At 35.8% G+C, this 72,089-nt stretch overlaps 5 protein-coding genes across 13 annotated transcripts; 2 read left to right on the top strand and 3 right to left on the bottom strand.

Annotated features, from left to right (window-relative positions):
- Positions 1-22,701: 22,701 nt before the first annotated feature.
- On the bottom strand, positions 22,702-26,711 carry LOC130648947 (uncharacterized). Of its 3 annotated transcripts, none has more exons than XR_008982976.1 (8): positions 25,069-26,711; positions 24,830-24,993; positions 24,666-24,740; positions 24,425-24,579; positions 24,245-24,350; positions 24,059-24,164; positions 23,548-23,970; positions 22,702-23,353 (listed from the first exon to the last, which is right to left on the bottom strand). XR_008982976.1 is itself a non-coding variant. In XM_057455091.1 (8 exons), the coding sequence occupies exons 2-8, from the start codon at positions 25,136-25,138 to the stop codon at positions 23,771-23,773; spliced, it is 876 nt and encodes a 291-aa protein (XP_057311074.1). In that variant the 5' UTR covers positions 25,139-26,466; positions 26,561-26,711; the 3' UTR covers positions 22,702-23,770. The 3 variants fall into 3 exon arrangements, 2 of the variants coding, with proteins under 2 accessions (XP_057311074.1, XP_057311073.1); XM_057455091.1 differs by having other exon boundaries at positions 22,702-23,970; positions 25,069-26,466; positions 26,561-26,711; XM_057455090.1 differs by having other exon boundaries at positions 22,702-23,970.
- Positions 26,712-37,071: 10,360 nt separating this feature from the next.
- LOC130648951 (uncharacterized) lies at positions 37,072-59,498 on the bottom strand. Of its 7 annotated transcripts, none has more exons than XR_008982979.1 (8): positions 53,685-53,747; positions 50,741-50,858; positions 50,053-50,129; positions 43,812-43,946; positions 42,950-43,007; positions 40,815-40,983; positions 40,673-40,724; positions 37,072-39,638 (listed from the first exon to the last, which is right to left on the bottom strand). XR_008982979.1 is itself a non-coding variant. In XM_057455097.1 (7 exons), the coding sequence occupies exons 1-4, from the start codon at positions 59,186-59,188 to the stop codon at positions 58,138-58,140; spliced, it is 597 nt and encodes a 198-aa protein (XP_057311080.1). In that variant the 5' UTR covers positions 59,189-59,498; the 3' UTR covers positions 47,900-49,172; positions 50,053-50,129; positions 53,685-57,922; positions 58,012-58,137. The 7 variants fall into 7 exon arrangements, 1 of the variants encoding a protein (XP_057311080.1); XR_008982981.1 differs by lacking the exon at positions 53,685-53,747 and adding an exon at positions 44,606-45,127 and having other exon boundaries at positions 50,741-53,678; XR_008982977.1 differs by lacking the exon at positions 50,741-50,858 and having other exon boundaries at positions 53,685-53,769.
- Positions 53,813-59,144, top strand: LOC130648945 (uncharacterized). Its single transcript, XM_057455087.1, has 13 exons — positions 53,813-54,077; positions 54,259-54,511; positions 54,674-54,730; positions 54,805-54,864; positions 54,940-55,074; positions 55,256-55,407; positions 55,490-55,902; positions 55,975-56,104; positions 56,185-56,270; positions 56,352-56,666; positions 56,820-57,048; positions 57,190-57,378; positions 58,167-59,144. Exons 1-12 carry the CDS (start codon positions 54,035-54,037, stop codon positions 57,363-57,365), a joined length of 2,049 nt encoding a protein of 682 aa, XP_057311070.1. The 5' UTR covers positions 53,813-54,034; the 3' UTR covers positions 57,366-57,378; positions 58,167-59,144.
- LOC130648603 (P2X purinoceptor 7-like) lies at positions 57,425-58,126 on the bottom strand. The gene is made up of 2 exons (XM_057454656.1): positions 58,109-58,126; positions 57,425-57,922 (listed from the first exon to the last, which is right to left on the bottom strand). The coding sequence occupies exons 1-2, from the start codon at positions 58,124-58,126 to the stop codon at positions 57,425-57,427; spliced, it is 516 nt and encodes a 171-aa protein (XP_057310639.1).
- A 769-nt stretch (positions 59,499-60,267) lies between the features above and the next one.
- LOC130648949 (charged multivesicular body protein 6-A-like) lies at positions 60,268-67,618 on the top strand. The gene is made up of 10 exons (XM_057455096.1): positions 60,268-60,369; positions 64,238-64,365; positions 64,489-64,533; positions 65,024-65,088; positions 65,813-65,900; positions 65,990-66,076; positions 66,281-66,346; positions 66,498-66,578; positions 66,807-66,888; positions 67,281-67,618. The coding sequence occupies exons 2-10, from the start codon at positions 64,282-64,284 to the stop codon at positions 67,319-67,321; spliced, it is 639 nt and encodes a 212-aa protein (XP_057311079.1). The 5' UTR covers positions 60,268-60,369; positions 64,238-64,281; the 3' UTR covers positions 67,322-67,618.
- The last annotated feature ends 4,471 nt before the right edge of the window (positions 67,619-72,089 follow it).

Raw genomic sequence — 72,089 nt, 5'->3', positions numbered from 1 at the left:
AATATTCTACGCCGCTTAGATTATACTGCCCCCCCCCCCCCCCCCCCCTAACCGTTTTTCCAGCCATATTGCACAAACAACTTCTTTTGTGTATGGATTGAACGTACTCCACTAGAGGAACATTTTGAGCCATTAGTGGATATGTGAAAGTTTCATCTTCATGTAATTTACACGGGGGGGGCAGAATATTCTAAGGGGGCAAAATATTCTACCCGGCTTAGAATATACTGCCCCCCCTAGACGTTTTTCCAGGCATATTGCACAAACAATTTCTTTTGTGTATGGATTGAACGTACTCCACTTGAGGAACATTTTGAGCCATTAGTAGATATGTGAAAGTTTCATCTTCATGTAATTTACAGGGGGGGCAGAATATTCTAAGGGGGCAGAATATTCTACGCCGCTTAGATTATACTGCCCCCCCCTACCCGTTTTTCCAGCCATATTGCACAAACAATTTCTCTTGTGTATGGATTCAACGTACTCCACTAGAGGAACATTTTGAGCCATTAATGCATATGTGAAAGTTTCATCTTCATGTAATTTACAGGGGGGGGCAGAATATTCTAAGGGGGCAGAATATTCTACGCCGCTTAGAATATACTGCCCCCCCCTAGCCGTTTTTCCAGGTATATTGCACAAACAATTTCTTTTGTGTATGGATTGAACGTACTCCACTAGAGGAACATTTTGAGCCATTAGTGGATATGTGAAAGTTTCATCTTCATGTAATTTACAGTGGGGCAGAATATTCTAAGGGGGCAGAATATTCTACGCCGCTTAGAATATACTGCCCCCCCCCCCTAGCCGTTTTTCCAGCCATATTGCACAAACAATTTCTTTTGTGTATGGATTGAACGTACTCCACTAGAGGAACATTTTGAGCCATTAGTGCATATGTGAAAGTTTCATCTTCATGTAATTTGCACGGGGGGGGCAGAATATTCTAAGGGGGCAGAATATTCTACCCCGCTTAGAATATACTGCCCCCCTAGCCGTTTTTCCAGGCATATTGCACAAACAACTTCTTTTGTGTATGGATTGAACGTACTCCACTAGAGGAACATTTTGAGCCATTAGTGGATATGTGAAAGTTTCATCTTCATGTAATTTACACGGGGGGGGCAGAATATTCTAAGGGGGCAAAATATTCTACCCGGCTTAGAATATACTGCCCCCCCTAGACGTTTTTCCAGGCATATTGCACAAACAATTTCTTTTGTGTATGGATTGAACGTACTCCACTTGAGGAACATTTTGAGCCATTAGTAGATATGTGAAAGTTTCATCTTCATGTAATTTACAGGGGGGGCAGAATATTCTAAGGGGGCAGAATATTCTACGCCGCTTAGATTATACTGCCCCCCCCTACCCGTTTTTCCAGCCATATTGCACAAACAATTTCTCTTGTGTATGGATTCAACGTACTCCACTAGAGGAACATTTTGAGCCATTAATGCATATGTGAAAGTTTCATCTTCATGTAATTTACAGGGGGGGGCAGAATATTCTAAGGGGGCAGAATATTCTACGCCGCTTAGAATATACTGCCCCCCCCTAGCCGTTTTTCCAGGTATATTGCACAAACAATTTCTTTTGTGTATGGATTGAACGTACTCCACTAGAGGAACATTTTGAGCCATTAGTGGATATGTGAAAGTTTCATCTTCATGTAATTTACAGTGGGGCAGAATATTCTAAGGGGGCAGAATATTCTACGCCGCTTAGAATATACTGCCCCCCCCCCCTAGCCGTTTTTCCAGCCATATTGCACAAACAATTTCTTTTGTGTATGGATTGAACGTACTCCACTAGAGGAACATTTTGAGCCATTAGTGCATATGTGAAAGTTTCATCTTCATGTAATTTGCACGGGGGGGGCAGAATATTCTAAGGGGGCAGAATATTCTACCCCGCTTAGAATATACTGCCCCCCTAGCCGTTTTTCCAGGCATATTGCACAAACAATTTCTTTTGTGTATGGATTGAACGTACTCCACTAGAGGAACATTTTGAGCCATTAGTGGATATGCGAAAGTTTCATCTTCATGTAATTTACAGGGGGGGCAGAATATTCTAAGGGGGCAGAATATTCTACGCCGCTTAGAATAAACTGCCCCACCTAGCCGTTTTTCCAGGCATATTGCACAAACAATTTCTTTTGTGTATGGATTGAACGTACTCCACTTGAGGAACATTTTGAGCCATTAGTAGATATGTGGAAGTTTCATCTTCATGTAATTTACAGGGGGGGGGGGCAAAATATTCTAAGGGGGCAGAATATTCTACGCCGCTTAGAATATACTGCCCCCCCCCCCCTACCCGTTTTTCCAGCCATATTGCACTAACAATTTCTCTTGTGTATGGATTGAACGTACTCCACTAGAGGAACATTTTGAGCTATTAGTGCATATGTGAAAGTTTTATCTTCATGTAATTTACAGGGGGGCGCAATATTCTAAGGGGGCAGAATATTCTACGCCGCTTAGAATATACTGCCCCGCCTAGCCGTTTTTCCAGGTATATTGCACAAACAATTTCTTTTGTGTATGGATTGAACGTACTCCACTAGAGGAACATTTTGAGCCATTAGTGGATATGTGAAAGTTTCATCTTCATGTAATTTACAGGGGGGGGCAGAATATTCTAAGGGGGCAGAATATTCTACGGCGCTTAGAATAAACTGCCCCACCTAGCCGTTTTTCCAGGCATATTGCACAAACAATTTCTTTTGTGTATGGATTGAACGTACTCCACTTGAGGAACATTTTAAGCCATTAGTAGATATGTGAAAGTTTCATCTTCATGTAATTTACAGGGGGGGGGCAGAATATTCTAAGGGGGCAGAATATTCTACGCCGCTTAGATTATACTGCCCCCCCCCTACCCATTTTTCCAGCCATATTGCACAAACAATTTCTCTTGTGTATGGATTGAACGTACTCCACTAGAGGAACATTTTGAGCCATTAATGCATATGTGAAAGTTTCATCTTCATGTTATTTACAGGGGGGGGCACAATATTCTAAGGGGGCAGAATATTCTACGCCGCTTAGAATATACTGCCCCCCTAGCCGTTTTTCCACGTATATTGCACAAACAATTTCTTTTGTGTATGGATTGAACGTACTCCACTAGAGGAACATTTTGAGCCATTAGTGGATAAGTGAAAGTTTCATCTTCATGTAATTTACAGGGGGGGCAGAATATTTTAAGGGGGCAGAATATTCTACGCCGCTTAGAATATACTGCCCCCCCTAGCCGTTTTTCCAGCCATATTGCACAAACAGATTCTTTTGTGTATGGATTGAAAGTACTCCACTAGAGGAACATTTTGAGCCATTAGTGGATATGTGAAAGTTTCATCTTCATGTAATTTACAGGGGGGCGCAATATTCTAAGGGGGCAGAATATTCTACGCCGCTTAGAATATACTGCCCCCCCTAGCCGTTTTTCCAGCCATATTGCATAAACAATTTCTTTTGTGTATGGATTGAACGTACTCTACTAGAGGAACATTTTGAGCCATTAGTGCATATGTGAAAGTTTCATCTTCATGTAATTTGCACGGGGGGGGGCAGAATATTCTAAGGGGGCAGAATATTCTACGCCGCTTAGAATAAACTGCCCCACCTAGCCGTTTTTCCAGGCATATTGCACAAACAATTTCTTTTGTGTATGGATTGAACGTACTCCACTAGAGGAACATTTTGAGCCATTAGTGCATATGTGAAAGTTTCATCTTCATGTAATTTACAGGGGGGCGCAATATTCTAAGGGGGCAGAATATTCTACGCCGCTTAGAATATACTGCCCCGCCTAGCCGTTTTTCCAGGTATATTGCACAAACAATTTCTTTTGTGTATGGATTGAACGTACTCCACTAGAGGAACATTTTGAGCCATTAGTGGATATGTGAAAGTTTCATCTTCATGTAATTTACAGGGGGGGGGCAGAACATTCTAAGGGGCAGAATATTCTACGCCGCTTAGAATATACTGCCCCCCCCTAGCCGTTTTTCCAGCCATATTGCACAAACAAATTCTTTTGTGTATGGATTGAAAGTACTCCACTAGAGGAACATTTTGAGCCATTAGTGCATATGTGAAAGTTTCATCTTCATGTAATTTACAGGGGGGGGCAGAATATTCTAAGGGGGCAGAATATTCTACGCCGCTTAGAATAAACTGCCCCACCTAGCCGTTTTTCCAGGCATATTGCACAAACAATTTCTTTTGTGTATGGATTGAACGTACTCCACTTGAGGAACATTTTGAGCCATTAGTAGATATGTGAAAGTTTCATCTTCATGTAATTTACAGGGGGGGGCAGAATATTCTAAGGGGGCAGAATATTCTACGCCGCTTAGAATAAACTGCCCCACCTAGCCGTTTTTCCAGGCATATTGCACAAACAATTTCTTTTGTGTATGGATTAAACGTACTCCACTAGAGGAACATTTTGAGCCATTAGTGGATATGTGAAAGTTTCATCTTCATGTAATTTACAGGGGGGGCAGAACATTCTAAGGGGCAGAATATTCTACGCCGCTTAGAATATACTGCCCCCCCTAGCCGTTTTTCCAGCCATATTGCATAAACAATTTCTTTTGTGTATGGATTGAACGTACTCCACTAGAGGAACATTTTGAGCCATTAGTGCATATGTGAAAGTTTCATCTTCATGTAATTTGCACGGGGGGGCAGAATATTCTAAGGGGGCAGAATATTCTACCCCGCTTAGAATATACTGCCCCCCTAGCCGTTTTTCCAGGCATATTGCACAAACAATTTCTTTTGTGTATGGATTGAACGTACTCCACTAGAGGAACATTTTGAGCCATTAGTGGATATGTGAAAGTTTCATCTTCATGTAATTTACAGGGGGGGCAGAATATTCTAAGGGGGCAGAATATTCTACGCCGCTTAGAATAAACTGCCCCACCTAGCCGTTTTTCCAGGCATATTGCACAAACAATTTCTTTTGTGTATGGATTGAACGTACTCCACTTGAGGAACATTTTGAGCCATTAGTAGGTATGTGGAAGTTTCATCTTCATGTAATTTACAGGGGGGGGCAGAATATTCTAAGGGGGCAGAATATTCTACGCCGCTTAGAATATACTGCCCCGCCTAGCCGTTTTTCCAGGTATATTGCACAAACAATTTCTTTTGTGTATGGATTGAACGTACTCCACTAGAGGAACATTTTGAGCCATTAGTGCGTATGTGAAAGTTTCATCTTCATGTAATTTACAGGGGGGGGGCAGAATATTCTAAGGGGGCAGAACATTCTACGCCACTTAAAATATACTGCCCACCCTGGCCGTTTTTCCAGGCATATTGCGCAAACAATTTTTTTTGTGTATGGATGGAACGTACTCCACTAGAGGAAGATTTTGAGCCATCAGTGGATATGTGAAAGTTTCATCTTCATGTAATTTACAGGGGGGCAGAATATTCTAAGGGTGGAGAATAATCAACGCCGCCTAGAATATATTGCCCCCTGGCTATTTTCCCAGGCACGTTGCACAAACAAATTATTTTGTCTATGGATTGAACGTACTCCAATTGAGGAAAATTTTGAGGCCATTAGTAGATATGTGAAAGTTTCATCTTCATGTAATTTACAGGGGGGCAGAATATTCTAAGGGTGGAGAATAATCTACGCCGCCTAGAATATATTGCCCCCTGGCTGTTTTCCCAGGCACGTTGCACAAACAATTTCTTTTGTGTATGGATTGAACGTACTCCACTCGAGGAACATTTTGAGCCATTAGTGGATATGTGAAAGTTTCATCTTCATGTAATTTACACGGGGGGGGCAGAATATTCTAAGGGGGCAAAATATTCTACCCGGCTTAGAATATACTGCCCCCCCTAGCCGTTTTTCCAGGCATATTGCACAAACAATTTCTTTTGTGTATGGATTGAACGTACTCCACTTGAGGAACATTTTGAGCCATTAGGGCATATGTGAAAGTTTCATCTTTATGTAATTTACAGGGGGGGCAGAATATTTTAAGGGGGCAGAATATTCTACCCCGCTTAGAATATACTGCCCCCCTAGCCGTTTTTCCAGGCATATTGCACAAACAATTTCTTTTGTGTATGGATTGAACGTACTCCACTAGAGGAACATTTTGAGCCATTAGTGGATATGTGAAAGTTTCATCTTCGTGTAATTTACAGGGGGGGCAGAATATTCTAAGGGGGCAGAATATTCTACGCCGCTTAGAATAAACTGCCCCACCTAGCCGTTTTTCCAGGCATATTGCACAAACAATTTCTTTTGTGTATGGATTGAACGTACTCCACTTGAGGAACATTTTGAGCCATTAGTAGATATGTGGAAGTTTCATCTTCATGTAATTTACAGGGGGGGGGCAGAATATTCTAAGGGGGCAGAATATTCTACGCCGCTTAGAATATACTGCCCCGCCTAGCCGTTTTTCCAGGTATATTGCACAAACAATTTCTTTTGTGTATGGATTGAACGTACTCCACTAGAGGAACATTTTGAGCCATTAGTGCGTATGTGAAAGTTTCATCTTCATGTAATTTACAGGGGGGGGGGGCAGAATATTCTAAGGGGGCAGAACATTCTACGCCACTTAAAATATACTGCCCACCCTGGCCGTTTTTCCAGGCATATTGCGCAAACAATTTTTTTTGTGTATGGATTGAACGTACTCCACTAGAGGAAGATTTTGAGCCATCAGTGGATATGTGAAAGTTTCATCTTCATGTAATTTACAGGGGGGCAGAATATTCTAAGGGTGGAGAATAATCAACGCCGCCTAGAATATATTGCCCCCTGGCTGTTTTCCCAGGCACGTTGCACAAACAAATTCTTTTGTCTATGGATTGAACGTACTCCACTTGAGGAAAATTTAGAGGCCATTAGTAGATATGTGAAAGTTTCATCTTCATGTAATTTACAGGGGGGCAGAATATTCTAAGGGTGGAGAATAATCTACGCCGCCTAGAATATATTGCCCCCTGGCTGTTTTCCCAGGCACGTTGCACAAACAATTTCTTTTGTGTATGGATTGAACGTACTCCACTAGAGGAACATTTTGAGCCATTAGTGGATATGTGAAAGTTTCATCTTCATGTAATTTACACGGGGGGGCAGAATATTCTAAGGGGGCAAAATATTCTACCCGGCTTAGAATATACTGCCCCCCCCTAGCCGTTTTTCCAGGCATATTGCACAAACAATTTCTTTTGTGTATGGATTGAACGTACTCCACTTGAGGAACATTTTGAGCCATTAGGGCATATGTGAAAGTTTCATCTTCATGTAATTTACAGGGGGGGCAGAATATTTTAAGGGGGCAGAATATTCTACCCCGCTTAGAATATACTGCCCCCCTAGCCGTTTTTCCAGGCATATTGCACAAACAATTTCTTTTGTGTATGGATTGAACGTACTCCACTAGAGGAACATTTTGAGCCATTAGTGGATATGTGAAAGTTTCATCTTCGTGTAATTTACAGGGGGGGCAGAATATTCTAAGGGGGCAGAATATTCTACGCCGCTTAGAATAAACTGCCCCACCTAGCCGTTTTTCCAGGCATATTGCACAAACAATTTCTTTTGTGTATGGATTGAACGTACTCCACTTGAGGAACATTTTGAGCCATTAGTAGATATGTGGAAGTTTCATCTTCATGTAATTTACAGGGGGGGGGGGGGCAGAATATTCTAAGGGGGCAGAATATTCTACGCCGCTTAGAATATACTGCCCCCCCCCTACCCGTTTTTCCAGCCATATTGCACTAACAATTTCTCTTGTGTATGGATTGAACGTACTCCACTAGAGGAACATTTTGAGCCATTAGTGCATATGTGAAAGTTTCATCTTCATGTAAGTTTCAGGGGGGCGCAATATTCTAAGGGGGCAGAATATTCTACGCCGCTTAGAATATACTGCCCCGCCTAGCCGTTTTTCCAGGTATATTGCACAAACAATTTCTTTTGTGTATGGATTGAACGTACTCCACTAGAGGAACATTTTGAGCCATTAGTGGATATGTGAAAGTTTCATCTTCATGTAATTTACAGGGGGGGCAGAACATTCTAAGGGGCAGAATATTCTACGCCGCTTAGAATATACTGCCCCCCCTAGCCGTTTTTCCAGCCATATTGCACAAACAAATTCTTTTGTGTATGGATTGAAAGTACTCCACTAGAGGAACATTTTGAGACATTAGTGGATAAGTGAAAGTTTCATCTTCATGTAATTTACAGGGGGCAGAATATTCTATGGGGGCAGAATATTCTACGCCGCTTAGATTATACTGCCCCCCCCCCCCCTAACCGTTTTTCCAGCCATATTGCACAAACAACTTCTTTTGTGTATGGATTGAACGTACTCCACTAGAGGAACATTTTGAGCCATTAGTGGATATGTGAAAGTTTCATCTTCATGTAATTTACACGGGGGGGGGGGCAGAATATTCTAAGGGGGCAAAATATTCTACCCGGCTTAGAATATACTGCCCCCCCTAGACGTTTTTCCAGGCATATTGCACAAACAATTTCTTTTGTGTATGGATTGAACGTACTCCACTTGAGGAACATTTTGAGCCATTAGTAGATATGTGAAAGTTTCATCTTCATGTAATTTACAGGGGGGGCAGAATATTCTAAGGGGGCAGAATATTCTACGCCGCTTAGATTATACTGCCCCCCCCCTACCCGTTTTTCCAGCCATATTGCACAAACAATTTCTCTTGTGTATGGATTGAACGTACTCCACTAGAGGAACATTTTGAGCCATTAATGCATATGTGAAAGTTTCATCTTCATGTAATTTACAGGGGGGGGCAGAATATTCTAAGGGGGCAGAATATTCTACGCCGCTTAGAATATACTGCCCCCCCTAGCCGTTTTTCCAGGTATATTGCACAAACAATTTCTTTTGTGTATGGATTGAACGTACTCCACTAGAGGAAAATTTTGAGCCATTAGTGGATATGTGAAAGTTTCATCTTCATGTAATTTACAGTGGGGCAGAATATTCTAAGGGGGCAGAATATTCTACGCCGCTTAGAATATACTGCCCCCCCCCCTAGCCGTTTTTCCAGCCATATTGCACAAACAATTTCTTTTGTGTATGGATTGAACGTACTCCACTAGAGGAACATTTTGAGCCATTAGTGCATATGTGAAAGTTTCATCTTCATGTAATTTGCACGGGGGGGCAGAATATTCTAAGGGGGCAGAATATTCTACCCCGCTTAGAATATACTGCCCCCCTAGCCGTTTTTCCAGGCATATTGCACAAACAATTTCTTTTGTGTATGGATTGAACGTACTCCACTAGAGGAACATTTTGAGCCATTAGTGGATATGCGAAAGTTTCATCTTCATGTAATTTACAGGGGGGGCAGAATATTCTAAGGGGGCAGAATATTCTACGCCGCTTAGAATAAACTGCCCCACCTAGCCGTTTTTCCAGGCATATTGCACAAACAATTTCTTTTGTGTATGGATTGAACGTACTCCACTTGAGGAACATTTTGAGCCATTAGTAGATATGTGGAAGTTTCATCTTCATGTAATTTACAGGGGGGGGGGGGCAAAATATTCTAAGGGGGCAGAATATTCTACGCCGCTTAGAATATACTGCCCCCCCCCCCCCTACCCGTTTTTCCAGCCATATTGCACTAACAATTTCTCTTGTGTATGGATTGAACGTACTCCACTAGAGGAACATTTTGAGCTATTAGTGCATATGTGAAAGTTTCATCTTCATGTAATTTACAGGGGGGCGCAATATTCTAAGGGGGCAGAATATTCTACGCCGCTTAGAATATACTGCCCCGCCTAGCCGTTTTTCCAGGTATATTGCACAAACAATTTCTTTTGTGTATGGATTGAACGTACTCCACTAGAGGAACATTTTGAGCCATTAGTGGATATGTGAAAGTTTCATCTTCATGTAATTTACAGGGGGGGGCAGAATATTCTAAGGGGGCAGAATATTCTACGTCGCTTAGAATAAACTGCCCCACCTAGCCGTTTTTCCAGGCATATTGCACAAACAATTTCTTTTGTGTATGGATTGAACGTACTCCACTTGAGGAACATTTTAAGCCATTAGTAGATATGTGAAAGTTTCATCTTCATGTAATTTACAGGGGGGGGCAGAATATTCTAAGGGGGCAGAATATTCTACGCCGCTTAGATTATACTGCCCCCCCCCCCTACCCATTTTTCCAGCCATATTGCACAAACAATTTCTCTTGTGTATGGATTGAACGTACTCCACTAGAGGAACATTTTGAGCCATTAATGCATATGTGAAAGTTTCATCTTCATGTTATTTACAGGGGGGGGCACAATATTCTAAGGGGGCAGAATATTCTACGCCGCTTAGAATATACTGCCCCCCTAGCCGTTTTTCCACGTATATTGCACAAACAATTTCTTTTGTGTATGGATTGAACGTACTCCACTAGAGGAACATTTTGAGCCATTAGTGGATAAGTGAAAGTTTCATCTTCATGTAATTTACAGGGGGGGCAGAATATTTTAAGGGGGCAGAATATTCTACGCCGCTTAGAATATACTGCCCCCCCTAGCCGTTTTTCCAGCCATATTGCACAAACAGATTCTTTTGTGTATGGATTGAAAGTACTCCACTAGAGGAACATTTTGAGCCATTAGTGGATATGTGAAAGTTTCATCTTCATGTAATTTACAGGGGGGCGCAATATTCTAAGGGGGCAGAATATTCTACGCCGCTTAGAATATACTGCCCCCCCTAGCCGTTTTTCCAGCCATATTGCATAAACAATTTCTTTTGTGTATGGATTGAACGTACTCTACTAGAGGAACATTTTGAGCCATTAGTGCATATGTGAAAGTTTCATCTTCATGTAATTTGCACGGGGGGGGGCAGAATATTCTAAGGGGGCAGAATATTCTACGCCGCTTAGAATAAACTGCCCCACCTAGCCGTTTTTCCAGGCATATTGCACAAACAATTTCTTTTGTGTATGGATTGAACGTACTCCACTTGAGGAACAATTTGAGCCATTAGTAGATATGTGGAAGTTTCATCTTCATGTAATTTACAGGGGGGGCAGAATATTCTAAGGGGGCAGAATATTCTACGCCGCTTAGAATATACTGCCCCCCCCCCCCCTTACCCGTTTTTCCAGCCATATTGCACTAACAATTTCTCTTGTGTATGGATTGAACGTACTCCACTAGAGGAACATTTTGAGCCATTAGTGCATATGTGAAAGTTTCATCTTCATGTAATTTACAGGGGGGCGCAATATTCTAAGGGGGCAGAATATTCTACGCCGCTTAGAATATACTGCCCCGCCTAGCCGTTTTTCCAGGTATATTGCACAAACAATTTCTTTTGTTTATGGATTGAACGTACTCCACTAGAGGAACATTTTGAGCCATTAGTGGATATGTGAAAGTTTCATCTTCATGTAATTTACAGGGGGGGGGCAGAACATTCTAAGGGGCAGAATATTCTACGCCGCTTAGAATATACTGCCCCCCCTAGCCGTTTTTCCAGCCATATTGCACAAACAAATTCTTTTGTGTATGGATTGAAAGTACTCCACTAGAGGAACATTTTGAGCCATTAGTGCATATGTGAAAGTTTCATCTTCATGTAATTTACAGGGGGGGCAGAATATTCTAAGGGGGCAGAATATTCTACGCCGCTTAGAATAAACTGCCCCACCTAGCCGTTTTTCCAGGCATATTGCACAAACAATTTCTTTTGTGTATGGATTGAACGTACTCCACTTGAGGAACATTTTGAGCCATTAGTAGATATGTGGAAGTTTCATTTTCATGTAATTTACAGGGGGGGGGGGGGGGGGGGGGGCAGAATATTCTAAGGGGGGCAGAATATTCTACGCCGCTTAGAATATACTGCCCCCCCCCCCCCCCCCCTACCCGTTTTTCCAGCCATATTGCACTAACAATTTCTCTTGTGTATGGATTGAACGTACTCCACTAGAGGAACATTTTGAGCCATTAGTGCATATGTGAAAGTTTCATCTTCATGTAATTTGCACGGGGGGGCAGAATATTCTAAGGGGGCAGAATATTCTACCCCGCTTAGAATATATTGCCCCCCTAGCCGTTTTTCCAGGCATATTGCACAAACAATTTCTTTTGTGTATGGATTGAACGTACTCCACTAGAGGAACATTTTGAGCCATTAGTGGATATGTGAAAGTTTCATCTTCATGTAATTTACAGGGGGGGCAGAATATTCTAAGGGGGCAGAATATTCTACGCCGCTTAGAATAAACTGCCCCACCTAGCCGTTTTTCCAGGCATATTGCACAAACAATTTCTTTTGTGTATGGATTGAACGTACTCCACTTGAGGAACATTTTGAGCCATTAGTAGATATGTGGAAGTTTCATCTTCATGTAATTTACAGGGGGGGGGGCAGAATATTCTAAGGGGGCAGAATATTCTACGCCGCTTAGAATATACTGCCCCGCCTAGCCGTTTTTCCAGGTATATTGCACAAACAATTTCTTTTGTGTATGGATTGAACGTACTCCACTAGAGGAACATTTTGAGCCATTAGTGCGTATGTGAAAGTTTCATCTTCATGTAATTTACAGGGGGGGGGGGGCAGAATATTCTAAGGGGGCAGAACATTCTACGCCACTTAAAATATACTGCCCACCCTGGCCGTTTTTCCAGGCATATTGCGCAAACAATTTTTTTTGTGTATGGATGGAACGTACTCCACTAGAGGAAGATTTTGAGCCATCAGTGGATATGTGAAAGTTTCATCTTCATGTAATTTACAGGGGGGCAGAATATTCTAAGGGTGGAGAATAATCAACGCCGCCTAGAATATATTGCCCCCTGGCTGTTTTCCCAGGCACGTTGCACAAACAAATTCTTTTGTCTATGGATTGAACGTACTCCACTTGAGGAAAATTTTGAGGCCATTAGTAGATATGTGAAAGTTTCATCTTCATGTAATTTACAGGGGGGCAGAATATTCTAAGGGTGGAGAATAATCTACGCCGCCTAGAATATATTGCCCCCTGGCTGTTTTCCCAGGCACGTTGCACAAACAATTTCTTTTGTGTATGGATTGAACGTACTCCACTAGAGGAACATTTTGAGCCATTAGTGGATATGTGAAAGTTTCATCTTCATGTAATTTACACGGGGGGGGGCAGAATATTCTAAGGGGGCAAAATATTCTACCCGGCTTAGAATATACTGCCCCCCCTAGCCGTTTTTCCAGGCATATTGCACAAACAATTTCTTTTGTGCATGGATTGAACGTACTCCACTTGAGGAACATTTTGAGCCATTAGGGCATATGTGAAAGTTTCATCTTTATGTAATTTACAGGGGGGGGCAGAATATTTTAAGGGGGCAGAATATTCTACCCCGCTTAGAATATACTGCCCCCCTAGCCGTTTTTCCAGGCATATTGCACAAACAATTTCTTTTGTGTATGGATTGAACGTACTCCACTAGAGGAACATTTTGAGCCATTAGTGGATATGTGAAAGTTTCATCTTCGTGTAATTTACAGGGGGGGCAGAATATTCTAAGGGGGCAGAATATTCTACGCCGCTTAGAATAAACTGCCTCACCTAGCCGTTTTTCCAGGCATATTGCACAAACAATTTCTTTTGTGTATGGATTGAACGTACTCCACTTGAGGAACATTTTGAGCCATTAGTAGATATGTGGAAGTTTCATCTTCATGTAATTTACAGGGGGGGGGGCAGAATATTCTAAGGGGGCAGAATATTCTACGCCGCTTAGAATATACTGCCCCCCCCCCCCCCTACCCGTTTTTCCAGCCATATTGCACTAACAATTTCTCTTGTGTATGGATTGAACGTACTCCACTAGAGGAACATTTTGAGCGATTAGTGCATATGTGAAAGTTTCATCTTCATGTAAGTTTCAGGGGGGCGCAATATTCTAAGGGGGCAGAATATTCTACGCCGCTTAAAATATACTGCCCCGCCTAGCCGTTTTTCCAGGTATATTGCACAAACAATTTCTTTTGTGTATGGATTGAACGTACTCCACTAGAGGAACATTTTGAGCCATTAGTGGATATGTGAAAGTTTCATCTTCATGTAATTTACAGGGGGGGCAGAACATTCTAAGGGGCAGAATATTCTACGCCGCTTAGAATATACTGCCCCCCCCTAGCCGTTTTTCCAGCCATATTGCACAAACAAATTCTTTTGTGTATGGATTGAAAGTACTCCACTAGAGGAACATTTTGAGCCATTAGTGGATAAGTGAAAGTTTCATCTTCATGTAATTTACAGGGGGCAGAATATTCTATGGGGGCAGAATATTCTACGCCGCTTAGATTATACTGCCCCCCCCCCCCCCTAACCGTTTTTCCAGCCATATTGCACAAACAACTTCTTTTGTGTATGGATTGAACGTACTCCACTAGAGGAACATTTTGAGCCATTAGTGGATATGTGAAAGTTTCATCTTCATGTAATTTACACGGGGGGGCAGAATATTCTAAGGGGGCAAAATATTCTACCCGGCTTAGAATATACTGCCCCCCCTAGACGTTTTTCCAGGCATATTGCACAAACAATTTCTTTTGTGTATGGATTGAACGTACTCCACTTGAGGAACATTTTGAGCCATTAGTAGATATGTGAAAGTTTCATCTTCATGTAATTTACAGGGGGGGCAGAATATTCTAAGGGGGCAGAATATTCTACGCCGCTTAGATTATACTGCCCCCCCCTACCCGTTTTTCCAGCCATATTGCACAAACAATTTCTCTTGTGTATGGATTGAACGTACTCCACTAGAGGAACATTTTGAGCCATTAATGCATATGTGAAAGTTTCATCTTCATGTAATTTACAGGGGGGCGCAGAATATTCTAAGGGGGCAGAATATTCTACGCCGCTTAGAATATACTGCCCCCCCTAGCCGTTTTTCCAGGTATATTGCACAAACAATTTCTTTTGTGTATGGATTGAACGTACTCCACTAGAGGAACATTTTGAGCCATTAGTGGATATGTGAAAGTTTCATCTTCATGTAATTTACAGTGGGGCAGAATATTCTAAGGGGGCAGAATATTCTACGCCGCTTAGAATATACTGCCCCCCCCTAGCCGTTTTTCCAGCCATATTGCACAAACAATTTCTTTTGTGTATGGATTGAACGTACTCCACTAGAGGAACATTTTGAGCCATTAGTGCATATGTGAAAGTTTCATCTTCATGTAATTTACAGGGGGGGCAGAATATTCTAAGGGGGCAGAATATTCAACGCCACTTAGAATATACTGCCCACCCTGGCAGTTTTTCCAGGCATATTGCGCAAACAATTTTTTGTGTGTATGGATTGAACGTACTCCACTAGAGGAAGATTTAGAGCCATCAGTGGATATGTGAAAGTTTCATCTTCATGTAATTTACAGGGGGCAGAATACTCTAAGGGTGGAGAATAATCTACGCCGCTTAGAATATATTGCCCCCTGGCTGTTTTCCCAGGCACGTTGCACAAACAATTTCTTTTGTGTATGGATTGAACGTACTCCACTAGAGGAATGTTTTGAGCCATTAGTGGATATGTGAAAGTTTCATCTTCATGTAATTTACACGGGGGGGGCAGAATATTCTAAGGGGGTAGAATATTCTACACCGCTTAGAATATACTGCCCCCCCCCCCCCCTACCCGTTTTTCCAGCCATATTGCACTAACAATTTCTCTTGTGTATGGATTGAACGTACTCCACTAGAGGAACATTTTGAGCTATTAGTGCATATGTGAAAGTTTCATCTTCATGTAATTTACAGGGGGGCGCAATATTCTAAGGGGGCAGAATATTCTACGCCGCTTAGAATATACTGCCCCGCCTAGCCGTTTTTCCAGGTATATTGCACAAACAATTTCTTTTGTGTATGGATTGAACGTACTCCACTAGAGGAACATTTTGAGCCATTAGTGGATATGTGAAAGTTTCATCTTCATGTAATTTACAGGGGGGGGCAGAATATTCTAAGGGGGCAGAATATTCTACGTCGCTTAGAATAAACTGCCCCACCTAGCCGTTTTTCCAGGCATATTGCACAAACAATTTCTTTTGTGTATGGATTGAACGTACTCCACTTGAGGAACATTTTAAGCCATTAGTAGATATGTGAAAGTTTCATCTTCATGTAATTTACAGGGGGGGGCAGAATATTCTAAGGGGGCAGAATATTCTACGCCGCTTAGATTATACTGCCCCCCCCCCTACCCATTTTTCCAGCCATATTGCACAAACAATTTCTCTTGTGTATGGATTGAACGTACTCCACTAGAGGAACATTTTGAGCCATTAATGCATATGTGAAAGTTTCATCTTCATGTTATTTACAGGGGGGGGCACAATATTCTAAGGGGGCAGAATATTCTACGCCGCTTAGAATATACTGCCCCCCTAGCCGTTTTTCCACGTATATTGCACAAACAATTTCTTTTGTGTATGGATTGAACGTACTCCACTAGAGGAACATTTTGAGCCATTAGTGGATAAGTGAAAGTTTCATCTTCATGTAATTTACAGGGGGGGCAGAATATTTTAAGGGGGCAGAATATTCTACGCCGCTTAGAATATACTGCCCCCCCTAGCCGTTTTTCCAGCCATATTGCACAAACAGATTCTTTTGTGTATGGATTGAAAGTACTCCACTAGAGGAACATTTTGAGCCATTAGTGGATATGTGAAAGTTTCATCTTCATGTAATTTACAGGGGGGCGCAATATTCTAAGGGGGCAGAATATTCTACGCCGCTTAGAATATACTGCCCCCCCTAGCCGTTTTTCCAGCCATATTGCATAAACAATTTCTTTTGTGTATGGATTGAACGTACTCTACTAGAGGAACATTTTGAGCCATTAGTGCATATGTGAAAGTTTCATCTTCATGTAATTTGCACGGGGGGGGGCAGAATATTCTAAGGGGGCAGAATATTCTACGCCGCTTAGAATAAACTGCCCCACCTAGCCGTTTTTCCAGGCATATTGCACAAACAATTTCTTTTGTGTATGGATTGAACGTACTCCACTTGAGGAACAATTTGAGCCATTAGTAGATATGTGGAAGTTTCATCTTCATGTAATTTACAGGGGGGGCAGAATATTCTAAGGGGGCAGAATATTCTACGCCGCTTAGAATATACTGCCCCCCCCCCCCCCTTACCCGTTTTTCCAGCCATATTGCACTAACAATTTCTCTTGTGTATGGATTGAACGTACTCCACTAGAGGAACATTTTGAGCCATTAGTGCATATGTGAAAGTTTCATCTTCATGTAATTTACAGGGGGGCGCAATATTCTAAGGGGGCAGAATATTCTACGCCGCTTAGAATATACTGCCCCGCCTAGCCGTTTTTCCAGGTATATTGCACAAACAATTTCTTTTGTTTATGGATTGAACGTACTCCACTAGAGGAACATTTTGAGCCATTAGTGGATATGTGAAAGTTTCATCTTCATGTAATTTACAGGGGGGGGGCAGAACATTCTAAGGGGCAGAATATTCTACGCCGCTTAGAATATACTGCCCCCCCTAGCCGTTTTTCCAGCCATATTACACAAACAAATTCTTTTGTGTATGGATTGAAAGTACTCCACTAGAGGAACATTTTGAGCCATTAGTGCATATGTGAAAGTTTCATCTTCATGTAATTTACAGGGGGGGCAGAATATTCTAAGGGGGCAGAATATTCTACGCCGCTTAGAATAAACTGCCCCACCTAGCCGTTTTTCCAGGCATATTGCACAAACAATTTCTTTTGTGTATGGATTGAACGTACTCCACTTGAGGAACATTTTGAGCCATTAGTAGATATGTGGAAGTTTCATTTTCATGTAATTTACAGGGGGGGGGGGGGGGCAGAATATTCTAAGGGGGGCAGAATATTCTACGCCGCTTAGAATATACTGCCCCCCCCCCCCCCTACCCGTTTTTCCAGCCATATTGCACTAACAATTTCTCTTGTGTATGGATTGAACGTACTCCACTAGAGGAACATTTTGAGCCATTAGTGCATATGTGAAAGTTTCATCTTCATGTAATTTGCACGGGGGGGCAGAATATTCTAAGGGGGCAGAATATTCTACCCCGCTTAGAATATATTGCCCCCCTAGCCGTTTTTCCAGGCATATTGCACAAACAATTTCTTTTGTGTATGGATTGAACGTACTCCACTAGAGGAACATTTTGAGCCATTAGTGGATATGTGAAAGTTTCATCTTCATGTAATTTACAGGGGGGCGCAATATTCTAAGGGGGCAGAATATTCTACGCCGCTTAGAATATACTGCCCCGCCTAGCCGTTTTTCCAGGTATATTGCACAAACAATTTCTTTTGTTTATGGATTGAACGTACTCCACTAGAGGAACATTTTGAGCCATTAGTGGATATGTGAAAGTTTCATCTTCATGTAATTTACAGGGGGGGGGCAGAACATTCTAAGGGGCAGAATATTCTACGCCGCTTAGAATATACTGCCCCCCCTAGCCGTTTTTCCAGCCATATTGCACAAACAAATTCTTTTGTGTATGGATTGAAAGTACTCCACTAGAGGAACATTTTGAGCCATTAGTGCATATGTGAAAGTTTCATCTTCATGTAATTTACAGGGGGGGCAGAATATTCTAAGGGGGCAGAATATTCTACGCCGCTTAGAATAAACTGCCCCACCTAGCCGTTTTTCCAGGCATATTGCACAAACAATTTCTTTTGTGTATGGATTGAACGTACTCCACTTGAGGAACATTTTGAGCCATTAGTAGATATGTGGAAGTTTCATTTTCATGTAATTTACAGGGGGGGGGGGGGGGGGGGCAGAATATTCTAAGGGGGGCAGAATATTCTACGCCGCTTAGAATATACTGCCCCCCCCCCCCCCCCCCTACCCGTTTTTCCAGCCATATTGCACTAACAATTTCTCTTGTGTATGGATTGAACGTACTCCACTAGAGGAACATTTTGAGCCATTAGTGCATATGTGAAAGTTTCATCTTCATGTAATTTGCACGGGGGGGCAGAATATTCTAAGGGGGCAGAATATTCTACCCCGCTTAGAATATATTGCCCCCCTAGCCGTTTTTCCAGGCATATTGCACAAACAATTTCTTTTGTGTATGGATTGAACGTACTCCACTAGAGGAACATTTTGAGCCATTAGTGGATATGTGAAAGTTTCATCTTCATGTAATTTACAGGGGGGGCAGAATATTCTAAGGGGGCAGAATATTCTACGCCGCTTAGAATAAACTGCCCCACCTAGCCGTTTTTCCAGGCATATTGCACAAACAATTTCTTTTGTGTATGGATTGAACGTACTCCACTTGAGGAACATTTTGAGCCATTAGTAGATATGTGGAAGTTTCATCTTCATGTAATTTACAGGGGGGGGGGGGCAGAATATTCTAAGGGGGCAGAATATTCTACGCCGCTTAGAATATACTGCCCCGCCTAGCCGTTTTTCCAGGTATATTGCACAAACAATTTCTTTTGTGTATGGATTGAACGTACTCCACTAGAGGAACATTTTGAGCCATTAGTGCGTATGTGAAAGTTTCATCTTCATGTAATTTACAGGGGGGGGGGGCAGAATATTCTAAGGGGGCAGAACATTCTACGCCACTTAAAATATACTGCCCACCCTGGCCGTTTTTCCAGGCATATTGCGCAAACAATTTTTTTTGTGTATGGATGGAACGTACTCCACTAGAGGAAGATTTTGAGCCATCAGTGGATATGTGAAAGTTTCATCTTCATGTAATTTACAGGGGGGCAGAATATTCTAAGGGTGGAGAATAATCAACGCCGCCTAGAATATATTGCCCCCTGGCTGTTTTCCCAGGCACGTTGCACAAACAAATTCTTTTGTCTATGGATTGAACGTACTCCACTTGAGGAAAATTTTGAGGCCATTAGTAGATATGTGAAAGTTTCATCTTCATGTAATTTACAGGGGGGCAGAATATTCTAAGGGTGGAGAATAATCTACGCCGCCTAGAATATATTGCCCCCTGGCTGTTTTCCCAGGCACGTTGCACAAACAATTTCTTTTGTGTATGGATTGAACGTACTCCACTAGAGGAACATTTTGAGCCATTAGTGGATATGTGAAAGTTTCATCTTCATGTAATTTACACGGGGGGGGGCAGAATATTCTAAGGGGGCAAAATATTCTACCCGGCTTAGAATATACTGCCCCCCCTAGCCGTTTTTCCAGGCATATTGCACAAACAATTTCTTTTGTGCATGGATTGAACGTACTCCACTTGAGGAACATTTTGAGCCATTAGGGCATATGTGAAAGTTTCATCTTTATGTAATTTACAGGGGGGGGCAGAATATTTTAAGGGGGCAGAATATTCTACCCCGCTTAGAATATACTGCCCCCCTAGCCGTTTTTCCAGGCATATTGCACAAACAATTTCTTTTGTGTATGGATTGAACGTACTCCACTAGAGGAACATTTTGAGCCATTAGTGGATATGTGAAAGTTTCATCTTCGTGTAATTTACAGGGGGGGCAGAATATTCTAAGGGGGCAGAATATTCTACGCCGCTTAGAATAAACTGCCTCACCTAGCCGTTTTTCCAGGCATATTGCACAAACAATTTCTTTTGTGTATGGATTGAACGTACTCCACTTGAGGAACATTTTGAGCCATTAGTAGATATGTGGAAGTTTCATCTTCATGTAATTTACAGGGGGGGGGGCAGAATATTCTAAGGGGGCAGAATATTCTACGCCGCTTAGAATATACTGCCCCGCCTAGCCGTTTTTCCAGGTATATTGCACAAACAATTTCTTTTGTGTATGGATTGAACGTACTCCACTAGAGGAACATTTTGAGCCATTAGTGGATATGTGAAAGTTTCATCTTCATGTAATTTACAGGGGGGGCAGAACATTCTAAGGGGCAGAATATTCTACGCCGCTTAGAATATACTGCCCCCCCTAGCCGTTTTTCCAGCCATATTGCACAAACAAATTCTTTTGTGTATGGATTGAAAGTACTCCACTAGAGGAACATTTTGAGCCATTAGTGGATAAGTGAAAGTTTCATCTTCATGTAATTTACAGGGGGCAGAATATTCTATGGGGGCAGAATATTCTACGCCGCTTAGATTATACTGCCCCCCCCCCCCCCTAACCGTTTTTCCAGCCATATTGCACAAACAACTTCTTTTGTGTATGGATTGAACGTACTCCACTAGAGGAACATTTTGAGCCATTAGTGGATATGTGAAAGTTTCATCTTCATGTAATTTACACGGGGGGGCAGAATATTCTAAGGGGGCAAAATATTCTACCCGGCTTAGAATATACTGCCCCCCCTAGACGTTTTTCCAGGCATATTGCACAAACAATTTCTTTTGTGTATGGATTGAACGTACTCCACTTGAGGAACATTTTGAGCCATTAGTAGATATGTGAAAGTTTCATCTTCATGTAATTTACAGGGGGGGCAGAATATTCTAAGGGGGCAGAATATTCTACGCCGCTTAGATTATACTGCCCCCCCCTACCCGTTTTTCCAGCCATATTGCACAAACAATTTCTCTTGTGTATGGATTGAACGTACTCCACTAGAGGAACATTTTGAGCCATTAATGCATATGTGAAAGTTTCATCTTCATGTAATTTACAGGGGGGCGCAGAATATTCTAAGGGGGCAGAATATTCTACGCCGCTTAGAATATACTGCCCCCCCTAGCCGTTTTTCCAGGTATATTGCACAAACAATTTCTTTTGTGTATGGATTGAACGTACTCCACTAGAGGAACATTTTGAGCCATTAGTGGATATGTGAAAGTTTCATCTTCATGTAATTTACAGTGGGGCAGAATATTCTAAGGGGGCAGAATATTCTACGCCGCTTAGAATATACTGCCCCCCCCTAGCCGTTTTTCCAGCCATATTGCACAAACAATTTCTTTTGTGTATGGATTGAACGTACTCCACTAGAGGAACATTTTGAGCCATTAGTGCATATGTGAAAGTTTCATCTTCATGTAATTTACAGGGGGGGCAGAATATTCTAAGGGGGGCAGAATATTCAACGCCACTTAGAATATACTGCCCACCCTGGCAGTTTTTCCAGGCATATTGCGCAAACAATTTTTTTTGTGTATGGATTGAACGTACTCCACTAGAGGAAGATTTAGAGCCATCAGTGGATATGTGAAAGTTTCATCTTCATGTAATTTACAGGGGGCAGAATACTCTAAGGGTGGAGAATAATCTACGCCGCTTAGAATATATTGCCCCCTGGCTGTTTTCCCAGGCACGTTGCACAAACAATTTCTTTTGTGTATGGATTGAACGTACTCCACTAGAGGAATGTTTTGAGCCATTAGTGGATATGTGAAAGTTTCATCTTCATGTAATTTACACGGGGGGGGCAGAATATTCTAAGGGGGTAGAATATTCTACACCGCTTAGGGGGGGGGGGGCAGTATATTCTAAGCGGCGTAGAATATTCTGCGCCCTTAGAATATTCTCCCCCCCCCCCCTGTAAATTACATGAAGATGAAGTTTTCACATATCCACTAATGGCGCAAAATGTTCCTCAAGTGGAGTACGTTCAATCCATTCACAAAAGAAATTGTTTGTGCAATATACCTGGAAAAACGGGTAGGGGGGGGGGCAGTATATTCTAAGCGGCGTAGAATATTCTGCCCCCTTAGAACATTATATAGAATTTGTCAAAACGATTTTCCTAGCTACGCTATATAGTAAATAGCGACAGTACAATATATTATTTATCGGGCCATAGCTTTCTTTTTTCATTAAGGGGTGATACAAACTCCGTGAATAAAATGATCTTTCTACAATTGACAATGAACTGATAAATATAAACTCTTTAACCCCCTTTCTATACTTAATGATTGCTTTTTCTATTTCTAACACAAAGAACATATAACAAAGCGTTACGCAGATAAGTAAATGAAAAAGATGAATTTCTTGTAAAAACACACAAATATTACATACATATGCCGTCTTTTTTATATATCTTTTTTTGTTCTTCGGTCACATTGATATGATCCGGTAAAAACACACGGGGCTCCAGCTTCTTTTTCCGTAAACATTCTTTTCTTACGTGAAAATGTACGGTTGTCATTTTTTTCACACCACTTGGAGCCTTTTCCCCACGGATTAAGCGTTCCAGCATTGTGACAAGGCAAAAATTGTCGGGGTAAACGATTTCTCTCTTAAATTCTAAGCCACAACCATGACATTTTTTAATACGCTTTGTGCGTTTCTTGAGTTTTATTATTCCTTTTTCGGCTAATGTAACTGGGACCTAAATTAGACACCATAACTTTTTTTAAAACTTTCTTGCATAAGTTCGCAAACTATGGTATCACATTTATGAGAATCCAAAGAATAAGTAACTCAGTTTCTTATCATAACTAACTAAAGCCAAAGTTGACGCTTCACAGTTCAGAGAGGTATCAATGCTGAGACATTTACAATCTTACATTAGAATCAACTTACGTGTGCCTTAGTTGCATTTGGCGTCTCCAAAGTATGAATATTGACTAAATCTTTACACGAAAACGGATTGTTGCCTTCTTCATTAATGACAACGTTGGTGCAAAGAACGTGATACCAACGTTGGAGAATGCAGTTGTCGCATCGGACCTACAAGGAAAATACTGTAAACTAAAACTGGAAAACCAATATTAACAAGTTTGTACACACTTTTAATAAAAAATATTTAATTTATGTGTACTAGTCGCAAGCCAGTGCCACGCCCTTCGCTAATCACAGCTACCGTTGGCTTACAGAGAGACAGGTGGTCGGCGATTATAATATAGATATGTACCCAACGATCCGTTGTTTGACCCTTGTTCTTTTTTGGACCATCAAGGGATCCACACAGTCTGCAAAACTTTAAATGCCAGGTCTCATCTTTTTCTAAACCAAAACCAATTTATTAAAGTAGCTACATTAAAAATGGAAATATGCTCTAGTCATTAAACGTTTAAAAATTGATGCTTGGTACCTCCCTCTTGAAGCAATTTTCTCACAATGTCATTTCGAAACTCGATGACTTCGTTTTTGGTAAATTCAACGGGGATTTTCTGATTGCTCATAATACACTCAGCAAACTAAATACAGCCAAATTTAACTTTTTTATTTACGAAATTCACATAACGTCCTTAAGAATTATCACAGTAACTTTATTTACCTTTGCGCAAAATATCCCACAAGATACGCTGTCTTGTTGTTTTGCGTGAGGAATCGTTTGCAGAGGCCATATTTCCTTTAGCCCGTATTTCCTTTCCAGATAGGCACTAAACAAAACCATGAGTTAAAAATTTAGAAATTTGTTAAAATATTGATAGGATATACCGTCTGGTGAACTTACTTCCATTTATTTAGCACGCCATTTAACGCGCTAACTTCTTCACCCATAGGATTAAGATGGGAAATCATTTTTTGTTTGGGGAAAACCGCTGTTAGTGTCCAGTGATAGTTGTGAACATTACACGAGATCAACAGATCGAGCGCCATCAGTTCTTCCTGAAACATTTTCGTGAGAAAATATAAAAGTCAAGGCACCTCGCTAATACGATCGTTAGTATATCAGACAATAAATTAATACGTACGATATTTTGCGTGCCCTTTGGCAGATATGTTTCATCTGTTATCAATTCTCCGGGCGAAGTAACTTTAATGTTTTTCTGAAACCATTAAAATTCCAGAGCTAATTTTAAATTTAGCCTTATTATCCAATTAAAAAAAAGCATATAGGCTGCAAATATTTCCTTACATCATTCATACTTGTTGCCACTATCTTCAAATACTCGAATATAACATCGTCTCCAACGCTATCCTCCAATGTTTCTTTCAGTTGGTAGGTTCGAATTTTTGTTTTAGAACCCAGCATGGACAGTATGATATTATTTTCAGGTTGCGCTCTCAACTTCGCCAAAACTATATGCCAATTGAAAAGTAAGGTACATTTTTACAAGCTTAGAACTGATCTATAGAAAAATATGATGGACTTACTTTCACTTGTACTAGCATTTACACAACACTTGCTAATTTCGTTTGCTAGTAAACAAATAGATAATGTCATTGTTATACTTGTAACATAGATAATATACTTTCAAACTATTATTTGTCAAGTCTACGTGTGTTATAATTGTTACCTCTTCTCTGGTCATTTTTATCTAAAAAAACAAATTCAAAGTAAACAATGATAAGAGCTCAAATAAAATTATTCTGACCCAACTTAAGACACGACGCGTCTATAAACGGACTGCCCATTTTTAAACACACTGCGCTTGACGGGCCATGGCTAACTTGTGACATCCCCACAGGAGTTTGTGAGTTCGGTGTTTTTTAATATCTGGCGACAAAGTTAACAACCACAGTATGGTTTGTATTAATCTAGCTAGGTACCTTTTACTTTGATTTTTATCTTACGTCATTTTTTTCACGTAGGTAAATTTTTAGCGTCTTTTTTGAAAGGGTTAGAGCCCTTTTTCGCAGTTAGGCCTGTCCCATCTTATGACACAGTTTTTTTGAAAGTGCGACAGTCTTTTGTCAATATTTTACCTGTCCTAACTGCAAACGCACTCTTTAAATAGGTCATCCTGTTTTAATAAGAACCAGTTCCGCATCCAAAGGCCAGCGTACGTAGTAAGGACAAAACAGAGTCATTTATTTTAATCAATTACAGTACTCACCGAAGTAGTTGGTAATTGTACTATCGGATAATTGATTCATTTCGATGTTAAAAATGTTGCACTCTGTCACTGGAATCAAAAAGTAGGTTAATAACCGACATAACTTTGATTAACTATGAGAAACATTGTTCCTTATATCCTTTAGTTTGTTTTTGTCTTTTTTCAAATACTTTCACAAAATGCTCCATGTACGATCCATTTCAAATTCCGTAAAAAATTTTATAGTTATTCTTGTCCACCCCTTCATTCCCTTGGTAGATTAATGTACAAATATTTCAGTAAAATTTTCGAAGAGTTGTATCCGAAGCACTTACACTCATTATCACCAGTTGTCGTATATCCTAGAAGCAACAAGATATAAATTGATCCAAACTACATTTTCAATAAACTGAGACATTCGCGTGCATACCTAAAATGACACAAACACATCAAAATTGCGCAAACGATAATGCTGTTACCTTTTCTATCGTTATTAATAACGAATTTTATGGAATCGTTAGCGTCTAAAGAGAACAAATATTATATTTTTTTCTCAACAATTAATAAATGTAAATTGATCGCTTATAAAGTATATCCATCTTATAGAAACTCAAGCGAGGACTAGCGTAATATTATTATCATTATTATTATTGATTATCAAAATTTATTCATAAAATGGTGCACTTACTTTCTGCATTTTGTGAGTCTCTGTCCTCTCTTTGTCGGTCGTCACACACTAAAAAGAATAACAAACAATTGGTATAATACCCTGCATCCATACTTAATTACCTTAATAGTGCCAACCTCAGACGTAAATAATTTCTGGTTACCTCCATCTTCAACACCATCCACAATTATTACGGAATCACCATCACCTGAAGAAAATATGATTTATGCAAATGTGAAAGTGTTATACCACTGTAACAAATAAAACACAGAGTTGTCGTTTTTGGAAAATATAGTCAAACTGGATATGTCTTTATAATAGTAGCCGTATCTCAACTGTTAATTTGTGCGCAAGTCGAAGCAGTACTGAATAGCGATAGCTTCTTAATTTACCGCAAAATTAGTTTCTTAGTAATAATCCTGCCCAAGTAATTTAATTACTTCATGTTAACAGGCAATCAAAATTTACGAAATATGGATGCAAAAAAAATATACGACGGGCGCGAATTCAGGTGCATTTAACCACGGGGTAACGGTTAGTCTATAATTAAATTCTCGCCGTCTTCTTCTCTGTCTGGGACCCAAAGATAGCATCCAAGTAGAGGGAGCTCTTTGGACCAACCGCAAAGTTATCACAACAACAGGGATTCTATTTGATTAGAAGCCCCAATATTTTGATACGGTATTTTTCATATAAACAGCGTGCCTTTGTGGTGTTCTTTTTATAAGTACAAAATGAAGCATTATTCTGAGATACAATATTTTGGAACGTGTTGACTTTACCTGATCGCGTTCACCTCTGTAAGCACGCAACCCGGTTTTCCTGATGCAGATAACGATTAATATTTTAATCTTTTAACTCTACACTGATTTTTCAATGACATCAATTAGTTGAACATTAAAATTAATTTATAAAATGGCGCACTTACTTTCTGGATTTTGTGTATCTCTGTCTTCTCTTTGTTGGTCGTCACACACTAAATATAATAGTAAAAATTGGTGTATTGGCTGTACCTATACTAAAGTGGATTGAAACTACTGGATTTTGTCGTAGATAGTTTATGGTTACCTTCGTTTTCAATACCATTCATTAGTTCTACAGCCTCAGTGTGACCTAAAGAAAAACATTTTACACACATGCGATTGTGTCATGTAACTCTGTAATACAAATAAATGCAGTTTAAGATTCTTCGATGACGTCAAGTAATCGAACATCAAAATTTATTTTTAAAATGGCGCACTTACTTTCTGGATTTTGTTTGTCTCTGTCTTCTCTTTGTTGGTCGTCACACACTAAATATAATAGTAAAAATTGGTGTATTGGCTGTACCTATACTCAAGTGGATTGAAACTACTGGATTTTGTCGTAGATAGTTTATGGTTACCTTCGTTTTCAATACCATTCATTAGTTCTACAGCCTCAGTGTGACCTAAAGAAAAACATTTTACACACATGCGATTGTGTCATGTAACTCTGTAATACAAATAAATGCAGTTTAAGATTCTTCGATGACGTCAAGTAATCGAACATCAAAATTTATTTTTAAAATGGCGCACTTACTTTCTGGATTTTGTTTGTCTCTGTCTTCTCTTTGTTGGTCGTCACACACTAAATATAATAGTAAAAATTGGTGTATTGGCTGTACCTATACTCAAGTGGATTGAAACTACTGGATTTTGTCGTAGATAGTTTATGGTTACCTTCGTTTTCAATACCATTCATTAGTTCTACAGCCTCAGTGTGACCTAAAGAAAAACATTTTACACACATGCGATTGTGTCATATAACTCTGTAATACAAATAAATGCAGTTTAATCATTTTTTTTAAGAAAAATACATTTATTGAAATCGAGTTCATTCGTTGCTGATCTTTCGTACGCACTTGGTCTTTAGCCAAAATGGCTAATAGTCACATAAACCATAACAATCTTTGTTAAGCATTATCTTTCCTGCTTTCGGAAGAAATTTAAAATATTACAGCGTTAATTACTTTCTGAAATATTCCGAACTTTGTGTTTGTATCAAAGGAGAAAATTAAGTACATGTTTAGAAAATTATTTAAATTTTAGACCCATTCGCCATGTTGATTGTAACATAAAGTACAGATAAGGTTTGAAATCGGATTCATTAAAATCTGTAAGAATGGAACAGGAAAAATATGAACCATGGGAACTATATGTTTGGGAAGACTTGAAAAGTGTTTGAATTGTGATATCGATGGGAGATTTTTTCCTTCATATTTTCTTAAGATCGCATTTCTAGGGAAAAAGCGATGTTCTTAAGGATACATTTACATTTATTAAAGCAATATGTAATAGTTAATATTTAGATCCTTTGTACAAAAAGTTAATTCGTTATTTCATGCATAAAACTAGTAAATGAGATTGCAATGTCTAATTATGTTGTGACTGAGTCCATAGAGTTAGGCCATAAACGATAATCAAACAATGCAAGATTTGTGAGAATGAGACTACTGGTATTGCGGCATAATTTTATCTAAACATAGGAAGACTTTCAAAAGTCAATTTAAATATCTATTTTCTTTCGTAAAAATATTTCCCTGCTTCTGCGTTGCGTATAAACACTTTATCTGATTTTTTTTCCATTTCTCTATTGTATGGATGCTGTTACGAAAAAAGACCATGTAGGATAGTTAAAAACGTCAGACCTACTTATAAAAAGGAAAACATTTAAAGATGCATTGAACTTTGAATGATAGACAATAGAGCGTTTTAGTTCTAAATCAGAGTAAGAACTGCTTTTTTATAGAGTTAAATTGCGAGAAAACCGGAGGAATTTGTTACCTTTAAATTCAGTGGCATTCAGACTTGCTGAATTATCGTTGTCTCCTAGAGAAAAAAAATTGTTTCTTGCTTGATCTCTATGCCAGCATTGAACTCACTGATTTTACACATAGTTTTGTTGATCTGGAACGTACATGTCAAGAACAGATATATATCATCAAATTACCTTCAATAAACTTCTTAACATTCTTTATGTTTATTGAACCCTTGCAAGCTTTTCCATTCATAGCATTAACAAGAACGTTGCCATTTTCGGTAACACCAGAGATAAGGTAGGGGCCCTTAAATCGGGCTTTTAAGCCTTTTTTTCTTTGGTTAACAATCAGTACTTTTTCTCCGACCCGATAACTTTTTTGGACTGCCTTTTTTTTAATTCTTTGGTCGTACTGTCGCTTTTGTTTATCTTGCGCTGCATTGATGTTCTGAAATATTAAAATGCTCATTTTTACTGCAAAAAGTAATTTCGAACATCATTAGTAAAAACTAAAGCTATGAAATTCAACAATCATTTAAGAACCTTTTGCCAATAATGTTTTTATTTACGCTAAAACTATGCCGGTTATTTGACACGTCATGCTGTTATTCTCACGTTTGTCGGCGAAACATTTAATTGCCTAAATTAGGTTCTGTTTGGGTTACAGAAGAAATACTGGTTTAAAATAGAATAGAATCTATATTATAATACCCGTAATGTTTGTCTATCTGTCACGGAAAATAGTACCGCAAGTAGAGAGACGCAAATAAAGACAGGCAGACCCGTGGATTTTTTTAAGAACCACCGACTAGTCTATATCATCATACTTCTACACGTCTGTCTGTCGGTCACGCAAAATGGCGGCTTTTTTAACTTGCCGCGAAGTCGTTGAAATAAACAGGGTTTTGATTTACTTCATTTGGTTATACTTTAGTATGCTATTTGTATTTTATTCATTAACTAAAGAGGGAGTTTACAGTTAACTTTTATTGAAAATAAAAATGTTGTCAAAGCGAAAAATTAAACATCGTTAAACTTTAACGTACACGGGGCCCCTGACTTGGGTCCAAATAACAACAATTACAAAAATATTTACCTTTCGTATTGTTGCAGTAACCTCTTCTACTTTTTTGCTGACTATTAACATCTCAGCTTGAATATCTTCAGTGGAAGGTTCCACGAGATTTGTTGCCTTAGAAATAGTAAATAGAAGAATAATTCACAATAACAGAAACCAAAGTTTCTTTGATGTTATAAAAATGTAATAAAATATAAAATCAAACAGGATAAAAAATTTAGCGTACTAATTGAAATTAAATAAACGTAAATGCATGAACAATAGTCTGATTATGCTTAAAAAAATCTGAAACGACGTGATTTCCAAATTGACAATTGTAAAAGTTTTAGGAGTAATTACAAAAGTAAAAAAAGCGGCAAATCCCATCATAAGAAATCAAAAAAACTATATAAGTACCCCATCAAACTCTTCTTCAAATTTAGGTAGACGCCCTCCAAACATCACTTCAAATGGTGATACTTTTGTTGATGTCTGCCTTTCTGTTCTCAACGAAAATAGAACAACATCGAGAAGATCATCCCAATTTGTAGCATTTTCATTTACCAATTTTCGTAGTTTACTTAATAATTAGAATTAGGTTTATAGCGAAAATGTAAAACAAAATCAAATTAAATTAAAAGTAACGCAAGGACAGTAAAATTTACTTTTTAATGTTTTTGTTGGTATTTTCATCTTGGCCATTTGCCTGCGGATGGTAAACAGCTGTCCGACGCCTTTCAATTCCTAGCTGTTCATATAATTCATCATTGAGCTAAATGTATTGATGGTGCAAGTACTTAAATCTCTCAAAACACCACACAACCTAGAGGGAAAACCTCTGCCCGACTTATTTTAAAGGTATATCTTTATATATAAAAACAAGCAGTTCACGGTGGTTCTTGAGACAAGAGGTGAAATTTTGAAGTTTGATATCAAATTTGTTGAAATGATCATATATTCAAAGACGGGAAGTCTAATTCCCTCAAATTTGTATTTTATAGACCAGAGTAATACAAATCAACTTTATGTGCAAGAGGGATTTTAAAATTCATTCTTTCAAAAAGAACTAATAGAAAATTGTATTGTATGCAAGTTTTATATGTCACCTTAGTGAAGTAAAGTACAGGAGGTGTCATTGTGTTCATTTTTTTACTTGGTTTTGTGAAGACCCATAAAATTCCTAATATTTGATGAACTAATTTACCAATGTGAACCCTGGTTTATGGACTACGAGGATATCGCTGTATAAATCAGACTGTTTTTTTAGAAAATATTTTTATTTTAGCCTAAACCTGAAATATTGCATACCGATTTTGACCTTGATGCGCGAAAATAATTTTTGCGAAACCAATAATTTTGGCTTAATCGCGCAATAAAATTCCGAGAACTTTTTATGATAAGCCTAGTACTTAAAATGAGTTGATACAAAAAACAAATACAGATAAACATGTCTTTACATTCTTAAGAGAATTTAACATCGCAAAATTAATTAAAATTGGCAATTTTGCTTATCTCAAAAGCGAATTCAAATTCCACAAAAATTTCGTCTGTTAGTAGTTAGTACGTAGTTCTAGGTAAGTTTCTCTAATTTGTTTACTTTTTATTTTAGATATTTGTAATTCTTGTTTAACTGGATACCACGCGACAATGTGGTGACTGTGTGTTTAACACAAATATTTTTATTCGAATTGAATCACATCAATGTGTGATCATTGTGTTTTGTTCACCCTGTACAGGTAAGTAATTTCAATTGCTTCTTACCTTATTACAGAACTCGCTGCCGTTATCAGACAAGACAGCTTTTGGGATGCCAAATGTTGTAAATATTCTTAACATTTTGTTTGCCACCGTGGTTGCCTCTTTGTTTGGTGCAGCGTACGCGACCGGCCATTTCGAGAAAAGATCGGTGCAAGTAATAATGTATTTATTCCCCCTCTCTGTTTCCGGCAATGGTCCCACGAAATCAATTCCGACAAGCTCCCACACTTTGCTTGTCTAAAATTAATTTGATTGTTGTCATCAGAACAGACAACAGACAGAGAATAATGATATGGCAAGGACACAAAGAGAAAGAAACAGACCTGAATTGGAACTAACTCTTTTCTTAGAGATGGCAAGCTGCCATGTTTTTGACAAGTAGTGCACTTTTGAACCTTAAAAATAATATTTAATTACACGTATTTCACTATTTCAGGTTCTTGCAGCTTGGCAACATATGTAGCAATTTAACAAACCTATTTTGAATTCAAATTTAAGAAAACAAGAAAAACTTCCTTGGGATACAGTTTATGGTCCACTAAACTTTGTTTCACGTCAAAAGAGCCATATTCGAGGAAATTTAACCAAGTTCCACAAATTTGGAATTAAAATTAAAGCCCCCGTTATTGAACAACACAACATATTATGTGCCATCGATTAAATATGAAAAAAGATGACAAGAATAAACTTACTCTCTGTCGCAAGTCAGTAGACATATTTGGCCAAAAAAACTTTTCTTTAATTTTCTGAATGGTCTTTGTTTCACCAGGATGACCGCCAATCGGACTATCGTGATTCTCCACGAAGATGATATTTTTTTGCTCTTCTGTTGTAACCACTTCAGCAAGAAGTCGCTGCCTGTTTAGGGTTACGTATCTCAGAAGCTTTCCTAAAATATGGACCATATAAAAGCACTTGTTCAAAGTCCCTATATAAATTTTGGCCTAACGAAATGGACAGGGTAATAACTGTTTTAAAAAGTCCTATGTTCAAATATATAATCAGTCGGTAACTCAAGCCCTAAAGGGACTGAAAAAAAATAGTTTGACTTATCAAAGTTCGAGTTAAACGAAGCTCCCCTTTAGTCGAACTTAAATGAGATAATAGTTCGAGTTTTTTCTTTAGACAATCTAATACAAACACACACAATATTAACACACCAATCTTATTAATAAGGCATTTTTATTATGGTTTCTTTGAAGAGGCTAGAGAGGAAAGTTACTTGATTTCCTTTCCTCGAGTAAAAAGTTTGTGTTATCCTGAGAAATTAGCCTTAGGAGAGAAAAAAGTTAACGAATGTTCGAGTTAGCCAAGGTTCGAGTCCAAGGAAACCCATAAAACACTTTAAAATAATGAAAGTTGAAGTTATCCGTTGTTAAATTAAAACATAAATTTAAAATATTAGGTTGACCAAATAAACAAAATAGTGTAAGATGTTTTTATTTTTATCTATATTACTAGTTTATATTATAGTACCCGTGCACTGTAACGCAAAATGGAACTGCAGTAGTAGGACACAAAAGGCGGTATATAAAGGTGAGGGTGAAACTGTGGATTTATCCATGAGTCGGTGATTAACTTTCTTAACTTGCCTTAGATAAAGTCCAAATACTGTAGCAAGATGTCACAAGTGTAATCTGATTCCATTCACGTTTTTATACATAATTATCGCATTTTTTTTATAACGTAACTTAGATTAAATTAAATTTCGAGTCGGCTAATTTTTGCAGACGCCATATTCACGGTTTAATTTCACGGATGATCCGTTTAAAGTATATTTAGAGTGACTTAATGCTCCAGGATAAGCAATTTTTAAATTTTTCGCGTATGAAACATAATTTACAGTAAAAGTAGTAATTTTTCTAAAACATACAAAACAAAGTTTAAATTATAAGAAATTATCAAAGACATTGCTGTTTTCGATAGCTAATTTATATTCGAATTTGGAAAAGTTGTCGTCGTCACGATCAATTTTGTGCTGGGCAAAACAGATGTTAATATGGGTGTCATCGATCCGTCGAAGTCAGATTGATATTTCTAGCCATTTTTTATGTTGTAATTAGGGTTTAGGTAACATGATAAAACAAAAAAGCTCTGTTCCATATTTGATTACCTTTTTAACCAACATACTCGTTTCCAGCATCTCTTCGACTTGCCATCCCATTGATATTTTGTGTCTGCCTACTTTTGCGGAGAGCATTTACTTAAAATAATTAGGGCGGATTAAATTTCGCGACTATTTTAAAAGCCGCAAAAACTGCGAAATTTAATTTATGGAAAATATAATCCACTTCAGGTAACCCAACGAATTCAGAAATACAGAAAAAGAGAAATTGATAATTCCTTTTATAATTTAATAAAGGTTTACTGTTAATTTTATTTTTAGTATCTCTACTTTGCTTTGTTTACAGATGTAATTATAGGCAGTTGCTATAATATATCTTGATAGCATATTTGCAAATGTCCTGCTTGTAGCGATCGCAAGAACATTTTAAGTAAACAAATTGCTAAGAGGACACTTCCCTGGTCACTTTTTCAGCCGACTTTTCCATCATCATATTCTTCTTGGGCGACTAATTTTCCAGCCAGGACAACGCTGATAGAAAATTACGACATATATCTTACACTCCTTGCATTCCTGGCATACTACTAATGTTGTCTCGTACTTAAGAATTTCATCGCTATGTCAATAATACCATTGCCTGTGTGTTTAAGATGGGTGCGCGCAGCCGTATGTTGGGTTTCCCTTTCCCCAGCTCTTTGTCCGTCGTACATATTTTTTGCATCCATTTTTGGTGCATTTTTTCCCGCCTGTCAGCATAAAGTAACAATGTGACTATAATTATAACATAAGTATAATATAATATAATATAATATAATTATTTGCTTGCGTCAGCACATTTTCCGTGACGCCATTAGATGCCTAATATCTTTTGTTCTAGAATTTTTACAATCTGTTTAAAGTTTCTGAAAGCTAAGTAAAAGCTTTTTAACATATTTTCCAGTTTTTACATGGATCGCAAAAAAATTGCCAATAATTGCCCGAAAATCCGTTTTTTTCAGATTTTTAGGTAAAACCTGATAAAATCGGGAAATCGGATTAGTCACGTGTCCAAAATATGTTTAATGATTCTTCTTGCTGAAAAAAAGTTATGTTGCAAATTTCAAGTTCTAAGGATAATCCTAACAAGAGTTGTTATAATTTCCTCATTATAAGAATTTCATAGAGATTTTTAGGGGTAGTTTAGAGTAATGGCCAATATCAAAGCCCCTGAAAGATATGGGACCTGAAAATTTAGCATGCAGGTTTCTAATAGATAAATATTGAAATTCATTAAGTATCATAGCCATATAGCATAGCAATAAGGAGCTATAAAAATGCCGTCAGGGAGGGGGGGCGGGCGAATAGGGTTAAAATAGGGTTAATAAAATAAAAATTAACAAAATCGGATCCCTGAGACCCACTTCTTAAGGTTTGGGCCTTCTAGGATCCTACAGTTATATTATCCAATAATTTTATGGGCTCTTTTTACGCCGGCTCTAAATACATATCGGCCCTATTTACGTCGGCCGTAATTCCTCTACTCGAGAAATTAGGTCTAGCGCCATCCATGACCTATTGTGCGCCAGTCAAAAAGTAAGGGAACAAAAAATATTTATTTCTTTGCCCTGATTACCACCTCTTTCCTGTTGTTTATTAGTATTTTGTTTACTTTTGCAAAACACGCACGAAGAACAGGATGGAAGCATTGTTTTCCTTGAAACTTTGGTCAAACGCAACAATGATACCATTTCAGTTTCAGTGTATCTTAAACCAACACACATTGACTATTACTATTTTGAGCGAAACGCATGAAAATTTACGCGGATAATGTAATACTATTAAAAACCTTTTGTAAATTTTTTATATTTTTAAACGATTTTTTGCATAGTTAGGTATTGCATGCACTTTTTCACTTTAAACATAGTTTATAAGAACGGTAAGGCTGATATTTTGCCAAAAAATAAGAACATAAGAAAGGTCAGCCTGTATTCCCTCATAATTTTCAAGAAAAAAATAAGGTCCAGAATCACAAAGCAATTATTTCTGAAAAGGCTATTATTTTCCTTCTACAATAACATGTTTTAATACCATCTATTTAAAAGCCTAAATTTAATTTTTTTGACGTTTTTGGAAAAACGTAAATAAAAACATTCGAGACTTAAAAAGTGTAAGTAATAAGCGCATCAAGTCTACTTTCTGTTAAAATCTTGGCCTTCTTATAAACATAAAAAAACAATTTGTAGAAGGTGTAGTTTGGAGAAAAAATTGTGGAAATACTTAAGTGAAAAGAATACAAATTTAAAGTAATTACCATTTGAATGTTCATATTGCTTTGCCTTTCGGCGTAAGTTCTTTTTTTGTGATTTTGAGAGCTTACTTGAGTAGGTTGCTGTCGTCAAAAAATGTAACATCTCTTCCATTTCGTATTCATATGTCACCAACGCCATTTTAAATCGTTTCTACTCGCTGTTCAATGTCAAAATAACATGTGCTTTATTTGTGAGCAAAGGACAGAGCTTATTATTGATTTATGTGGCAACTTCGTCTTCTGCCTTCCTAGCAGTTTTTGTTAACACATGCGGGAGATGATCCTGGAAATAAGGTTGGTGTAGCAGCTTTTAAATTGAAAACTTTTTCTAAAGATCAGTGATCAATCTTGGCTGACGAATGTAAATCTTTATTCGCAAAATATGAAAATTTAAGTTTGGGATCACCACCACCACAATTTAAATAAGCGTATTATAGGCGTTTCCATTTTACTGAATTTCCGATATAACGGAAATATTCCGGTTATAGTGGAGATGAGCCTTTAGGCCTCTTTCACATATTATGCTGTCGGGGTCCTTGGTTGTCAACTAGGGCTCTTTTAGGGAGACCACCCTGTGCTCTTTTTGTATATAAGAACAAGGAAGTTTGGTAACAGCCTTCTTATTTTTCAAATTGTTTTGCCTGAAGTTGTTCTTATCTTGTTCTGTATATTTTTTTTATTTATTTTACAGTGCTTACAAATAATTTTGATCCAAATACTTTATGTTAAGATCTGTTAATACAAGTTTTGCAAAATTGCAACAATTAATTCTGCGATAAATTTCCCAATGTTTTTGTGTCTATAAAAAAGTGGAAAATGCAAGGTTTAAATCTTTTTTAATTTAAATGTTGCGCCTTGTAATTTCTTACCAATTATGTTGCGTAGGAAATCCTAAGTCACAAAATACACTTCTTCGTAAACATGTAATAATATTTTCATAGGTCCGCACTCCTAGCATTAAACAGGCCCCGACATCAAGATGCCTACAATGTAGCCAGTACTATTTATTCTGTTCTGAAATACCTACACGCAAGGTAGAACCCAATAGGAGAACACCAGTTGAATGCGAGTAAATACATTAAAATTAGTACGACACTTCTCCTTCGCCATATTGAAATGGTTTTGCGTTAAGATTAATTTCTTTTAGTACGTAGGGTTAAGGTGCATGTATCAGAGTGCTTAACATTCAACAATATTTAAGAGGGCTTTTGCACGTTTGTTTCAAAAGTCAAAATCATTTTAAAATGCAACGTCGATATATTGCCGATTTAAATTTACTCGTTCCCAAGGCTTCGTTTCTGATTCATATGTACTTTTTGCACTATTCTCAACACTCCAGACAGATTGCTTTTTTGAAAACTAAAGTACATGTTTTTTATGTAGCTTTTAATCTATAACAAAGAATTACTAACAATCTATTTAATAGACCGTGGATAAATTTACGGTTGCACCCGTCCTTTATTTACGCATGCTATGTGCTACTATTTTGCGTGACAGAAGTATACAGCTATAAACACTTATTTCGGAAAAGCTTTTTTTCGTTTTTAGTAATATTATAATATTATATTATTTAGGATAAGAATGTTTAAGGATAATCTGTTTAAAAATATAAATTTGAAGACCTTTACCGGATTTCCTAATTATGCCAAACTCAATTAAAGAAAATGATTCTGTTCCCTAAGTTCATTTTTAAAAGGTAGAAAAAATAACCTAATTTCGTAAATATTGTTTGTTAAGTGCCTCTATTGCTAACTGAAATTTGGCTACAGTAAAACCCTTCATACAAACGAGCTTTCTAAGAATAGCCTTGTTTTCAAAATAATTACTTTCCTCAGATATACAACGAGACGTCATAATTTTTATAGTTTATGAAATTCGGGAAAGGTGTATTTCCCAACATTTTGCAATTAAGAACATCAGAGGCTAAAAAAATGTGAAGCAATACGCACATCAAGCCTCAGCTGAAATTTAGGCGACTTTATAAAAAGTTTTATCAGAAATTTGAAAAATTATGAAAAAATAACGACTTGATGTTGTTTTCTACTTAATTGTCAATGACTTTTAGGGATACAAACTCTTCATTTTCAGGACATTTTAAAGAACAAAGTCCAAGAAAAATGTTGACGCGCATTCAACAGCAGAGAAATGACTAACAGTTACAATGCTCTCTTTCGGTAACAAAACGACTATTTATGTCCGGACATATATTAGAATTTCCCTAAAATATTAAACGCTGAATCATGGTTCACTATAAAAAATGCTAATTATGAAAATGCTCTAGCTATAAAAATCCTGTGCGTAGAAGTGCGGAGAGTTGAGCAAAAAGGGCGGTACTTATATGTTTATTGTGCTATGATGTGATCGGAAACAAGTGGTAAAAAATAACCAGCTGTTAAGAGTGTCACTTGATAGTATTTACTCTCTTATTTCCGATTTGAAAAATATGTACATTTTTTATTTTGGATTTCCAAATTAAAAAAATAAATAAAAAATTATTCTCATTTTTGATTTTCTCTAGGCTAGATGTGCTTGTTTTTAACGCTCTCAAATGTTCTTATTTGGTAGGTTGTAGGCTGTTGCAATAAATTACGTACATTATAGTAGTCACCCCTATGTGGCGACATTTAACGACAACGAGCATACAACACATTTAAAAGTCCCATCCAATGATATATTGCATGTTTAGCAAATATTTTTAATTCAGTGGTGAAACAAAACCAATAAGGAATAAAATTAACTTTGGATCTGATCAGCAGAGTATCACAATTTTACTTTGCCGACAACAACGGGAAAAGATGAATAAATTATCTCGGGTTTTCTGGAGTCATATATATTTTTAAAGAAGCTGTGCAGTTTAAAATTTTACTTTACTTCGGGTAAAGTGAAACTCTCAAGCAAAAGTTAGATAAATTAAATAGGGGATAAGGTTACATTATTTCTTTGAAATATTGAAGCCATAAAAATTGGACACAGAGAAATCAAATAGCAAGTAGTTTTTAAATAAAATAGTGCAGTGAAATGTGTAGTAAATACAAGTTATAAAAACCATAGATACATTTCAATTCATCTTATGAAAACATAGTTTAATTTTCAGTTTCTAAAATTGTAAAATAATTTTATCCATCGAGATTTGCGCAAATTATTCTACTTGACACCTACAACCTGTCTTAAAGCAACAGATAAATCTAATTCTAAATTCTGCATGGGCTTTGGTAAGTTCCAATTTTCCTCTCGCATTTTTCTCTCTTTATGCGAATTCGAGACTGAGTAGAAATATTTCAACTCATCTTCTAAATCTAAAGGGAAAATAATCTATATTATAATACCCGTATACGTCTGTCTGCCTGCCTAGAGGCGCACGCAATGCGGTAAAAAAGGACGGTCGAACCCGTGGATTTTTCCACGGGCAACCGACTAGTCTCTTTAATAATAGCCGTATTGTGTCTGTGTGTCCACGAAAGCCACGTCCCGTAACGTACACACGAAATTTTTAAAATGCGCACCAATACCAAATGCGATATATTTTTGTCCAGTTTGTTGCAATGGGCAAGATTAAAAGACGGGCGACCCCGTGGTTTTTCCCACGGGCTAACGACTAGTCTCTTTAATAATAGCCGTATTTTGTCTGTCTGTCTGCGGAAACCGCGTCCTGTTACAGAAACATGAAATGCGATATATAAAGGACGGGCGACCCCGTGGATTTTTCCACGGGTTAACGGCTAGTCTCTATAATAATAGCCGTCGTCTGTCTGTGTCCGCAAAAGCCGTGTCCCGTAACGGAAACACGAAATTTTAAAAATGCGCATCAATACCAAATGCAATATATTTCTGTCCACTTTGTTGCAACGGGTTAATTTAAAGGACGGGCTAACGACTAGTTTTCTTATAATGCTTGGATAAAAATAAATAAAAAATAAAACAAAATAAACAAAATAAAGCTTTTAATGCCCTTTTTATCAAAAGTTTGTTTTTGATTTCATTTTCGCAAGAAAAAATAATTTTAATTCGTTAATTACATAAAATAGACAACAGTAAACAATGGACACGTCCTTTTTATTATTTCTGGTTTCTCCGTAGCATTTTTTTCCTAGGACAATAGATCAGAAAAAGAAGCACAAGTTGTTTAGTTTAATAATTTTTTTTTTCTTTTTACTTGTGGAAGAGTACGTTTTTATGCGGAATTTATAGTTTGAATTACTTTCTAGCAAAATCCTAAATGAAGAAATACGCATTACGTCGTATATGGAAGAAAACAGACATTATTTGCCAAAGTACAACTTTCTTTAAAAAAGGCGTTCAACCTGGAAATTGCTTCAGTTGGATACAGTACCTTTTTCAGCTAATAGTCTTCTTTTCTCAAAATTATGAAAACAATTGCCAACCTTGTAAGGCAAAAATAAAAAACAATAATAATTTTTGCGTCATACATATTTTAGTTCCAAAGTTTTACAATTTTGACGTGAAGTTGATACCTGTTTCTGATATAAAATACTTGTGTAGATATCAATATGCATTTTTTAGGAGCATTGTTTCTTTCGTTTTAAATTTCCATGTTAGGATTGTGGTGGAAAATGAGATCTCATTTTACTTGTACGAGTACTTGTGCTCAATCATAATCATCTCAGAGTAGTTGTGACGAGCCTATAATAAATACATACTAGTCGATAAGGCCCGTGGAAATATCCACTGAAGAGGCAGGATAAAAATGAAAAAGAAGAGTCATTTGAATTTTGATGACGTCAGCAACCGATCCATAACAAAAAATAATTGAGAACCTTGTATTCACGTTGCCTCCATTGTGTAGCGCTTAAAGCGCTGATCAAAAAAATGTATATGATTATGCGCTTTCGATGAACAGTTAATGAGATATAAGGGTTTAAAAATTTGCTGACGTCACCTGTCAAAACACAAAATATTTTTTCAAAAATTTGTGTACCCGTTGCCTTTATCGTATAGATCTTGAAACGCTGATCAAGAAAATGTATAGGATCATGTACTTGTGACAAACGGTTGCAGAGATATTAGGGTTTGAAGGCTTTTTGATGACGTCATCAACCCGTCCACTTAGAAACGGATTGTGGGACCCAGGTTTGGAAAAGTTACCCAAATTGGTCCTGGTGGTCCCTAGCTACCCACCCGGTGAAAAATCATTGACCTCACCACCTCGTTTCCAAGTTATTTGGCCTCAAAGTTATAAGTGCACTGTAACGGCTTCATTAATTTAATATAGGACATTAACGTTAAAGTAGTGTTATTGACGTCGCCCCGAAACGTCATAAAATTTAACATTTGAGACATACTTTTTTCGGCAACTTCAAAGGAAATTTCGGCGACTTTAGAGGAAAATGACGATATCCACTATGACTGTCACATACCCTCCGTATTATTATAAGAGTTATAAAAAACATAAAAACATATAAAAGGTTACTACTAAAAAAGAGATCATTTGGGCAGATTCTTGTGTGAACTGGTCAAATGTTGACTAGAAAAAAATAGCACTAAAGGAAACCTCATCCTCCTAGAGAAAACACATTACATTAGATGTGACAATTGTTTAGACGGGTTTCCACTTAAACAAACGTTGTCGACTCGATCATCGTCGATTAAATTCATCGATGGCGTTTTTATGAAAATTGAGTTCCCCCTACATTCGATCATACCTTGATCGATGGCGATTCATTTAAATCTATTTCAAAACATTAACATAAATTTCATATGAAATAATGAAATTGAGTTTGTACTTAGAATTTCTTGACATAAATAAACAAAAAATATTTTCGCGCCACTTTTCCCAAACACTATCCTTGAAACTTCTCAACAACACACTGAAATCCGCAAACTTATTATGCTATCTTAAATTCTTCAACATTCATCTGCGAATATTAAAGTAACGGTGATGCTTTTTTGCAGTTGTTTGTCTTGGTTGCACAGTCTTTTTTTATAAAAAAACATTTTTTCACCGGAGTCTCAATTTTCTTAGAAAAATGCCTAAATATAGGGTGAAATTTTTTTCTTAATTTTATTCTTTTCTTTTTTTTGTTTATAAATAACTACGATATTATGTATTTTATTTGGCATCTTTCATTTAAATTAAAGTTTGTAAGGATTATGGTTGACCAGAAAAAAAGAAACATGTAAATATAAATATCAAGGTTTCCAAAAATTGGACTATAGCACGCTAAGGCTGTTTTTTTTCTTTATCGTCATTTTTTTTCAGCCATTTTCACTTCTTCCCGTTTCTCAGTGAATGTTTATTTCCCGCGTTAAACTGTTTACATCACGTGTCTAATCAATGATCTCATTGGATAAATTTCAATCGGTTAACGAAAAGTAGAAAGCAATCCTACTTTTGAATTTCATCAAATTCGACCAGGTCGACGTCGATCGACGAAAACTATGTAATGTTTTATTTTTAGTAATATCCATTCGTTCGACGTCAACGTCGAACCCGCCTTTTATAAAAAACAACAACGAAATCTTAAGATTAAGTAACGCTGACATAATAGCCAGGAGACACGGCGTCGCACTCCAGGGTAAGTATTTAAGTACAGGAGAAAAAAGGTTTTTAAGTGTTTATACAATCATAGAAGAACAGAAAGTGTGTTACCTTGTGCAATTGTTTGTTAATGTAGGGAGGTTAATGATGAGAAAAAGGAACGTTGTACCTACATAGTTAAAAAAAAAGGAATAATGCTGTTAGTTTTTACCATGAATAGCTTTACTGAGTTAAGGCCTGCTGGTCCCCCGGACATTTTGTATTGCCCGTATTAGCTGTGATACACAGGGGTATCAGTCTTGCCAAAAGGTTATTCAAAGATAAATTCTCTGAATAAGCTTGAACCTCATTGTCGCCAGCTTTGAACTCAATCATTACTTTTGGGTGTGTAATGTGCATCATTTTATATAAAGAACAAAACAAATAAAAATATAAACAAAAGGATGGTGATATCGACAACCTAAAAAAAAGAAGGAAGGGCTTTTGAAGAAATGAATCACTATGGTTGGAAACTACAATGGGTTATAAAGTACCAACGTCTATCTTCAACTTTAATATCGTTAGTGTTTTCACCATTAACAGAGTGAGGTATTGCCATTATTTGTCTAGTCTGAAATACAATACGTATTTGTGTGAAAGGATAAAATTAAAAAAATGCTTTTAATATGACAGAAATAAAGTGGTTAAACTTTACGCAACACCAAATAGAAAAACAAACATTAGTCCAACAAAAAAATGAGACTAAAAAACTTTAAAAGGCGTTAGATATTAAAAACAAATGTTTTGACATTGTAGAAGATAGATGCTGCGCAGCAACACTGTGTGGCACCTTTTTAGTAGCCATAAATACCCTTCAATTATTTTGGACGTAATGCGAAGCTTAATCACAGCAATCACAGCACAATTACGTGCAGCAATCCCAGTAAAAAATTTACAATCAAAAACGTTGTCTCTCAAGAGACACACAACTAACCTGGAGTCAATTTTTTAAGCGGAGATTTCTTAGGAGCATGGCCCAGATTTTAAATGCAATCTGTATGGTGGCATGCCAGAAGGTGTAATGCTATTACAAAAACTCCATAGGATATGCCAATTTCTTCAGGATTATCTGAAACAACAGAATTACAGGAAAATATGATAGGATTTTTTTAGAAGTGTTTCTAAAATAAGGTTATTAATTTGTAGCGCTTCATGATTCGTTGTCTTCAAAATGACACGACTCCTAAGATAGCAGCGGCAACATCACCAAATACGATTTGAACGAGTGGTCCTAGTTGTTTCTAAGTACAAATTTATGTTCAATTTTAATTCAACCTTAAAGCGGGTCGTTGTCCTTCAAAAGTTCTTAATAAATTTTGCTTTTAAACTTGAAATTCTCTGAAAAGTACAAAGAATATATGAGCTACAGAATTTCAATTCTTTTTACTTACGGTATTATCTTCCGCAACTAAATTTTATCTTACAATCTTTTTAATCTTCAATTCAAGTTTAATGCTATTTATTTAGTATTTAGACTGAAAATTTTTTTTATTAAAGACAGCATATTGTTAATTGATGCTCTCTAACTCTTATATACTGTACTGCTACTGAACATTTCTTTTTGTTTTAAACGAAAAATACACAAAAAAATGAGACATTTTCAAAGAACGTAATGTAGTTAAATTAAAACAAAAGCTTTTGCAGCGTTCAGACAAAGGCTGAAAAAATAAATTCCCTGAGTTCCCTGAGTTTTTGGTCGTTTTAAAGGCATTTTTACCTGAAACTGACCTGGTCTGGGCACCTTTTTTCCATGATATAAGTAGAAAACGTCAAATATAAATCTTGTTACTCTAAAACTTTCAACTGTTCTTTCAACTCTTTTATTTTTTCTTTCTTTAGTTACTTTTTCTTTTCAAAGCTGCGGCTTTTGCAATCAATTTTGTCTGTTCCTCTGAATTTTCACTTTCAGCCTTGCAAACAGATGATGTGAATTCATCATCCAAATAGGTTACGGTTTTTCTGATGTTGTCTATCTTTAAATTTACTTCTTTGATTTTAGTCCCCAGCTGTTTTCTTTGTTTTTCTTGCTCAGAACATTCTTTGGATGCACGAGCTACCATTTTACTTTTTTCGTGCTTGGAACGAACAGACTTGAAAGCTAACATTAATGGAATCGATTCAGGTTTAAAGCCATTAGACAACATATGGTCAATGATGACACGTTTGGAGTCAATAGAGAGTTCAGAGATATTGTCTTTGGGTGTGAAATTTAGCAGACTAATTCCTCGTTCTACTGAAGCCTGACCATGACTAAAAAATTAAAATATCTTTAAGTTTTTACAAACAAAAAATAAAACCGTATACAATTCATGCCTTGAGAGATAGGATAATTTTTCCCAAAAGAGACCATATGTAGAGCGTGTGTCAGACAATTCCTTCAGAAATTTTAGAATAACATTCGGACCATCCATTGACACTTGTATTATTTTCGATGGGTCGAGTGTTTCTGTTGATTTGTTGAAATGTTCAATAAGATCAGCAGATGTTGCTGACGAAGATAAAAATACTGTCAATATCCGACTTTCACTGCATCGTCTTTCTCTTCCAGAATCTTACTATTAAATCCATTTGAAACTTTTGGTTAACGCCATTTAAGCTTCCGTCAAACGAAATGACAAAAATTTCCGACTTTTGGACTTTCTTATCAAGAATCTGCCGAAAATATGGTGCTAAACCATGGTCGCATGAATATCTAACTTTGTCCGCTCCCAGTGAGCATAGTTTTACAGTCTCATGACCAGGAAACATGACTTGGAAAAGCTTGCTTATGTTAGCATTTTGATTACTTGAGTTCCCTTTAAGTATGCTGTCTAATGTCCATCGAATCTCAGCTTTGGAAACATCTGCATATGTTAACGTTATCTCAATACTTTCTGGGTCTAGTTTCAGGGTTTGGTAGAAGGCCTGGTCAAAACTTAGTCAGAGTTCGAAACTGGTTTTACTGTACTTGTTTCAAAAAACATGGAGACTTTTATGATGTTTCTTGCCTACTGCACAACTTTTAAGAGCTTGTATACCCATATTAGAAAGTTCAATAACCTTTTTAACAGCGTTTACATTTTGCTTGAGTTACCAAGCCACTCTTTGAATTCAAATATGTTTTATTTTTACTCGTTTTTTATATTTATCTATAAGAACGAAATAACATTTGCTCGGTTATAAAAATGGTAAAATAATTCCTATATCAAAAATCTATCATCTCTGCCTACAATCTACTATTTTGTCATCTGTTACTACATCCAAAAAGTTGTGTTGTAGGCAAAATAAGACCTATACATTTACTTGTTGAAAACAGTGCACAACTTGCCATAACCAAAATATTAAAGCTGGGGATCATCATGGGTTAAATTATAACCCATTTAAGAATCTTAAACAGATTGAGGGGGTAAAAAGGTGGTAAAGCTGACAAAAAAAATTCCCTGAGTTTTCCCTGAATAAGAAAAAAAAAATTTTTTTCTGGGTTTTCCTGTAATTTTCTACAAAATACATTTTCCAGGTTTTCCAGGGTCTGTCTGAACCCTGTATGTAGCATTCTAAGAATATAAAGAAATTACTTATAGATGGCTTCTATGCTGATAAAAAATAATTATTTGAGGAAACAACTCGAACACAATCTACACTATTTACACTACATTGTATTTAATTCACGTAGCACATGACAAATACTAATATCCTATAGTAATACACTTGTGTAAGTGACTGTGTGAGTTAACGGCACTAAAATCATAGTTTAATTCTTTACGACCCATGCATTGTCTACTCAAAGCGTGGCTTTAGGCTAAAATTTACTCTTCAGGATAAAATGAAGTTTAGTAAACGAAGTAAAAAACTGATTGGCCTTTTATTCTGAAAAAGCTACCTAGATACCTGCTGAGAAAACCAAAGAAAAGCAGGTATGTTATTTAGATTATCTGGTAGAGATTTGAATTTAGATGTATAACCATTTTTTAGCCTTTTAATTTTCAGAGCTAAATTTTCCTCTAAATAGTAAGTTCTTGTTGTGTCTACAGCCGGAAAATATTTTCTTTAAGCACTGTTTTTGTGAAGATAATCTCTAAACAATGGGTCAGAAGTTCGGAATATCCTAAGATTATGTCTAAGCTTAATTGTTTGTTCTAAATATGAAAATTTGTATGATGCATAAAGTAGATTAGAAGTTTACTTTTTTATTGCATATCTAACAAACCGAACTTTTTTTCTGATATATTTTGGGACCATCGTCATGTCAAAAAAGTTAAGAACATTGAGGATGAAACGAAAACGCACTATTTTTATAAAACACAGCATGTATATCCTAGAGAAGAATTTATAGAAACTATAAAAAGTAATTGTGTGATTGTTACTGTTTTTAACGGTACGATTAAATGATTCAGTGTTGATGTGAACAAACATAAATCAATATTTACATCTGTTATGTTACAATCGTTTGAAATATATTTAGTTCTGAAATCCGTAAACGCTGCATTGCTATCATGTACAGCACATATTGTCATGTACTGTTTTCCTGACACATTAAATCAAAAAAAATAGGTTGGGTCTGTAAAGGTAAACTGTTTTTTTATTATTTTGGAATGAAATATTGCGGTAGATATGCGATACACTGAAATGATTCAAGTTTTTGCACATCTCTTTTATGTGTTCTCAACTATTGTCTTCTTATATTTCAAGTATAACTTTGGAACGGTTGCTGAATGCAATAGACTAAATAGCTAATTTTGAATGAATAAACGAAAAATGTTGGATTTTTTTTTCAATGTCTGGTATACTCTTTTCCCTGGTTTACTTTATATAGGATGTAAAAATCATTTATTTAAAAAAAATTATAAGAGAATAACTTTTTAACGTGTGAGATTCCTAACTGAAACTTAAAAATCATATTCAGAGGAACAGGAATAAACTAAACAATATATCTTTAGTTAACTAAACTCAAGCATAATAACCTTATCAACCACAAAATGTTCATATTCACAAGCACCTGTTCACTAAATTTGACTATTAAGCTTATTGAACTAAACAATTCAAAATAAGCTCCTTTCTACAGCCCATCCTGGGTTTTCATTTCTGACTAAAAAAGTGATAAACAACTGTTAACCAGTTTATTACCATCTTGTCTATGAGGATAGTATTGGTTTCTAACTCATAACTAACTATTAAGGCAAATTAAACTTAAATTTAACTAAAAAAAATTAAACACAAAATAGTAAAAATAATATACCCTGAAGTATATTTCCAATAGTGACAAAAATAAATATTTAGCGTTACTTTTTACTTTGTATGAAATTGTAAAATAGGTGTTTCACTTTTGTCGACATTTCACAGATGTAACTGAACTAGAAAAAAATGTAAAGAATAACTATTTGAGAATACACAATAAAACATCCTAGTAACAATAATAGAATTGCTATAAACTTATGCACACAAAACACAAATTAGAATAAATTTACTGTCACTTGGCAACATTACAATTTCCTTAAAAACAAATGGAGTTAGACTGATAGAAAATTGAACAAAACAATATTTCTTTAAAATTTCGTTAAGGAAACAGAAACAACTTTTACAGAGAAATAAAAAGATAATTGAATATATATGTAAGGTTTTCCCAACAACGAGACAATTTAAGAGCCACCTTAAGATGGCAATCATAATCAATTTTGTTGTTACATACAAATCTTTCTCATCATTATTCATTTTATGTAAGATGGTTTTAGCAAAAATAGATGGCAAATTTTTTCGTTGCGTTTCTTTCAAACATTTGCTTGTTATGTACACAAAAGCTCCTTTTTTTACTTTTAGAACTTTTTGTGTTTTGTAAACTTATTCAGTTCTCTCCTACAGTTGATTATAAAAATATTCAATAGATTTTTTCAAATCATTGGAAACTTTTAAACACAATATTTCTTGTACCATCATCAACATTTTTCCCATCTACAAAAGTTTGCCCTCAAGCACCTTCTCCTTTACGATCTTCCTATACAATATCTGTGTTTGTAATGTATCCAATAATTTTTTGCTAGCATTACCCGAACAGAAAAAGTTTTCATCAGAATTACCCATTTTAGCTATTTGCTTAGCTAAATATTCTCATCAATACTTTAGTGATCTTTGTTTTTTCGATTCATTTGGTCAATTTTGTAGGTGATATCTTTTCGACGTTGCCTATACTTTTGGATCTTATTGTAGCTGTTTGTGCCGTAGTCTTATTTTCCAACCAATTGTCTGTTTTATTATTGCTAACATGATCCTTTACAAATTTAAAAAGGCTGCACCACTAAAATTAATAGTCAACGGATCCAGTCTAAACCAAACAACATCATACAAGTATTTGGGAGTCATTCTTGATTTAACATTAACCTTAAACGAAGATTTTAACTCGAAATACAAAATCTTAGTTCCCGATTACGACTGCTGTCAAAAGTACGTCCGAACTTGACTGTAGAAGCAGCCGAAATGATTTACACAAGTATTGTTGTTCCAGTGTTTACCTATTGTGGGACAGATTCTATTGACGTTCTCAACAGATTAAGGTTCACAGGAACCTTAATCAACAGATTAAGGTTCACAGGAACCTTAATCTGTCGAGAACGTCAATAGACTTTGCATCAGGTTGCTTGCATTACATTCGCATCATCCAAATACATGCAAAGGTCTTCCAAGATCTTATTTAAAGCAAAAACGTGTCTGACCACTAATAAGCAAATACGCCCAGAGCACGACCAGCCAAATATGCAGGGTAGACAAAATCTTTTTTGATGGAGGTGTGCAAAGTTACTTTCCACTAATCCTGTTTAACCATTGTTGATTAACTGTGAAAGATCAAAGAATAAAGAATATGTGCGTGATTCCAAATTGCTCTTAAATTCCTAAAGATCTTAACTAATCTATTTAACTATACTCTTCCTTTCACGAACTACTTGTTTTTTTGCATAAATACCTATGGATAACAAAGCACCAGGTGTAAAATTGAATAAAGTCTACATAAAATTTCATAAAATAACTTTTTAAGGAAACATTTTAGTACTATTGTGATTCCTGTTTTAAGGCTCTTGGCTAATTAATTTTAGTGTTATTAGACAGAGGCCTAATTGACACGAAGCTAAATAAAGGCAGGGGGCTAAATAATAGAACTTTAAACACAATAAATATTTTTTAAGACAATACGATATATAAATAATTACCTTCATTTATTTTAATATATTCTTTATTGTATTTTATTCCACTTGTCACACAAAATTTGAAGATGGATTTGTAGTGTCTAGAACATAAACAGCCCATTATAAAAAGAAAATATTTTAAAAATGAAATGCTGATACAGCATATGGATATCGTTATATATCATAGGGGGATACTAGATAAAGCAAGGGGCTAAATAACTTGTTTTGCAGCCACTGCTTGAAAAGCAATTTTTTCGCTGAGTAGGAACTTCATAAAAAAATTTTCTATAATGACAAATGATTTTGTTCATGCAGTTGATGGCGCCACAGTTAACCATGATGGTAAATAAAGTGAGCAATAAGTATGTGTAAATGATATATCAATATCAAATGTGTGATGTTAACAATTCAATCGCTACATTTTTAGCTGTTGCAAAGAATGTTTTAAACACCAGTTACGTCATACTATTACCAGCCCAGTTTTTTTATTTTTCAAGGGGTCAACATACCAGCAGAAAAAATGCGAAATTTGAAGCCTGATAACTGAAAAAAAGGAGTTAAATTGTATTATTTTTTGTTTTATAGACATTGCTAAAGGTCTATCAGCGTAGAACTTTTTATTTTTGTTTTTGTTCTTCTTTAACATTTAAAAATAATTATTTGAGGAAATAGCTTTGACAGTTTGATAATTGAAAAAATAAAGAAATAATACCTAGAAATTGTGTGACACAGGCAAAATGACACAGAATATCTGATTCTGCTAATACTTTCTTTTTCTTTTTCAGGAAGCACATCATAATTCTTAATGAATTACATTTTTCCTCAAAAGGCTAAATAAGTGACATAAAAAAACAATTGTTAATTACTTGACACAAAACTAAACAGTCAAGTTGATTCTCTAGACTTGACATATATCAGTACGCATCTGGCATCTCCAAGGAACACATTTTAAGTACAAAAGTATGGGAACCAGCATCAGGCATTAATTGATACCCCCTTTTCTGTATTTTGTACATCTATATATAGGAATTTATGGAATGTTCTTATTTGCAAGTTTTTTTATAACTTCATTAAGCACAATAATATTATATTTTTTCGTCAGTTCGGTATTTGGTAAATCTTTTTCCACATCTCATGCACTTATGTCTATCATTCAGCTTATTTCTAATGCCCTTGATAAAGGAAAAATGTTTGCATTTGCATGTGCCCTATTTGTTGACCTCTCCTTTTCTTAATTTATATAAATGACTTATTTCATGTTATTACATTTGTGGAGGTACATCATTTCGCTGATGATACCAACTTGTTACACGTCAATAAAAATCTTAAACATCTACAAAAGGCTTAACGCCAATAACACAATTGTTTTCACATCCAAAACCGCATACATTTTATTTAAACCTAGACGTAAATCTACTCACAATTTTAATTTAAATTAAAGATTAATGGTAAACTTATTAATTCTAGTGTCATGATTAAATATTTAGGTATTTTACTCGATTCCGACTTTTCCTAGCGATCTCATATTAATTTAATTATTTCCAAACTGAAAAGAGCTAATGCCATTTTATCTTAACTGCGCCATTATGTCATCATCATCATCATCATTCTTGACTTAACGTCTGTTTTCCATGCTAGCATGGGTTGGACAGGGTATATTAATGACCCTCTTCCAATCTGATCTACACTGTGTTAGATCTAAACTCAAATTCCTCTGTATCAAAAAATACTCTTAGTCAAGTTCTTTTTGTACTTTTTCATTCCCATCATCCTTATTTAATACAATTCTAACTCTTCCAAAACAGGCCTTATTTATTATTACTTTTTCACACCTCGTTCTCATGCTAATCCACTTTTCTTCCAACTTAAAATCTTAAAATTTCCTGATTATATCCACCTTCATAATGTCCTATTTCTTAAAAAAATTACTTTGAACACTTCCATTCTCTGTCATTAAAACTTTTGGTATTGATTTCTCTGTTAACTACGGTATTGTGGATATAGTAATGGTCTCATAAGTGTTCCTTCTGTTTAAACGGTATCCTACAGTTTAAATTCAATTCGCTTTCAATCCATTCCATCATGGAACAAATTTATCCAACATTTCAACTTATCCTTCCTCGATTTATCATCTAATGCTTTAAGGATTAAACTAACTGATTTTTTTTTACAATCTTATACCCAACAATAGTTCCTATTTCTTAAACTGCTTACTTCAAGCCAATTGTTTAAAACTTCTGTCATTACACTAGGGTCATGTGTGCATGTGTCTATGTGCTGGTTCTGTGTGTGTGTAAATGTGTGTCCAATTGTTTTCAGTTTTTGTTTTGTTTATTGTATATTGTTTGTTTTTTTGATTATTTATTTTTTCCTGGTTATTTAATTGATATATACTCCATTTCATATATCCCTAAATTGTCACTGATCATATTTCTTTAATCAAAGGTGGCCTCACAATTTTCTAGCTATGCTATAGTGTGGTCTCCTGGATAAATTTTATAGTTGTGTGGATATCATTATTTTTATATTCATATTGTATTTTATTTTTGCTGTTATCCTTACAAATGAATAAGTCTTGTAAATTTCTTATTCCGAATAAATGACTACTTACTTACTTACTTTACTTACTTCTTTGTTGTGTGAGCCACAGCTGTGGTGTTATTTCGAATCTTAATTGAAAATGTCTATATTGAATGATTTTTAAGAAGATATTGAGTGCAAAAAATGCAACCAACAACTCTGAAGTGTATTGATATGCTCTGTGGCAATTCTCCCTCAGACCAACGTCTACCTATTTAAAAGTTTCTACCAGTACCACCTAACCCTGAAGAACATACATAACATCGAAGGATAAAATAAGATAAATTTTAGGCAAATGTATAGGTCTGGTAAACTGAGCCACTTTGAGCCACCATTGTACATCCTTAATAGAAAATTCTGACAGAAAAAATCAAAACTCTCCATGGCCTACCTTAAGTCCTAGGTTGTTATCTCTTTCCAAAGACTTATATAATGTGACTTGCCATACTTCATGGCATTGAAGACAGAAATTAATGTTCCGATAATTCTTCAAACAAACCTGGGGTGAGGCATGCACAACAAGTCCTTACATTAGACTCCTTTTTTTTGACCCTTTCATTGATTAAGGCTATTGTCATCTGAGCAGAGTTTAACACAAACACTAAAAACTATGCATTGGGCAGACACTAGAACTGACTTGTTTGGATGTATATATAGTAAATCTTAAGCTGCTCAGAAATGAGACAGTAGCCCCAATGTTTCTTTGGCATGATTCACAAGTGTCAAGTTTCGAAAGAGCTTAGCTACTGCTAAAAACGTAAACAACAGAATTCATCTATTAGTTTTACGTCTTTCGGGACATGTTTGTAATTTTTAATGTATATAATCGTAATACAGTTTTAGTAATTCATTTTACTTGATGATGTAGTAATATGCAACGAAAAAGTTCGTATTTCAGTCAATTATAGCTAGCTAATATGTTCTGAAAGAATTTTGTTTTAATATGAATATGGAGTATATATATAAAACACGATCAAGGGGGCTGTAAGTCAACAAATATAATATGTATTGTAATACATTGTCACTAAGCTAAATGTGAACAAATATGTGGCTGTAATATATACATTTTCACTAACCTATATCCCTATAATAGCTTTGTGTACAGTCAGCACAGCGAACTCCGCCATCTTTAACGCAATCGCCGGACAAATATTTGATACTTAAAGTAATTAGTCACAACTACGGGGGGGGCAGAATATTCTAGGGGGGCAGAATATTCTACCACACTAGCTCCTCAAAAGCACCAAAGATTGTTAGGGGAAGCAAGTATAGAGTTTACCTTGGAACTGGAGAGAAGGCAAAGGAGTGCTACGAGAACTTAATACGTCTAAAAGAAGAGTTAAAGTTTTTATACAACCAAGATTTCTTCACTTGGGTTCATGAAGTTTTGAGGGCACACCACAATAAAGATTCCAGAAACAGTATTATGTTACTAAACTCTTCAAAGAGAATGGTGCATACTCCATGCAGTAAGAAAATAATTGCAAACTGTGATCTAACTTTAATCAGATTGTCAGACTGCCTAGCCAGCTAAGTTTAGTTAGTATAAAAGTAAAAAGAAACATCAGATATCTTATAAAAATAGTTATTGACATGATGGCTTCTAGCTAGCTATAGAAAGTTACATAAAATTTTATTTTATTTATTTAGGTGAAGTTGTAGTACTAAAAAAGAAAAGACAGTCATCAAGTAGCTCGTCTAAAGATTCATCGACTTCTTTTACTTCACCTCTCTCATGCTTACTTTCGCCAACATATGATAGCAGCAGTAACACAAAGTCTTCAATAACTGGTCCTAATGATACACCACGTGCTGTTATTGTTAGCTCAAAAAAGGCTAAAACTGAAATGGAGATTGAATGTACTAAAAAAGATTCAAATTTCCCATCGATGGAAATATTAAAGTATATACAGCAAATTTGTAAATTATATAGCTACAAGAGTAGCTGGCTGATTTGTTTCTGGAAAGCATGATATATATATAGCTATATGTGATTTTAAAGCTTTACTGTTTGCAGGTGCAAGTCTTTTGCCAATGTTTTCATACATATTTTATTTTTCACTAGGCCTTTAAACCAATCAACACCACATTTAGAACCAAAGCATTCTATCTGTTTTAAAAGGTACACATTAATTTTAATTATGTTTGTCCTTACTAATTGAATGCTTTCTTAGAAGCTTTATTTTATTAAATTAGATCTGCAAAGCCAACTAAAATAAATTTTAATGATGACCAAGATATTGGAAATGATACAAGGTATATATAGATTGTTTATGGGTTAATAAGGTATATACATAATCATTTGTGTATTTATATATATTTTACTTGTAGCCACGATGATGTTTCAGCCTTGGATGTGACATTGGATGATGTTGAAGAATTAATTGCCCAAGAAACAGAAGGGCAGGAAGACATTGGTGATGACGAAATTGAATATCCTGACTTGGCATCAGATCCATATATTAGGTAAATATTTAAATTAAGTTATGGCTATAGGGCTGGTGTATCTCAATTGGTAGAGAAAACGCTTAGCGTTAATTGAGGGTTCGAATCCCTCCCAGTCCCTTCTATACTGTATATTTATTTAAAAAAATATGAATTGTGCAAATGTTTGTCAAGTGTTTTGCCAAAAGTATTGGTGTTCTAGGTGTAATTATGGAAGTTTGGATGACGAATTTCAAAAAATTGACGATCCTAAATGCATTGCATCAACTAGACAGTTAGAATACTTGTTAGGGGATACCTGTCATGAAAAAGACTGTAATGCACAAATTGTTAACATAGAGAGCTTTTATATAGGTATGAACAGATCCTCTCTATATATAATATATGTTTTATTGCTAAATAAATAGCAAACTTAACATATTCACATTATGTTCAGGATATACTATCAAGTTAACTTGGAAATGTCTAAAAGGTCACAAAGACTTTTGGTATTCATCTCCCATATATGGTTCAGGGTTCGTTATTAATTATATTGTCGAAAGTGCTTTAGTATTGTCAGGTGGTCAAATAAATCAATTTTCAAGATTTTGCAAATTCGTCCAACTTGGAAAACCTAATATTTCAACCTTTTATAAAAATCAAAAATTATATGTAAGTCCAGCAGTGCAACAGACTTATGATGATATAGAACATGACATTATTGAAAGCATGTCCCATCAAGACGAAGTTATCATTTGTGGTGACTGCCAGCTAGATTCCCCTGGTTGGTCTGCTACCAAGGGTACCTATACCTTCATGGATCATCAATCTAAAAAATTAGTTATGATGCAATTTGGTGACAAAAGAGAGGTAGTAAGATATTTGCTATTTTGATTGCATGAGTAATTCAAAACACTTGTAAACTAAAAAAAATATTGATAGGTCAATCTTCAGTCCACGAAGTTAGAAGTACACTTATTTATGAAAGGTATGAAATACTTAATCAGCAAAAAGGATCTCAGAATTGATGAAATATGCACTGATGCTCATGCAACTATAAAGTGCTTGATGAGTAAGTCAGGATTTTTAAATATATATATATTTAAACTTTTTTTCTAGCAGTTCTCAACATTCTATTGAATTAACTTGTAGAAAAAGAACCAATATTGAAAGCAACACATCACAGTTTAGATGTATGGCATAAGGCAGGAAAAATAACAAAAAAAATCTCTCAGGAGGTATATAACATAACTTTTTTATACCCATCAGAAATATATTATACAAACTACAATAGTGTACAAATATAATATGAACTATAGGTCTCCAAGAAAAAACAACTGCAGCCACTTATTAATCCTTGGTTGGCACCCATAAGGAATCACTTTTGGTATTGTTGCTCACACTGTGAAGAGGATGAATTAAAAATGCGAGTTCTTTGGATGCGTTTACTTAAGCATATAACTGGTGACCATTTACAATGCGAACACGAACCTATGGAAGAACCTACTGAAGGAAAAACTTGGTTAGATCCAACAGGACCATCTATGGAAATTATTCGAAAGCATGTCATGAAAAGTTCTTGGCTAAAAAGCTTTGCATATTACACCAAAAATCGACACACAGGTCTTTTAGAGGTAAACATTGTAAAAGGAGTTACTAACACTGATATATTTTGTTATAAAAAGTTACTGTAATATATTTTATGTTACATGTTGTATATGTAATAAATTAAAAAAATACGCTATGTGGACAGGAGTTTTCTTACTAAGATTTGTACTTTTATTTAGGCATTTCATAACTTAGTGTTAGCCTACTGTCCAAAGCGCATTGGGTACAAAAATGATGCTTACATCACCAGACATCAATTAGCATATTTGGACTTTAACGGTCATTTAAATCGAGGACAGCTTCAAAAAAAAGATGGTTCACTTGTTTATGTCCGCAGATATGGAAAGAGGACAAAGCAATGGTTTTTAGTAGCAGTACCTAAACCAAAGGACTATATCTATATACGAAGTATGTTCTAAGTTCAACTAACGTTTATTATCTTAACAATAGTTATACAATAATAAAATTATGTAAAACTAAAACATATGGTAAAATATATGTATATATAAAAAAGGAATAAAAATGTATATCTATATATGTGCATTATAGGACTCATGGCAGAAATACTATGGAGACGTCATGTTGACAGGGGAAATGTTAATCGCGTAGGGATTGGACGAGAATGTACTAAAGCATTACGTCAAAATATTGCTGCAACAACTGCTCCTCCCATGGAATTATTACTTGAAAAACATCAAGCAAGAGAAGAAATGAAACTCCAATAACTCTTATCTGTTGGTATGTAGTGTAGTTTTTCTGCCTATATTTTTCATTATTTTATATTTTATCGTAAAGCCTCATACCTATCCATAAAACCTCTGTAAATTCCATCTACAGAAGGAAAACGTTCTCTGATTTTTCGTAAAATGCAAGAGGGTATGACTTTTCTATTACCACTACCTAAGTGTCCCCAAAACCACATTATGTACTGCCGATAGGCAGTGTATCGCCAGCAAGCATTTTCTTCAGGATCAAATGGGTACTGAAGCCAATCACTGTTTCCACGCATTGCAAGGTCTAGAACCCTGTCATCAAGAATAAGATGCCTGAATTCAGCATTTTCATGGTTCTTTATATTATTTTGGCAGCAAACTTGATCCCTTTCTTCTTCCATTTCTATACATTGGCCACATACACACCAGCCTGGGGTGTCCTCTGTCCTTCTCCTATTACCATGGCCCTCAATGTCAGATTTCACTAATTTCCAAGTGCTCGGTGATTTTTCTGCCATATCAGCTAATATTTCTCTTAACTGTTCGCTTTGAAGACTTTCACAATACTTCTGAAATTTAATGCCAATATAAATTTAATATATATACTAATAATGGATGTGGATAAGGTTAAAGTATATAATCAAAAAAAAATACATACAACACATTCATCCTTTGTGTCTGCTGATCTTTTTGATAATAAATCACCAACATCAGCCGGTCTAATATATTTTCGTTTTCTATTGGATGTGACCTACCATATTCCATATACACATATAAATACTTATTAACACTTTTTTATATTTTGTTTTATAGGTATTATACACAGAAATGTGCTGGTACTTACTATTTCGTTTTTATTTTTACATTTTGTTATGTCACAAGCACAAAACTGATCATCACAATTGCTGCCATTATTTCTGCAAGGACATCGGATACAACGACCTTTGCACTTACAGGAAATATTTTCCACTGCATCCTATATATATATATATTGAAAATGTTACTACATTAGTCTTATAATTTAAGTTTTTTATTGCAAGCTATAATGTATATACTGACTTCTGGTTCTGTTGATCCATTACTAGTTGTATCATTGTAACTATTCCCATCTACTAAATTTGAACTAACTACAGCAGCCTAAAAGCAAAGCCATACCATAATCACATTGATAATTTTTACGCTATATAATGTAAGTGCTTTGTAATTTAGTCTTCAAGTGTATACGTACTTTTACCAAAATGGGTAGCAAGGTAAACAATTATTGTTTAAAATTTTTCACCTGCTCTCTGAAGTTTTTGCATTTACATGGATCACATAGGCAAAATCCAACTGTGCATTTTACCCCAATTTTACGACAGTCACACCTTTTTTGGCAGGAACCTTTGCAACTACATTTTGTTTCAATAACTGGGGCGCCACCAATTATGGCATTGATCTCACTTGACAAATCTTGATCAGCATAGTCAGTTACGGAGTTGTTTGACGACTTTGGATTTCTGTAACTATAAATTATACAATAAACTATAAATAATCATTTTTGTTTAGCTAAATATAAGCTACCAATATGTTAACTACCTAGCTATGTAACTAGTTTTATGTATGTCATAGCTAACTAAATTTATTATTGGAATATATATATTTTTTATATTACATTTGACTAGTGATGTATTGTATTAAAATTGGCTCTACCTACATCTAGCTAGCTATAAATACTGTTTTAGCTATAGCTACCTTCTTGTTGTTGTGGGCCTGGATAACATCCTTCTTGCAAACAAATTACCAATGGGTATATCATCCTCGTCATCATTATCTTGCATGTTTGGTATATCCCACATAATAGCAAGTTTTTATTCAAATATATATATATATACAGACTAGGGTAGCCTTGGTTAAACTCCCTGTTCAAGAACAACGTCAAACCACGTCAAAGTTGTCCCTTTTTGAACCTTCCAGCGTTTCTAATTTATTAAGTACAAAATGTTATGTACCCAAGCGAAACAGGTGTTTTCTATATCAATGCGACCTAAACATCCTGTACATAAAGTCTCAAAAAGTGGTAATATCGTTCACTCTTTGCGTATTCCGTTATTACGCGAATAAATCGTATTTTGCTATTTCCAAGCCCCTAGACGAAGATTTGAGCTCGATACATATAGGAGTTAATTATCTTTAACTAAAGTCAAACTTGAATTAGGAAAACAGTCTTTTGCTTATGCAGGAGCTAAAATATTTAACGATCTTCGACTAGGTATTAGAAAAGTGGAATCTTATAGTCAATTTACAATTGAAACATTTTAACCATCCTCTATCCCAGGATCGTTTTCCCACTTACTCTAGATCTCAAGAGAAAATGGCCTTGAGAGCAGGGTTGGTTTTTCCCACTAACCTTTTAAGTTTTACTTTATACTTTTATACTTTTATGTTCACAGGACTAGCATTGATAACAGTAGTAAATTTTATATAAAATTTTACGTAGCTGACGCTTTGCATCCTGTTTAAATATTCTGATAATAATAAATACTTTCTAAAATTCTTCTAAATGCTTTAAAATAAAATATATTCGAATTAAATTCGCCAACATGTAAAAAAGTCTCACTTTCAATGTGGTGTTATAAGAAACAACAACAATGATTAGCTCATTCTGAAAATATATTTCGGGTTATGAGAGTAGTATCATCCGAAAAATATTTTCGATCGGAAGAACATATTAATGATACACTCTTCCAATTCCATTTTTATTTTATTTTTTTATTAATTTACTATTTTTTGCTTATTTATTTAATTTTTTTATGGTTAAGGCTTCTCACATAATGCGTTCGCCATGATCCAGACTCGTGTTATCCGTTGCCCCAAAATTGACCGAGGTTTTGAAATCGAGAATAGACAATACGGTCAACTCCCATCAAAACAGGTCGTGTGTAGAATACGGGTCAGAACACGCCATTATGTAATCCAAAAATGGTAGCTAGGAGCAGTGCACTGAAAGAAAATCCAATAGTAACAAAAGTTCTTCTTGGTAAACTTTGAATCTTATATAAATTAAATGTAACCTGTGGACTTACAAATGTTTTGATCTCTTGCTTTATCCATACTAAAAAACAACAAAAAAACAGGGGACCGAATTAACTTTTTTGTTGTTGTTAGGCCATCCAAAGGAAGTCGTACCTCAGTTTACCGTCGGCCGCCCGCATGTATATTTACCACCGCATAAAAAATTTCATTATTTAAAAAAAAAAAATTATTGTTTTTACTTTCCCTCCAGAGAATGAAAATATAAAGTAATGATGTCTTTCACATCTTTATCTTATCTTTCACGGCAACAAAAAACTCAATCACAATGTTACTCTAAAACTTAATAATTGTGCATTCACTCAAAGTGATTGTATTAAATACCTTGGCGTTTATGTTGATGAACATTTAAACTGGAAACAACATATCTCAGTACTGTCTAAAAAAATTAGTCGAAGCATAGGTCTAATGTCTAAGACCATTTGTGAACATAAATGTGCTTAAAAATGTTTATAATAGTCTAATTTATTCTCGAATTGTTTATGGCATTCAAGTCTGGGGGTCAGCTTGTGATTCTGTCCTTAGACAAACTATCCCATCACACCTGGGCCATAACCTCCAACTAATCCGCTCTTTAAAGAACTGCGCATTTTGAAAGTTAAAGATGTATTCAAACTGCATTTTGCTAATTTTATCTACCGTACTATATCACAAGAAACACCTATTAACTTTCTAGAATGGTTTACATTAACTCATTTTATTCACAACTACAACACACGCAGTAATAGATTGATTAATAGGAAAAATATTTTTGATTTAGGTACTGTTTCAGACCTACTTACACTTCATCATGGTCTAACCTTGTAAACTATGGTGGCAATATGTTTAGGGTTACTGGTCCAGTTCTCTGGAACAGTCTTCCTGTTCAAATTCGAAACTCACAATCTTTTAATGTATTTAAAATTAATCTTAAGAACTATTTTCTTGAACAATACATTTAAACTAGTACGGGTATATCAACCTCAGCTATTTGTCTTCTTTTTCTTCTTCACACTCTTCTTCTTCTTCTTCTTTTTTTTTAGGACGGTATTGAAGTTTGTACAATTTTTTTCTTTGCATGCAACCCAGAGCTAGTTCAGAGATTTTACAGGGTCCTACTCGCATCTTTTAACTGGCCTCGGGCTGTTTTGAGAGGTCCCCTGCTGGTTGTGATAGTTTATTAATACTTCCTTGTATTTATTCAGCTTATTTTTTGTAAACTTTCATTCCCAGAAAAGATTATCTGTATCTGTATCTGACTCAAAGGAATGTTAATAAACCCCTCTGATATGCTTCGCACATCACCCACCACCCACACCACCATCATCACTAGGATTTCCAACAACAACTCGAATCACTGTGCATGTCGCCATGCTTTTATTTGCTGACCCTCTGATTTTAAGACGCCAGCCACATTCTTTAACCCTGCGCATGAAAAAATTATTGAACCAGTTATAGTAAAACATTAATAAAATAAATAAATGAAAAAAATAATTAAATATTCAATATACATAAATGATGAACATATTCATCACAGTTCACAAAGAAAGAAATAAAATATACGCAATGTATCCTATTTCAAAAAAGCTATTGCGTAATTTCGATTGATGTCACAATCAATTGAAAGTGTTCTTTTTTTAATGTTTTCAAATGTAATAATGTAATGTGTTAATTAATATTTTGAAGGGTAATGCGTGCCATACAAAGTCGTATGATCAAGCCTTGCCCCATTTGGATATGTGTCCCAGTCTCCAGAGGTTGTCTTTCAAGCTAGCTAGGCGGAGGAGCAAATTAATGAATAATGAAAAATTTCCTGCATGGTACACCTGAGGAACAGACGACGGTAAACTGAGGTACAAATTCCTTCGGTGTTAGCTAGCTAGCTAGAAAGTAATATATATACATATATATAGAAAGTAATATACACCCAGTGGGGACAAGAACGTTTTTTTTAACGTTCAAAAGACGTCATTTTGATCGTTCAATTAACGGTCAAATAACGTACCGTTTGCAAATTCAATAACCACATTTTTCAGGGCGTTCAAACAACGTTCCGTTTGTAACGTTTAAGTTACCTTATATGGTGATTTAAGAACGTTTAAACAACGTCATTAAGTGAATTTCACAGGAAAGGAAGTAAAAAAAACAGAATGTAAATATAAATTTATTAAAATTAAAATCGGTGAAATACAAACGACGTTAATCATTATCGAACACATAAAAATTATCAGTATTACTTAAATATTAATAAATTGTAATAAATAATAATTTTTTTTTCTCCTTTGAGGTTTCTATCACGTGTTGCTTTTTTATCCACCTTCTCCACATTGGTCTGGTAAGGACGAAAACTAGAATAAAATGAGGAAACAATTTGTATGGCAGGCAAAACATGCAGGTGATTACAAGACTGACACGAAAGCCAAGTGATCAGAATTTCAAGAAAAAACTCACTTTGTACGACAGGCTAAAGATATTGCATCAATAATACCCATAATTGCAATTGAGATATAGTGAGAGGCATAGCAGATTTTATCTGTTGTTAAGGGGGTCACTTGCATATCGATTTTTCATATTTTAGTGTTAATTTACACTAAGAAATTGATACATCCATCCACCACCTCTCAATTCTTGTGGCCAGAATGTTCTTCTCCATTGCTCTCCCGTGGGGGTATTAGTGGACTTTTCACAGTCAAACCTTCACAGTAGAAATCTTAAACAGAATTTACAAGCAAAACGGTGTTAAGATTTCGCAAAATGGCAAAGATTAAGAGATATATATATCTAAAACATATTAAAAATTTGACTAATTCCAGTATTCTTGGATCCGGGTTAACATGCTTGAAATTTTCTGATCATTTTCAACAAAAATGACCAACATATTTAAATTCATCACCAAAATTTATGGAAACATGCAAATTTTCAAGTTTATACTCTTAGCTTAGATATTATTGTCAAACTCTTATAGAATTTAAAAACTTTAAATTACAATAAATCCTGTTCTAATAATTTTTTGGTATTCTAAATTTCCTATATATGTTATATAAATTTTTGCTGATGAATCCAAATATGCCCCTAATTTTTAGGTTAACCTGGATCCAAGAATTGTATTTATGACACCACAAAAACATTGTGATTACAGCATTTGTCTATCATTTTATAAATCTGGCCTGTGATTGGTTCGACTAGTATTATGTTCGCGAACCTGACCGCAAGAATTATATATGTTATTTGTTTACTCTTCAGTGGTAAGCTCTCTGGCTCTGGCATTTGCGTAGCAGGAAAAAAGATGGTAGGATTTCGTGAAGTGAGGTCTTTTCCTGTCAGTTTCTTGTCATTGAAACATTGTTTGAGATTTAAACTATTATTGAGTGTAGATTCCTCTTTCTGGCTTGTTTGAATTCATTTAAAGTCCTTATAAATACACTCGTGTAAGAAACGGGCTGGAAATAACTTAAAAAATGTTAGCCTGAAATATTTACTTCTTTCAAAAAAAGTTCAGGGAAAGCAAAAGCAGAAATGCCTGTGTCAATAACTCCATTTAATAACAGCATTTTTACAATTTCCCTGTCAATTTCCACTAATAAGCTATTTGTGAAAGTTAATTCTCATGAAATATAAATTCTGTTCAAAATTACCCTTAAAAGCCCTAACAAAAGTAACCTTTTTTTGCTCCTTCTCTTTATTTTTCTTCACTAAATTTAATGTATATACTTTCTACCAAATTTTCTTCCTGCAGAAATTTCTTATCTTAGAGTAAACAACTTTCAACTTTGCACAAATTACTTACCTAAAGTAGAAATACAAAGTCGCCTATATTTGTTTTTATTTTTATTTAGATAACTTAGAGTGTCATGCCACACTAAGTAACTAAGTATAGAATATGGGAGGTTTGTTTTCTAAAAAAAAGGCTGATCATCCAAAGCAACAACCAAACAGGATAACAGAACAAGATAAAGCTGTACTGGTAACCAAGTTTTTGTACCACATTTAATAAAAAAAGAAGCATGTTGTTTCACTCAATGGTAACAAAGTTATGTCAGACTGCTTTCCCAGCACACATGTACTTTCATTTTTTTTTGTTTTTTAGTCACTAAAGCAACAAAGAGATAAGTTGAAACAATACCAAAAAAAGGTAATTTTTTTCATAGAGCAGTAAATTCAATTTAAAAGAAACTTAAAATGTATCGACTCTCCACAAATGTTATAGTGTCAGCTTTGTCTTCACCTGTTTATGAATTATTCATAGTTTTTAAAATCGAGCATGTCAGAATAAACAACAAAACAATATATAAATATAAAATGATGGCCACATGTTTGGCCACCTGGTACCAAGTGATTTACGTGTATTCCCTGCATTAGGCTCTAAAAAGCCATAATAAAGCCTTAAGAGGCCTGTGCACATAGTTAGGGATGGTCTAATAGCCTGGCGCTAAGGGAAAACGACTTGGGACGTTGTAGTCCATTAGGAATTAGAGGACTAGACTAATGGCTACCTTTCTGGGTGCATGCAACGACGTGATTTAAGTGTAGGACCTTTATTAGGTTGCAAAATGCTACATTCCAGCTATTGGAAGTCTTCAGTAGTATAAATAATTATAGAGTTCAAAAACTTTTTATTTCAGATAAATCTTAACCTTGAAAAGGAACGACAGGTTGCTAAAAGTTTGCTAAAGGATGGCAAGAAAGAGTACGTACTTTTGAAATAATGTAATTACACTTGTCCATTTATGAAGTATCATGTTTATTTAGTTACGATTCAGAAATTCAATTCAGAAAACAGTAATGGACAAAATAATATTCTCTCAACTACTAAAGTTGTTGCACTGTTATTTTGTTTTAAATTAATTATATAATGCATAATACTATACCCAGGAGATGTTTAAGGATTTATATGACCTGAAGAAGGTAATCTACCTACAAGGCTTGGTTGATGGCAGTTATTGGCAGAAATAAAAGCTTGTCTTTGTGGGTTCGAACCATCAACATAGCTTAAGAGAAACGGCATTTGCAAATTTGTTATCAGGGAGCTAATTTAATGGTCGTTGATTTAAAAACAGCTTGGTCTGTGTTTTCACTTTCGCCAATACATATCAACTTCACCATTGAAGTTTGTATAATGTATATAGGCCGGGTACTGTGTTCTGCTACTGTTGTTTTACTACGTACTACTGCACTGATAAAGGAAAATAAGAGCTCTTTGGTCATAAATAAGTTCAGAGATTGGTTTAGTTATACGTTTATATTTATCTCTTTAAAGCCTTGTGTAACCCCTCAGTCAAGAAGTCATTAAAACGTGCATTATAATAGACTCCTTCTATAAAGTTAAAATAATTATTACTATTCTATCCTATATTTGTTATATTTTGTCCCTTGGAATGTTTATGTTACGTAACAGTTGTTGTTTTTTGTAGAAAAGCAAAGCTTCTGCTTAAGAAGAAACACTATCAAGAGAATCTTCTGAAGAAAACAGATGATTCATTGGAAGCTATTGATAAATTGGTACTTTCGCATATGTTACAGAATCTGTTGAATCTCTGTTTATTTTTTAATGCTTTACTTAGTTCTGTTCTAAACACTTTTTTAACTAGATTCACGAGGTCGAATTCGCACAAGTCGAAATGAAAGTTGTCGAAGGCCTAAAACAAGGTAACGAAGCACTGAAGAAACTGCACGAGGTAAACACTAGAAGGTTTTCTTTCATTTCTTTGACGCCAATCATACTTTTTTTACATTCAAATATTCCCCCCCCCCCCTCCATATCCCTCCATTGTAACTCCTCATTCACTCTGCGTCTCGCAGTTCCATACGTGACGACAAAGCACCCGCCCCACATAAATGTCAAAATAGTTTTTCTACCCAAAAAATGATTTACTGTGTAGGTGATGACATTGGAAGATGTTGAGAAAATAATGGACGACACAAAAGAAGCTGTTGAGTACCAAAACGTAAGCAAGAGACGCATAATTTTTATTGAAACAAAATTGTATATTCTAGTGACAAGCGGAATGTGTTTCGATATATGTTTATTTTTTATTTTTATGTTTGTTTGTTTGTTTGCTTTATTGTTGTTATTGTCGTTTTTTTGTTTGTTTTTAGGAAATCGATGCGTTGATAGGTGGCGGTTTAACAGACGAAGATGAAGAAGATATTCTAGCTGAACTGGAAGAGTTGACGAAGGTTTGTATGATAAAAAAACACGCAAGCATTTTTGCCAATGAAAAACTTCTTTTTGATGGGTTTAACAACAATACAACTTGACTGTTTTGTTGACCGTATACCTGCAATTTCAAAATAAAGCCATCATTCTTTGTATGACAAAGAAATGAAGATAAATAAATTGTTTTTCAAATCAAATTTTACATCTTCAACAGTTTTGTTAAAGCCTTATATCTATGTTGTTTTAAGGATGTGGAGTTACCATCCGTTCCGGAGCATGAATTAACGAACGTTGACGACCAACTTCCAGACGTACCAGTGCAAGAACCAGGTAATTTGCAAACGGTAGCTACGTGTAACCTAAGCGTTTATATAACAATGCCAAATTTAAACTATCGCTCCAAAAGTTACGAAAATTTTAAACAATTATTAAATAATTTGTTTGGGTCAATTAAGTGATAAATAATGGTGTAAATGAAATTAAAACAGTTTGCGTAATAATCTTACCCAAGTACGCAATGAATAGTGGGGGGATTTTTCTCTAAGTAGCTAAACTATGTATTAAAACGCAACCTACAAGAAGCCCGTCTACGTTTGTCTGCCACTTATTCATGTGCAGTCACTGAACTGTATTGTCTTTCGCTGAGATTGCAAGAAATATGATAAAGTTAGTCAATTTTTTTATATGCTATAATTCTGTTGTTGTTTTTTTTTTAAATTTAGTTAAAAAAGCAGTGAAAAGAGAAGCTGTTGCAGCGACCTAATTTTCTTGGAATAACGTTACAATTGGTTGGGCAAGTCTTCGTCATAAATGCGCTTCAATTACTGCTTGTAGAATATAGTGAAATGTAGTGTTTTTAAACGCTTTTATGAAGGTGAACTGTCGGAAAAGCTCTTTGATAACAATATAGCTTCCATATTTACAAAAGTTTCGTGAAATTGAATTGGCTTTGTTACATTGTAAATGCAGTAATTTAACAACTTGTTTATTTTGGTATACTTAGCTTTTTCAATGAAATTCTGTATATATATTCAATTAAATATTTTTTTTAGTTTCATAACTTATGGCTTCTTTTATTTTGTTAATAACAGCGCATCTCTGCCAAAATTCGGCTACCATGAGGGAAGAGATTATTGCGAATGAACAGAATTTAACCAATTCTCAACATTTTCTTCCGCAATTCCTAGAAATAAAAAAATTGCAATCCTTTCTTTCTCAATTCCAATTTACGATCTAATTTTGTCGATTTCCAAAAAAAAAAGAGTTATTTTTGTCGATGTTTTACTGAATGAAGATTTACAGAGGAGAACCCCTTAGTTATTTGCATCGAAATAAATTTTGAAATGAACATATATTAAAGACCAATATAAAAAGGCAAAATTTTCAGGTAATATTGCAAAATATCCGAAATTTGCATAATTTGTTCAAAAAAATGATGGCTAGTTTTGAATAAGATACCTTTAAAAAGAAAAAGTCAGGATCTTTAATCATTTACTACAATGATAGTTTCAGTACTAGCTTTTGTAGGGTTGGTCAATCTTGCAGTTCCTTTTTTTTTCTGAAAAAATTTCTCTCACATGTTTTACGAATGTCTTTTGTACGTCTCTTTCGTTTCTTCCTTGTGGCATCGCTTTCTTCTTTGGGCGTTTTCGGACCTTTAAAATGATCTTTTCCACTACCGGAAGATGATGAGCTTGAAATATTACTATTTGATTGTACGAATGTTCCTACATTGTCACTATTCTGGTGTTGAAAAAAAAATCCGCTAAATCTTTGTACCTATTTATCAATCTAGTGCTCAATCATAACCTTGATTGTGTAGGGTATTTCCAAGCCACTTTGAACAAAAGGAGATCTCCGATAATTTGTCAATCGTAACGTTGCTGTAATTCTCCCATCGTGATCCAAAAAGAATTTCGGTAATCTCGAGATTTCCAGAGAAAGGTATTCTCTGATATTTCCTTGGGTATTACACTTTTTTATTGCGAAAAAATCAAAATGGTCGCCTTTTTCATGTAACAAATGCAACACTTAACGAATCTCTGCCTGTCAATATCTTTTATAATAGTAGTAACCTCCTAGAGCTAAATAGAAGTTGTACATAATTTGAATCTCCATCTTCGAGGCCAGCTTTAGGTGCCTTAATAGGTTAAAGAAGATGAAAAAAAATGTGTCTGGACAGACCAAACTTATTGGTCAGAAAACTTATTCGTTTCACGTGTTCACGCAACCTGGCGTTTAATTTTAGGTGGGGCGTCTGCGAGATCAACAGAATATACATACGCAACTACAAAGGCCACAAGGCCACGAGGACGGATTGGTTTGCATTGCTTTTACATATATAATCTTTTCTTAATCTTTCCCCAGTTTCTTTAAAGCTCTTATCACCCCTTCATATTTCTTAAATCCTTGCAAAAGAATGTAAGGGTCAACAGATTCTCATGATAGCCATATAAAACTTAAACAAACCAATTTTTAGACTTTGGCTAGAAACAAAGATTTCGAGCCAGCATTTTAAGCTGGCTAGCTAACTATACCTAGCCATACTTATTCCCATTGTTTGAAAGTTTTTATTCAGTTTGGTATAGCTATCATTATGTTTTTTTATGTTGGGGTTGTGGCTATCTAGCTATACTTGAGCTACCTCCAGCTAAAAATTGAAAATAGCCAAATGCAGTTTTTAGCTAGCTACAACAATTTTTATGATGCTAAATGTAATTAGGTGACTACACATTTTATTACTGTCGTGAGAACATGTTCCACAAAGTAAATTTTGTTAACTGGATAGGGTAACGATGGGCTGTGTTTTTATTTAAACCGATGTGATAAAGTTGTTTTCTTGCTATTTAGGGTTTACCTGTACTAAGTGCTCAGTCCAGTGTCACTGCAATACATACGTCTACTGAAACTTATTCTGCAAAGTAAGATAATATTGACTAATTATTTTCGCCAGACGGGACCTATACTAAGCTCATTCCAGTGACGACGGGCTGTTTCCTGTGGTTCTGTTTAACTGAAATGCGATAAAGTTTTTTGGGGGAAAGGGTAGATATTCAGCTATATGGGTGTGCAACATTGTACTAAACTCTCAGCCTGAGGTAAAGTTCATTTTTGAACTTTCATCGGGAACATTCTCCGAAAATAAAAAAAAAATGGAAAAACTGTTTCTGATATTATGAGGCTAGCAATGGGTTGAAAACTATGTTTTTGTTTCAGCTACAGTTACATTTTTAGAAAATACGTTGCAACTGAAACACTTAAATGTTGTGGTCGCCTTACTAGATTTACGACATACTAAAACACTATATCTGTATATGTGACTGTTTGCGCTCCACTGGGTATTCAACGCCAGGCTGCACTGATACTTGAGGCTTAACCCGGCTTTTCGACGCGGTGTCTTAGTTGAGAAAACCTACCAAACTGTTGTGAATTAGACTTGCACGACAATGTTGACTTCATGTATTGCTTTATATATTGCTGGTGTTCATAACTGAAGGTAGTTGTACTAAGTCTTGTTACTTGTGACGTCTTGATGTCTGTTAATATCTCCAATAGCGCGGCATTTTGAGCGAAAATAATGGAGCAGTAAAACTCTTTTTGAGAGTTTTTGCATGTCGCACTCGGTCTATCGATGATGTAACAACGTTCGTGGTCCTTTTCTGCGGTTCACACAGATAGGGCATCAGGGGCATGATGAAATAGTGCATTTGTTTTTAGCCTACCTGTAGGCCAGACGGTTTTTGATCAATTTTCATACACTGGTGCTTTCGATTTTCTTAAAATAGTACGCATGCGCATTAATGAATTGCCTCCCAGAAGATGCTAACCATGTTATAGTTCCAAGTTGAACGACTAAGGCAAAGTGCACAGTCTATGAGTAGGGTAGACATGCGAATGTCGTTGGTTTTTTTCTTGGTGATCAAAATAATACTTCTGCCTGCATTTCCAAACTCGTTTCTACAGCTTCTTTTTCTTTTTGACCTTCTGGTGGCGGTTCAGGTTTCGTCCCAATGAAAAAACTTAACAGGTGCTGGGGTTCGAATATGGCCGCCTTTCTTTATCCTTATCCAGCCGTCATTCATAAAAATTGCTCTTGGCTTAGCCAAGAAGACTGATTTGATACACTTTATCTTATGTATCTTACGTTCATAAAATAATGTGCACACTAAAATGTATCATGAATGCTTTATATGCATTACATAATAAATTTTATATCACATGCTACACGCTCTTGACGCAGCGAATTGTTGACGTATGACCATTTGATTTCTCTTGCAGCGCAAATGTTAAAGACGCGTGTTTTCTTGGTTTTATTTATTTGCGTTGTGTTTTTCGTGTATTGTAGCTGTGAATTAAATATCTGTGTGTGTGCTTATGGCACCAAATTTAGAAAGGTTTTGAATATTGCATGTTTCTTTTCCCACTGAACACTATTCGTTATCAACAAACCTGTCACAATGACCGACCGCCAGGTCGGGTAGCTTTGATTCTAATGTGGTTCAATTTTGCTACTGGAGCAGAAAGCGGTATAAGAAACAAGACCTATGCGACTGATGAAGACCTTGTTTCTTAGGTCATCCTTTTACCTACACATCCTTTCTCCACAAAAGATACACAGGATCCTCTACTGGAGAGTAGGGGCAGTCAAGCAAAAAATATTGTTTCAAGTATGCTTAAAGTTAATAATAGCGTATTGAGTAATTTTTAGAAACATTGGTAAAGGAGAGCAGGTTCAAATATGACCATTTTTACACTGTAATCAATGCAATGAAATGATCGGCAACAAGGACATATGTAAATATGTAGTAGCATAGGGCACCTTAAACATCAATAACAAAATTATCGAAAACAATGCTGCATTTGGTGAAAAGACAAAGATTCCAGTAGCAGATTTTCTGCGTTTGGTTGAACTTGTTTTAACCATAACATGATCTGTTTAATAAGAACTTCTCAAACAGACAGAGTTGCCATGGGAGGCCCTGCATCATCAGTAGTTGCAGAAATATACATGCACGCACATGAGACATCAGCATCGGTTACATCAGATAGACGTCCAAAGGTTTGGAAATGATCCGTTGACGACGTATTCGCCATAATCAAAAGATCCCATCTAGAGGAGTTTAATGAACACATCAAAGACCTCAAAGACAAATTAAATTCACTGTTGAGCTTGAACAAGATGGAAGTATCGCTTTCCTGGACACTTTGGTCAAAAGCAAGAATGGTTACATTTCAGTTTTAGTGTATCAAACAACACACACTGGCGAGTACCTTAACGAATCAAACTATCAGAAATCTTGCAAAGAAAGTGTAATATCTTTATTACTGAATCGTACCAACAGCGTAGTCAGTGACAAAAAGGAGACGAAAGAAGAAATTGAACATGTAAAAAATGCATTAATCGCAAATGGATACAGTCAGAAAGTCATCACGCAAGTAGAAAATAAAATAAAGAGAATATGTAACCGAGACAACAGGGAAACATCAGAGGATTTTATCGCATCACCATCCAGGTACCAGCGAGATCCTTC

Source organism: Hydractinia symbiolongicarpus, chromosome 7 (assembly GCF_029227915.1).
Source record: "Hydractinia symbiolongicarpus strain clone_291-10 chromosome 7, HSymV2.1, whole genome shotgun sequence".
In the NCBI taxonomy this organism is placed as follows: Eukaryota; Metazoa; Cnidaria; class Hydrozoa; order Anthoathecata; family Hydractiniidae; genus Hydractinia; species Hydractinia symbiolongicarpus.
This window is presented reverse-complemented; position numbering and strand designations above follow the sequence as displayed.

What these genes read in the sequence shown, in the direction of transcription:
- LOC130648951 (XM_057455097.1), bottom strand. Translation starts at nt 59,188, where the DNA reads ATGTGGGATATACCAAACATGCAAGATAATGATGACGAGGATGATATA. An exon ending in GCAAAAACTTCAGAGAGCAG is followed by an intron (nt 58,491 to 58,632) that starts GTGAAAAATTTT and finishes CTTTGCTTTTAG; the next exon opens with GCTGCTGTAGTTAGTTCAAA. An exon ending in ATGGATCAACAGAACCAGAA is followed by an intron (nt 58,330 to 58,412) that starts GTCAGTATATAC and finishes ATATATATATAG; the next exon opens with GATGCAGTGGAAAATATTTC.
- LOC130648949 (XM_057455096.1), top strand. Translation starts at nt 64,282, where the DNA reads ATGGGAGGTTTGTTTTCTAAAAAAAAGGCTGATCATCCAAAGCAACAA. An exon ending in TGGAAGCTATTGATAAATTG is followed by an intron (nt 65,901 to 65,989) that starts GTACTTTCGCAT and finishes TTTTTTAACTAG; the next exon opens with ATTCACGAGGTCGAATTCGC. An exon ending in AAGCTGTTGAGTACCAAAAC is followed by an intron (nt 66,347 to 66,497) that starts GTAAGCAAGAGA and finishes GTTTGTTTTTAG; the next exon opens with GAAATCGATGCGTTGATAGG.
- LOC130648947 (XM_057455090.1), bottom strand. Translation starts at nt 25,138, where the DNA reads ATGACATTATCTATTTGTTTACTAGCAAACGAAATTAGCAAGTGTTGT. An exon ending in CAAAGGGCACGCAAAATATC is followed by an intron (nt 24,580 to 24,665) that starts GTACGTATTAAT and finishes AAAATGTTTCAG; the next exon opens with GAAGAACTGATGGCGCTCGA. An exon ending in AAAATTGCTTCAAGAGGGAG is followed by an intron (nt 23,971 to 24,058) that starts GTACCAAGCATC and finishes GTTTTGGTTTAG; the next exon opens with AAAAAGATGAGACCTGGCAT.
- LOC130648945 (XM_057455087.1), top strand. Translation starts at nt 54,035, where the DNA reads ATGTTACTAAACTCTTCAAAGAGAATGGTGCATACTCCATGCA. An exon ending in CATTCTATCTGTTTTAAAAG is followed by an intron (nt 54,731 to 54,804) that starts GTACACATTAAT and finishes TTATTAAATTAG; the next exon opens with ATCTGCAAAGCCAACTAAAA. An exon ending in GACACACAGGTCTTTTAGAG is followed by an intron (nt 56,667 to 56,819) that starts GTAAACATTGTA and finishes ACTTTTATTTAG; the next exon opens with GCATTTCATAACTTAGTGTT.